Genomic DNA, 62,651 nt, shown 5'->3' on the forward strand with positions numbered 1-62,651 from the left:
GGAAATTATGGCTTGTTGTTTTATTATTTTTGTACTTCAATATTTGGGATGCACAGTATTCTGTTGCAATAGTCACTCTATACACTATACATGTCTTTGCTTTTGTGACTTCCAATGTTGATCTGTCATTGTAAATTTGCCATATTTCTCAATAAAAATATAAAATATATATATATATGTAAAAAAGTTCGTGCTTTTTAAATGTAGCCAAGACATTCTATAGCTGTGTTAGAACCCGAAGGGAACATATTAGTGTAAACTCCTACGTGGCTTCAGTGGTGACTGACTTTAAAAGAGAAAGATGTTGATGCGACGTTGTAAATAAATAAGTGTTCCACATATTAGTCCGTGTTGACGGCTGTTATTGACAAAAGTAAAGAGAACAGACTTTACTTGAAAATTAGTTGCACTTTTAAATTATTGATTGCATCCACATACTGTCTGTACATATGCTCCATGTTGTTGAGTTGTGCTATTTATTTTGACGTGTGCTGCTGACCTCTTGGCCAGGTCGCCCTTGTAAATGAGGTCTTGATCTCAATGGGACTCATCTTGTTAAATAAGGGTTAAAAAAAAGAATTAAAAAAATATATATAAGAGAGACCAACTTTAAAAACCCTCAATCATTTACATGATAGTATAACAATAACCACAGTAACGGCTCTAAAGTAATGTGGACATAAGACCACATTTATTAAAGTGTATTTTAGTTTCTGAAATGACCTTAGTTTCAATTATTCTTATTTCAGTCAACAAACATGGTAAAATAAAGAAAAGGGTCTCACCCAGTTTGGCCCTTTCCAGCTCAATTTTTTTTATGTTAAGAAGCAAATTACTGCCTTGTTAGAATATTGGAAACAGAGTTAATGGCTATCCAGTTTCTATAGTAACACTTGGAAAAAATGCACCATGGTTGGAAATGTTCCCTGGTATTTTACTCTGAAGTGTGTTTTCCTCTGATTCATTGCTGCCGTTAAAATAATTACGGGGGTATTTCTTGGGAAACAGTATCACAAAGAAAATACTCAGTTGTTTTGTTTTAGTTGAACTCACAACTGCAACATCTTAATCAGTGAGGCCAAAGTGCACATGCAGATAGCTGGTCAAATGTTACATACCAAGAAGCCTGGTCGCTTCTAAGTCTCAAGATTAAAGATCGGAGAAGTTGTGTGTGAGAGAGCTTTGTTTTAATTGACTAACACAAAAAGCACTCAGATTCTATTTCTTTGACTTCTTTAATTTAACATTGTTATTTATTCACAGCATGCTAGCTTACACAGCATTCTGTCCCACCCTGTGATAATTATCAAATAAAAATCATGACACAAACAAAAATCACGCACCACCTAAGACTTGTGATAAATACTATTTTCTTTTTTTACATACATATGTTCAGGAAGTCATTGAAAGAAATTTAACTTCCTAACAAATATGAAACAGTTGGAAGCCTAGGAACATTTTAGGAAAGAACTCCCATGAAGACCAGCATGAGGTACCTGGCTCGAGAGGAACTTGCTGGATCTAGGCAGTCTGCATCTCTTCCTCTTCCTCTGCAGACTGGTAGTGTCTGTACTCAGGCTTCAGCTCCCAGGTGCTTTTGTGAGCGCCCTTACTGTTGTAAGTCCCGATGTCTCTCATGATGTCTTTCAGGTAGGTCTGGAATAACAGGTCATATGTATGATACTCTGACTCTGATGCCTTGTTTCTAAATATAACGTGACTGCATTAAGACACTTGTTGGATTGTTCTCTCATGACTCTTTAATCATAGTGTGCGAGAAGAAACAATCAGGGTGTAGTTCCACATTCATTTATATGTACTTTTCCCTGAGGTTTGAATGAGAAGGTTGATCCCACTCTCAGATTTGCCAGTAAGATAAATTCTACAGCCAAAATAATAAAAGGCCATAACCATTCACCACCAAACACAGAACCGACTCCTTTACAGAGCCAGGGTACCCTTTATGTATTAAAAACAAACTTCTGACACTGAACAGGATCTGTGGAAGTCATTTTAAGTGTGAGACCTTTCTCTCCTACCTCCACTAGGTGTCTCTGTTGAGCTGGTAGAGTCCTGCGTGCCGAGCCTGATGAATAACTGATGTGCTACGAGACTTTTCATAATGAGCATTTCGGTTACTTTAGTTCAGTAAAATTGAGTGTTAGCCAAGTGCTTCAGGAGAGAGATGATGGTGTGGAGTGTATTGCGGCGTTTGACTCCTACTCAGCCGATGGTTATGCAATCAGATGCAATCAGAGGGAGAGGAGGACCTCAAGGTCTAATCAGCACCTACACAATGCTGTTCTCTGGGAGCTGGAACGGATCCACTGCACTGTATCGATTCAACCAGTGTGTGTGTGTATCTGAGTGTGTGTGCGTTTGTGTGTGCGTGTGCTCATGTGCATGTTGGCCCAAATTTCAGCCACAAATGATAGCATGAACAGGCATGAACGTCAATCCGTGGGCGATTTGTTCAAATTTAACAAAGGAAGGTGGATAGTGGGCAGGTGTATTGTTTTTTGGTCTTCCAGCTATATTGTGTGTGTTTTGTATGTGTGTGTGTGTGTGTGTGTGTGTGTGTGTGTGTGTGTGTATGTGTGTGTGTGTGTATGCTCACCACAGGTTGTTTGGTTATGTCCACCAAGTCCTTAATGTTGTAATATTGATGCTTCTCAAAGGCGGAGAAAAGCATGTCCAAGACAACCTGTCGCTCGGCTCGCACCATCTTCCCCTCAGACTTCTTTTTCTTTTCATGCTCCAGCTGAGAATTATACAGATTATTATGACTTTTAACATTAATGATGACCAAACTTGTTGAAGTGAGAATCCTAATATCACTTTTGGGTTTCACTGCAATGTTAAAGTTTTTAACATTTATCTGTACTTATTTAACATTATGTCAATAATGAACAAAATTATGTTTGAAAATGATAAAATATTTGAATTCTTTTTGAAGATGCTGTTTCATTAACAGTAAATAAGCATGTATTTTCTTCATGTACACTTGGTTGATACATTTTCTAAACTTCTAGTTACTTTAAGTCATAAGTTTGTAGATTCACAAAAGACACATGAAAACAGTCAAAACCCAAGCATGAGAGCTTGACATATTCCGCTCTTAACCCTCTTATGACCATAATTATATTCAGGCTGCCTGGATTTATTTTGATTTTATGGCTGTAGAATTGTCAAAAAATGTGCAATGAGTGAGTGCTTCTGCCCCTTTTCCAAGATAACTTCAACTTTCAGTATCTGGCAGTTATTCAACATTATTGTGTGTTTCTGACACTGTAATATTTAATAACGTTCGTACTGCAGAAATCCTAGGGGCTACCGTAATGGCAACTATATGGGCACAAAGGTCTTTCTGGTGTTTTTTGAATTTTCTAGATAACCTAAACGGTTCAGGAGTTACGGTTTTGAGAAGTATGCATGTCAAATCCTGGCTGCGGCGGCGACGGTTTGGGAACAAGAGGGTTAATCTCAATTTATAGGTAGATTTCCCAAAACACAAACAGGGCATCCCTGATGACATCACTACAATGTTGCAGCTTGTTTGTCAGACTTAAGAACAAAGTACACATAACTAGGATGCAACACACAACTTTTATCTTAAACATGTTTTGACATTTCTTTCTTAAACCACTCCAATTAATGTTTTGCCCATAAAAGGCTAAAAAGTAGACCACCACATGTTCAGAACACCTTTACATGTTTGACTGACTCACACTGAATACACAGAATCCACACACACACATGCACACACAGCCTTATTCTCACGTTGAAATCATGGTTGGCCACAGGCTTGAAGATGGTAGTGATAGCTCTCTCAAGCTGCTGTGACACTCGCTGAGGCTTGGTGGACTCTGTTATCTGCAACCTGAAACACACACACACGAATAAAAGTTTGTTTTAGGTTTTCTTTGATTTGAATGACCTCTGCTAAAACTGAGAGGTCTGGAAAGCCATTGTCTTCGCTCAGAGATTACACCAACCGAATAAAAAAAAAAATGCACCTGCTCTGACAATTTCTGCTGTCTTCTAATTGTTGGACATTTATGTGTCTGAGAGCTAGAGTGATACACCAATTTATCTCACACACATGCACATCTGCGCTGCCATGACCACATAATATCTTGCATATCTTTCTTTGGTGGAGGGACATTGTCAGCTAGGAGCAAACAAAACTGGAGTGAAAAATGAAGAATTACGAGTCAGAAAAAGTACAACCAGGCCCGTCAATGTTTGGTTGGTACTCTACAACACATCACAGTACCATTCTGTAATCTCTCCTGCATGAAAGGTAGGTCTTTATAATACACATCAGTTACCAAAGTTCTTTCCTATAATATGCTATATGTCCTGATTTCGATGGCTGAGAGCAATGGTCTTACACACCACAGCAAACTGTGTTGTTTGTTTGCCTTGGGTTATATTTTAGCAGTGCATCTGTCACAGTGATGCTGTTGCCATAGCAATGCCATCCTCTAACTAGCTAGAAAAACGGATTCCAATGAAAGGAGATGGAAGCCATTGAAAAAAGGCAGAGTAGACTCGAGTGGTTTGTGTTCACAAATTAACAGTGGCAGCATTTCCCCCTCTTAACAAACAGAGACCTCTCTGCTCCTGCTGGAATTACAGATTACGGTTATTGTGTCCAGAAAAACAAATTCAAGAGTAGCTATTCAAAACAAATGGAGCCCTGAGTATTCTATACGTTCATGCATCACATACTGTAGTCTATATTATTCTATTAATATAAAGAGTAATATATGTATAGTCAATGATGCAAATGCTCCAATTTACCGTTGAGATTGATATTGAAATAACACACACACTGCACACTGCACACTGTTGAGTTTTGTGAAGGAATTAAAATTTATACACCACAGACTTAATAGTCTTCAGACATGTTTCAGTTTTGTTTTGTTCCCCATCCCCATTAACAATGCTTGGCCTTTAAAACAGTCCTGATACGTCTGTGCTACGGACATGCCAGACTCCAGCTGCTACACCTACGACTATCTGCCTCACCACTATCATATCTCTCCTCATCTTCTCTATCCCTCTTTCCATCCCTACGTGGTCAAGGCAGATGTCTGTCTAACATGAGTCTGGTTCTGCTTAAGGCCTGTTAAAGGAAGAAGTGCTCTGCTCATGGTGGATTAAGATGAGATAAGACAGAGTTCTGTCTGTAAGAGGGGACTGGATCTTACCCCTGTCTTGATGTTGGGTCTTTGTTAATAATATAACAGAATATGGTCTAGACCTGCTCTGTTTGTAAAAGCATCTTGAGATAACGTTTGTTGTGACTTGGCACTATATGAATTAAGATTGAAAACCAAAGGGGACAAGGCCTTTTCAGTCAGGGCTCCTACATTCTGGAAAAAGCCTGCCAGATGAGATCAGACTTGCAGAGTCAGTCCCATGTTTTATGTCATTACTCAAGACACATTTTTACAGGAAAGCTTTTATTGTGTGATTTTATTGAATTTTAGCTCTGATTTTAAGGGTCTGTTTTATAAGTTTGTAGGGTTTTTAAGCTTTTATTTCATTGACTTTTTAATCACTTCATTTTGCTTTGCACTTCTTCTTGTTTTTATTGCCCACTGTAAAGCACTTTGTTACTTGTATTGAAAAGTGCTATATAAATAAAGTATTATTATTATTATTATTTACTGATTGATCGATACTGAAGGTGTGCCTCCTCCAATCATATTAGGATTCTTATTAACATGTTAGGGTATTTTTGTATTGTGTTTTCAGGGGGGGGGGGGGGGGGGGGGGTTTGTCCACCTGGGGCGCCATTGGCCAAGCGGTCTGAGCTGGTGCCCCATGTACAGGGGCGATATAGTCCCTGTCGCAGTGGTCGCAGGTACAACTCCCGGCCTCTACCATTTGTTGCAGGTCTTCCCCCTCTCTCTAGTCCCCACATTTCCTGTCTCTTACCAGCTTTCCTATACAGTAACATGCAGAAACCTCAACCAGAACCAGACTTATGTTAGACAGCCATCTGACTGGACTGTGTTGGGATTAGAAAGAGGGATAGAGGGAGATGAAGAGAAAGAGAGATGAAAGTGGCAAATATCCATTTCTCTAACCTCTAGATGCTGTTTACCACTCTGTCAGGTTTAAGTTTATGACATGTGATCCCTACAACACTCATCATTGCACCTTGTATATAAGTGTTGCATGGTCCTCTCTGGCTAAGAGAGTTGATTTGTTTGTGTATATCTATAAGGCCCTAACAGGGAAACTTCCAATGTACATTTCATCTCTCATAGCATCTCTCCTTATTTTGGAGTTTGAATTTAAGTATTATTATACCATCCATCTCCTTTATTTAAAAAAAAATGTATCCTTTTATTGGCTCAATCTGAGGAAACTTTTCAGTAAACCACAATGAAATGTAAACTCACTCATTTCATTTTGTAGTGATTCAGTCTCTTCAGACTGCCAGAGGAACAATTTAAAAGTTGACTCACTTCTTCAGCTTCATATAGTTGTCATTGACGACTGGTCTGCATTCAGCTCTGTGCACCACCATCCCCTCCAGACTGATTCCATCTACAACAAAGACAGTGACTCAGCCGCATAGACATGATTCATGATGCATGACCACACACACAGTTTGTTTGGGGAGGGGGGGGAGTTAATACAAGTCTTTTTTTTTGTTGTTGTTGAACATTTGCACATAAAAGCTCTTTTAAATAATACACACTTTTATAAGGGAACAAAAAAAATAACTCAGTGGCAACAGAGAAGACAAAACTGTAATGGACTAAGCATGATTTATGGCATTATGGCATTTTAACACCATATATTAGCTGTCTCTTTTTCTTTGAAATATCCAAGTCATAATCATTGTTCATCATCCAAACTGTCATGATTACATTTTTCACACCTCTGGAAACATTGCATTAAAAAACATGCATTGTTCATAGATACTGGCTTAATGAACTGACATACTGTATTCCAGAGAAGATTCTTTATAATGTGAGTAGAAGACCTTTAATGTTCAGGCTGATTTGGGGATCTGATTTGGATGCTCTACCTGGACTAAAATGCGAGGACTGATGCTGGATTATGCTTTTATTTATTTATTTATTTTTTAAATTCATGGACATGAACAGTATGTTATTTTGTATCATACTGTTTTGTCAATTATATTGTACTTTTTGACAACAAAACAAATGTGCATGAAATGTATGTAATGAGAACCAAACCCAGGGTTGGGGGGGAGGGGGGGTGTATATGTAGTTGTTTGTTTTCTAATTCTTCTATTGTTTTGTATTTTATCATTGTTATTGTTGTTTGTTATCTCTTTCATTTTCACTGTCAAGTTAAACTACACATTTTTTTTGCTCTTGTCCCCTTTATTTAATATTCTTATTATTGCTTTTATTTTTAGATTTTTGACTTATTTATTTTCAAACTGTGAATTTCAATTCCATAATAATTTATATTTCTTTTGTGTCTTTATTTCATTTATTTGACTAAAATGTAAAAAAAAAATAATAATAATTAGCACAAATGATTATCTTCTTATTATCTGACTTTAAGAAATATAAATATCATAATAAAATTAAAAAAAAAAAAAAAAACATGCATTATTCAAAGGAATGTAGCCCAGATTTTTGTGTATGTTTTTACGAAGTTGATGATCTCACAAAACTGATCCTCCAGACATCCTGAATCGTTCCTAGAATTATGCGTTGGTATCTTTGAATCCATATTGTTTCTACCATGCACCCACGAATGCGGCATTGAAAAAACACACACACAGAAGTTCAGAGAAGATAAAGTGCTGGAGAATCCAAGTTTGGTATTAGTGGTACTCGCGTTGAGCCAACGGTAGTCACGAGAAGCCATCGCTCACTCCAGTGAAAGCAGAGATTGGACAAAGTGCCAGAATGACAGCCCTCTTTGCAGCACTTCATGGCTGTTTACCAAACTGTCACTAAGTGTCACTTCACATGAAGTCACACTCACAACACTGGAGGCTCTCTGTACAAAGAGGAGGGGGGGGGTTATAAGACCAAGGTCAGCTGTGGATTTTTTTGCTTCATTGTGACCCTGCTCTCTCAGTTGTAGCATATAATGTGTCGATTCTATGGAGCCCCTCTGGTGACATTTTGGAAAAGTATAATAATTAGTATTAGTAATAAGGCTGCTGTGAAATATTCATTGTCAATCATCTCCATTCAGAGACTGTTCATTGTTGTGTTAGCTGCTTTCAAAATGTGTACACGTAGGTGTAAACTACTCCTATTTATGAGATATGCAGATGTAGAACACTAATATGTGATCATTGTATTCTGTTTACTGTTGAAGTCTGTAACTTGTTAATAACGCATTCTGCAGTGATACAACTCTAGCTTTTTGCCATCATGCTCATAAGCACAAGCACTCACACGAAACTAAAAGCCAGATTCAGCATGATCCACCAACACACCACCGGCACCATCGATCACACATGTATCATCATGAGAGTGATGGAGCGTGTTCATACGCACAGATGTGAAGGGAAAAGAAACAAATAACATTTGGACATCTGTCCTCATATAACTCGGGTTACCAGCGAAATGTGTGAATAACGATAATGACTGAATACCGATAATGACTGAATACCGATAATGACTGAATAACGATAATGACTAAATAACGATAATGACTGAATAACGATAATGACTGAATAACGATAATGTGTGAATACCGATAATGACTGAATAACGATAATGACTGAATACCGATAATGACTGAATAACGATAATGACTGAATAACGATAATGACTGAATACCGATAATGACTGAATAACGATAATGACTGAATAACGATAATGACTGAATAACGATAATGACTGAATACCGATAATGACTGAATAACGATAATGACTGAATAACGATAATGACTGAATAACGATAATGTGTGAATACCGATAATGACTGAATACCGATAATGACTGAATAACGATAATGACTGAATACCGATAATGACTGAATACCGATAATGACTGAATAACGATAATGACTGGCGTCTTGGTTAAAAAGGTGATGCTGTCTCTACAAACCGCTATAACATTTGTTGAGTGCACACAGATGTGCGCTAATCCGTCACCTGTATGAAATAAATGTGTCCTCTGTGATCTCTGAAAGATACATGTTGGCCATGAGATAATCGAGACAAGAGATCATACAGTTTGAACCTGCATTCATGGATGCAGCGACAAACTGTTAACAGCCGATGGTTTTTCAAAAGTAATTTTGAGCCCATGCAGTGATTTCCACAACAGAGTCATAGAGATAATTCAACTACATCTTTGACTACAACAGAACTGTGTTTATATGATTGCAAGGGGCGTTGGATGTCAGTCATAGTTGTGTGTAATGACAATTACACAATTACATTATTGCTTCTGCTGTGAAAATTCAGATTTTATGATTTGACATTGGGATGAACACAATTAATCGATTATCGATTGACTTACTCGAAACACACATTTTTGTTTTCAATTTTCCGTCACGTGGAACAAACATCCTGTGGTCTCATATTACACTCAGCTATTAGAGAGGTGTTTTAAGTTAAAGCATGTTTCGATGTGATTCAGCTTTTTAAGGTGTTGCGCACAGCGGAGACGCTCAGCTGGCGGCAGCGCGTCAGGTCTCCACGTGCGCTTTTTAAAGAGGATCAATACACAACTACTGCCAACAACGACACGGACACGAAGGTTGACAAATTTAAACAGGACATTCCCCTACCTTTGGATACAAAGCCAACAGACTAGTGGGAATTGGTAGTGTGCTATATTTGCAGAACTGCAACATCAGAGCCGTCTGAGCTTTTCTGCCACTGGACTGATTATGACCCGGTTGCCCTCCCGGCTGACACCTAACCGCGTACACATGTTTATTTTTCTCAATAAGAACGAGTAGACAGAAAACTGGACACTGTGAGTCTGAAGTACGTTTCTGTTAGTATTATGAACCTTCACATTATAAGACTATGTCCACGGAAAATATTTTTATGGGCCTGATCGTTGATAATCAGTGTTAAACATGCACATGTATTCAATACAGTCAGTTATATGCATTTTGTTGCTGTAGAAAATATAATTTAGGGGTAAAAAACTTATTTGGCCTTGTCTTTGACATAAGAATAATAATGGGTTTTTTTTATTGATTAATTGATTGTTAACATTTCCAAAAATCAATCACGGAAAATACATAAAATGTATATCCCTAGTTGACATGAATGTTAATGATTATTCAAACTTGGGCACTAAAGTCTTTACCCCTGACTCATATAATGGCTCTACTTTCTCGCTGTTAGTAATTTCATACAGGTGACTTGTGGATGAGAGCACATCTGTGCGCACTCAATGCATGTTGGAGCTGTTTATAAGAGACAGCATCACTCTTCCCTCTGCTGGATCACATAGCCGCACACTGTTGGTGTGTGTGTGTGTAATGGAACCATCTATATGTGCTTGATGGCACTTGGTAATGTCTGAGGATTATGATAAATTTAGCTTTTAGGTGTGGGAGTGGTTGTGTGTATGTGAGCATGTGCGAGACATTGGACATTGTCCCACTGCGAGATGTATTAACAAGTCACAGACTTCTATAATAAACTGACAAAAAACTAGCCAGTCACGTATTTGTGTTCTACATCTACATATCCCATAAATACAGTTAGCCTAGACTAGAGATGTCAATTTTAATTCATCTTCGTGATCGATCTTTGGAAATGTTAACAATCAATTAAAGATTTTCCACAACACAGCCGAAACAGAATGTTGTGATGACGCAAACAAATCCGCAGCCAGAACACTCTTGTCTGGATAAGGGCCAACATGTCTGCATCCGTTATTCCTTTAAATGCAGCACTAAAGCGTCTTCTAAGCAAAGAGGTTGAGACGGACCATGGAGTGAAAACAATAAGAAATACACTCTTAGAGTCTGTCAGCACACGTTTCACTGATTCGTATCCTCTGCACTTATCGCGACTTGTACTTGATCCGCATTACAAAGATCATTACTTGGATGTGGGACTAAAGCAGCACGCATGAGAAATGATCCAGGCCGTGATGGATGCGGAGAACCCGCTTGGAGACGGAGAAGTACACAGCGCAGGAGAAGGAGAAGAGAGCGCAGAAAAAAGGACTCATCTCTCTGAACCAGATGAGGGTCATGCACCCTCGTTGTCTGATATGTTCAATGAGAGCCTTGATTTTAGTGAGGTTAGTACACAGTCAGAGCCATAAATGCAATGGTAGGGGAGACCGGGAACAGTTGTAACGTTTTTGAAATTTCTGTCTATAACTTTGAGCTCTTTTAACCCAGTGTGTTCAAACTGCTATACAAACTAGCTTCAAGTGTCTGCTAATAAATGGCCAAGAAAATGCCTGTGCAACACAAACAGAAAATGCATGGCTTAATCTCAAATCCAAGGAGTGAAATGTTACAACTATTCCCGGTCTCCCTATTAATAATTGGCATAATAATTTATTTCGGTGTTTCGGTTTTTCGGCCTTGGTTTCCTCATTTTCGGTTTAGGCCAAGAATTTTCATTTCGGTGCATCAATAATCTAAACTGGCTAAAACTACCTCAAACAATCAATTAATATCAATTATGTCATTTTTGCTTTAGTGTTGCTTGTGCTTTCGATAACTCATGTACAATTAGCAGATATTACTTGTGTATTCAGATTTTATCCATCACTGTTAATCTATCAGCCATTGAAACATCTTCACAGCTCTGCCACTTCTGTTCCCAAAAATTTTTTTTTTTCATTTTTTTCAAATATTTCTTCCAACAGTTTTTTCATCAGCTGCTGTATCTAATTATTCTACTTTCCATCCCACAACCTTTTTTCAGAAACCATTTCAAGCCACTCCTGTTCCTCTTGAATCAGTAATAGGAGCAGCTTTCAACGTTTCTCTTCAAGTTTTTAAATCAACTGTGCAGAAAATGGAGGAGTCCAGCTGGTGAGCGTTGGTGTTATATTGGCAACAGCTTGGCCTATTGTGCATTGTTGTATGATTTGGCATCGGTTGTATCTGGACGCAAAGCTCCAAGAAGGAAGGCGAAGAAGGTGCTGCATTTACACACACCCTTCAGTTTACAAAAAGCATCAGAGAGAGATGATACACAGAGGAAAAAACAGAGGGAAGAAGTCTACAGGGAGCTTAAGAGGACAACAAAAAGTGGCAGGCACGGATGACCAGATTGACAGGCCTACATGACAAGCGGAGGAAGGAGACAGGCTGTCGAACTTATTTTCATATTTCCTCACAATTCCTATCGTCCAATGAGGGGCCTCGGGTGTGAAAATGAGTAAAATCACAGGGACACATGCCAGTTTCCCTCCCGCATTTTCACACTTCCCTCACTAACGTCTTTCCTTTTTGTCGTAGTCCTTCCCACTCAAACTGTGGGGGAGAAATGCAAAGAAGAGATCAGAGAAGAAGTCTCTATCTCTTTCAATCGTCATCGAGAGCGACGTCAGTTTCTGATGACGCCAGCACAGCGGGATCTCCTGTCAGTGGCCTTTTACCGCTCTGTGGGGTCTTTTGTTTCCTTGTTTCCACAGATAATGCTATTTACCGTCGAGATAACAACAAAGGTGGTTAGAGCTGCCTCACCGTCAGTTCTTGTTTGTTTGCCATGTCCCTCTAAACGAAAAAAAGGATGTAAAATCTATTATTTTCAGCAACACCTAATTATAGGCTATTTCTACCTGAAAGGGCACTTCAATGCTCAGACACCGGATGCCAACTCTGCTGTTACAAAGCTTCTTTCTATTCATGAACTATTTCATGATTCAAAACTATTTACTGATAAGTCATTGGAGCTGTGTTCGTACATCATTTAAAGGGCCACAAATGTTCCTGGCATGATGACGCACACAGTAGTTTGAAAAATGACACATAAGTATTAATGTGCAGGAAATAAAGAAACAAAGGGTATTGATTTTGTTCAATTGAGCAGCACACTCTTCACTCACAATGTTAACATTTCGGAAATGCCTCCTCAAATCAACATGTGGGAGTTTGTTGAATCTGTTTACAATCCTAAGTACGCAAACATTCAAATGATGCAACACTGAACAGCTGTCTGTGGAAAGGTTATGTTTTAGTGCTTCTTAGTGTATTTATGGTTGTTTGTTGATGCTGCGTGGCCTATTTTCAAATCGTGTGAGTTCAAGAGTGGTGGTATAAATAATGTGAATTCTTAGAGCACTGCCTGGTTCATGCTGAGATGTGTTTCAGTGGTTACTTTTTTTTCGGTTTTGTTTTTATACGGCATTGTGACATATCCTGAGTTGTCTGAAGACTGAAATTGCGAACATCTTTTAGCATTCTTTGGTGACATAAAGACAAAAATTCACCAAGTGTTTTTTTCATTATTCGATCAGATTAAATCAATCAAACTATTGGCCATTGTAGTTTTGCTAACATAATCAAAACAGAAGCTTATTGGTCATGGCTGTTTTTTCTTTTTTGTCATCTCCCTCTATCCCTCTTTCCAACCCTGACACAGTCAACGCAGATGGCTGTCTAACATGAGTCTGGTTCTGCTCAAGGTTTCTGCGTGTTAAAAGTTTTTCCTTGTCAAGGTAACTTGCTAAATGCTGCAATAGTGCTCTGCTCAAGGTGGATTTAATCAATCAATCTTTATTTGTATATCGCCAAATCACAACAAACATTATCTCAAGATGCTTTTACAAACAGAGCAGGTCTAGACCATACTCTGCAAATTATTCTCAAGATCAGGATAAGATCCAGGATAAGATCCAGTCCCCTTTTACAGACAGGACTCAGTCTGATCTCATCTTTATCCACCATGAGCATTGCACCTCGCTTTAGCAACTTATAGGCAGAAACCTCGAGCAGAACCAGACTCATGTTAGAAAGCCATCATGCCTCGACTGAGTTGGGGTTGGAAAAGGGATAGAGGAGATTAAGAGAGAGAGAGAGCGATGATAGTGATGAGACGAATAGCAGAAGTAGTAGTGGCTGTTGCCACTGGAGTCCAGCATGTCCGTAGCAGCTGGAGTCTGGGAACATGATGCAGATGGATTAAGATGAGCTAAATAAGAGTTACTTCTGGATCTTATCTTGTCTTGATGTTGGGTCTTTGTTAATATAACAGTACGGTCTAGACCTCCTAACACGAGCGGTGATTTGGCAATATATAAATCAAGATTGATTGATTGAATTGATTTTTCAGCTGCAAATTGATCTAACATGGTAAACCCCATTTACATAGAGCAGCATTGTTCATTAAGTTATGGCACAAGAAATAAAAAAAACAACAGTAACCATGTCATATGCAATAAAGGAAAATTCCCCTATTGCAACAGCCAATAATATCCAATAGGAATATAAGGAGTTTAATTCCAAAAAGAAACTTGATCCAAATTAGCTTTTAATGTGAAATAACAAGCAGGGTCAGCTCAAAGGTACTTTATTATACTCATCTGTAAGTACCTCTCTCCTTCTGCCCCAACAGAACTGGAGAATCTCCCTTTTCCCCTGAAGTTAGAAGTATGGCAGTTTTTCCTGGCACTGTTAACCTGCACTTAATAATACGCTTAAACTGTATTCATTAGAAGATTATACTCTATCTAAAGCTGTTTACATGACTAATGAAATGTATTTTTTCTTTCCTCTGCATACTGAGATGAACCCCAGTCTGGCAAAGTGTTGGCTAGTTGGTTTGTTTACAACACACAGGCAAGAGGTTGTTTTGTTGTAGCAAACTGTGAAAAATAAATAAAATGAACTGTACCTGAAAGAGAGAAGCATATCCCCTAATGTGTTAATCTGAAAATATAACATTCATCAGGTCTTAGAGTCAGATATTCAAACATGTGCGGTGTCTGCTTTATTGCTGCCTATGTCTGCGTCCTGCTTTCTGTTATCAACAGGCTTTATACCATGATTATTGATTCAATCTTTGTGAGTTTTCTTAAAACCCTTCAAATGAGCTGGTTTGATGTGGCAGATTCACAGTAGGGCTGAGAATTTCAAGCCTCAACATACAATTCGATGTTTACTGGCATCTATATGGTGATTATTCTTAATTGTTGAAGAATTAATGGTTATTTATTCGACGATGAACACCCGCAGACGCGGGCTGAAAAAACAATGTTCTTAATGTTAATGATGTGGATCTTTAATTCTGTTTGTGTTGGGTCCAGCGTTCTTACAGTAGTTTGAAATCAGAATTATAGACAACAGCACAGCAGCATTTACCAGTATCAGGGCGAGGAGCTGATGGTAGCAGGCACTTGAGGCGTCAGTGCACGACATTTATGTCAGTGTTAGGGATGCACAATATTATCGGCACATTATCAGTATCGGCTGATATTTGCTTTAAAATGAACTATCAAATATGAGCCAACACGCCGATATCAGCTGATATAATTAACTGATAAAATAATGGGCTGCTGCACACATGTTGGGCTCATGTTTTAAGTTAAGTTAAGTTTTCCCAGTGTGATCTGAAAACTTCTAGCCTTAAATTTAAAGAGAAAGTTACCATTTCCATTCTGTAAATCCCTATTGTCACATCTATCCAGTTATTTACTGTAGGTCCAGCCTGCATCACCCATCTTCAGGTGAGAGCCTTTTTACCTGCTGTCGGCAAAATAGCTATGAAGTATTTGTCGACACCTTGTACTTCAGGGGAGATATAATTTAAATACATGGTTTTAAAATCAAAAGGTATTCTTGCATTAATACTTACTGTTTTGGCAGCTTACATTTCTTAATGGTAAGAGAATAGAATTGTGACATGCTGTCAAACAGAATCTGAATTTAGAGCATCATTAAAACCGATACAAAGGAGCTGAAAAGACAGCAATGAAAGATTCAAATATACATAATATAGCTTTGACTTGAAAAGCATTACTCGGTCTGTCATCACGATCTATTCACTGTCGTCTTTGTTCCATTTTTCAGCAGGATAGAATGGCAACAGAGACACAACACACAATATCACCAGCATTATCTTCAAAAAAAAAAGACTGATGTATTCAGTGTTAATCAAGGCTGAACACATGCAGGTGCAACTGCCATGGTCACCATAGTAACCATTGCATGCCACCTGACACCACGTGTCATCCGACATTCCATCAAGAGTTTGTCGATCTTCAGGAAACAAATGCTTCGCAGTACATGTCACAGATCTCACTAATGTTCATCTTTGCCACAAATGGATGCAATTATGTGCAATTATTGGCTGGTAAGTGCCACAGCACTTGCCAGCAACACGTCTAAAACACGCCCACACACAAGAAACATGTGCACACATGCACAGACTACTGACTGTAGAACAGCAACATCTCTATTGTTGAGTAGTTGCAGTAAAACTGGGTATCTAATCCATAAAGAAATAAGGAGTGTTTCCTTTCTGTCACATAAGTTTTCCTTTTCCTCTCTTAGGATTCCAAAAAGACAAATACCTACATCCACAAATTCAGGAGGACACACAGACAGCAAATTTGATGGACAAGACCAGGATGGCATGTGTAGCTCAAGGCTTTCATGTGTGGGAGGAACACTTACGACAAATAGAAGACTCCTGAATGTTGGCTTCCCTTTAAGACTCTAAAGTGTTAGATCAATGTTTTGGTCCGCACCTTCTGCAGACATTCAGCATCCGAATTCTCCTACGCACCTATCATTCAGAACTACTCAATCTGAAAAATAAAACCTGAAGCATTATACACAGAAATCACAACTTTTTCAGCCTAGCTGCATGGAGGATTTCTGCCAGGCAGCTGCTCTTTGCTTTTATTTAAAAATATTGATGAAGTACCACAGATACAACGTGCCTCATGCAAAACACAATATGGGATTGTTTCTTTCCTAAGCAGCACATACAACCGATTTCAGTTTGTTTGTCAGATTCACTAGTTTTCACTGACTGTTTCAGGGGTACAAACAAAACTGTATGACTTGGTCCTACATGTCATACCATTGTAACATTGTAACATACCAGTCAAATGAAGTCTCTGCAGGGTGAGCACTTGTTTTACAACTTCAATTAAAAAAAAAAAAAAAAAAATTTAAAAAATGTTGATATACACAAAATGTGATAGTTTGCAAATCATCGAAGCCCTATACCTCATTGACAAGAGTCCAAAGATGACATATGAAATGTTAAAACTGAAATCTGTACATACTGATTTAGTAAAAAACATATGTTCATTTTAAATTTGATGCAAGCAACACATTCCCAAAAATTTGAGACGGGGCAGGTTTGCCATTGTTCTGCATCACGTCTTCTTTTAGCAACACTCAGATTTGGAAACCGAGGAGACCAGTTTGAATGTCCCGTTCTTGTCTGATATAGGATTTAAGCTTCTCTACAGTTCATGGTCTCCTTTGCCATGTTTTCTGTTTTATGACCTGCAAAATATGATAGGAGGCAAGTCCAGACTGCATACAGGCCAATTTTGAAGTTTGACAAACTTCTGTTTAACAGTAGTCCAAAGCTTGATCCGTAAGGCAACTGGACTGGTAGAAATTCTTGAAGACGTTTCACCTCTCCTCCGAAAGGCTTCTTCAGTTCTGACCAGACTGGGGAAGAGCTTGAAGATATAAGCCATTAACAGTCGTGGGTGTGTCCAAGAGTCCAAAAGGGTCCTATGTGGGGTCGTTAGTCTAGTTCCTGAAAGTCGTTAAGTACCTCCTGGCAATCGTTAGCCTAGTTACTGAAAGTCGTTAGGGTGATGGGTCAGCTGTGAGTCGTTAGAGTCACATCGTCTCTGGTGTGAGTATGGTCTTACTTGTTTTGACAGAGAATTCAAAACAGCATTGTATGTGGGAGAAGTCCAGTTGCCTTACGGATCAAGCTTTGGATTACCATGACCTGGATGGCTGAGAACCTTCACAGACTTTTAACAGGCAGAAACCTCGCACAGAACCAGACTCATGTTAGACAACCATCTGTCTCTACTGAGTTGGGGTTGGATTGAGGGATAGAGGATAAAAAGAGAGAGAGAGAGATTATTGTGATGAGATGGATAGTAGTAGTAGTAGTAGCTGTTGCCGCAAGAGTCCAGCACATGCGTAGCAGCTGGAGTGCTACAGTTGACTTAGTTCAGATAGTACTGAGTAATGATTCACATTAACAGCAAAACTAACAGCTCCTCAACAATTCATTGCAACCCATTTTGTGTTCTACGTTCAGCAACATTTTTAAATAAACATTACTTCTTAAATGTCACCACTACCTTACTTCTGTTTCCCCTTGGATGAAAATATGATCACAGATTAATTACTAATTAGTCTGTCCATAGAAAAATGATTTTATGTAATGTTAATAAAAAATTAGCATTCAAATTCATTTTCACTTCCAAGACAATGCTCCTGTTAAAAACAGATGTGAAACAGCTCATAAAGAAAGCAAAGGGACAAAAAACCCTCGAGCACAGGTTGACTTTGGCTCACTGACTGGGAATGCTGCAGATTTGGTCCAAAACAGAGCTGACCACATTTTATCCAGTAGATAGTGGGAGTTTGCCTTTTTAAGACAGTTAATCAGTGTTATAAAACATGCTAGAACTGCAACCAATGCCCACAATTAGAGACATTTCTGCAAATGAAGCAGTACATAGAACATCCTGTTGCCCCTGACTAATCTGTCAATCTTGTTTACTTCTAAAATAAACTCCTCATCTCTGAAAGATAATTATTATTTGTCTCAAAGTTCAAATCTGTGGTCAGACAAAAGAACAAAGATTCTCCATTGAGACTAAGGCAGCAAAACCCCCTATTATGGGGCCTCAATCAATAAAAACATCAAAACAAAGAAACCGTGTAGAGGAACTTAGCTTCATTTAAAGTATGTTAATTATTTTAAGTATCACATTCAGCGTATTCTTAAAGAGTAGAGAAGTGAAAATGGTTGAGGGAAGACAGTAGAGAAGAGAGAGACAGATGCAAGGGTGAAGAGGTAACTTGTCCACCCCCTCGCACTCATCTTCTCTGAGGCCTTTTCCACGAAGCTCTGACCTTCCTAATGTTTAACACAACAAACAGCTTGCCGCCCACTAGGTCTCCATCCACCATCACCGTCTCTGGATAAACTCTCCCTCCTCATCTGTGCTTCGCCATATATCAACCACAAACACACCGAGCCTCCTCATACTGGAGTTAGAGCAATGAATACACATGTCAGTCAAAGACCTCAACACAACATAGGTGCTACTCTTCAGTATTGTGAGGTGTTGCAGCTCAATAGTTCTTCTGAAGTTTATCAACCTTAGTGTGTACAGAACAGTAAAGTCATGGAATTTCTTAGAAACACAAGATCTGACAAGATGCAAAAACTACTACTGTTACTGTGCTTCAGGCTACACATGTGACCCAGGTTTTCTCTGAGATCAGTCTCCAATAAGCCTTTTTTTGGATGATTCATTGCTTTTGGAAAATAACACCATCTTGCCTATGATCTGGACTCAGATCTGATAAACACACGTTTACCCTTTTATTGTAACACCAATTGGGATTTTCTAGGTTTACAGCAGTTGAAGCTTCAAAGAGTCAAATTTGGCAGGATGTGGAAACAATGTGCACAAACATTTGCATGCCATCTTTTCGAACACAGACTAAAAAGAACCTCTTTATTAAAAACATACTCACATACACTTTATACTAGGTGTGAACAGGTGATGGAAATAATGAGGTAAAATGTGATTTCAGCAGATGCACACATTGTTCTTCAGATTGGCCCTCAGAGCCTCTTGGGGTATTGTGAGCATGCTCCCCAGGAAGAACAATTTGAGCATTCACAAACAAAAAGCATCCATATTGTGCATGACCACAGTAAAATGAAGCAGCTGAAGAATGTACTGATCTTACCTCCACTTTTGTGCTAGTATAGAAAAAGAAATGTGGTAAGGAGATAAGAGTTTTATCAAGCCATGTAGATCGTAAGAAGATTGGTTATGTAATAAATGCATCAACAACCAAAACCACAAATTAGGAGTGCCTTTATCTAGAAGTAGGAAGAGTGGGATTTAAGCTCATGAGCATGCATGTGGTTATTAATTGGAGGGAGGAGAGCCGGTATAAGGAGACAGAGGTTTATGGAGAGGAGACCGAAGCCGTGTCTCTCCTCTCTCATCATGGGCAACATGCGATCTCTGGATAATAAGATGGACGGGCTAACAGGACTAGCCAGGAATCAGACAGAGTTTCAGGAATGTAGCATGTTGTGCTTTACGGAGACATGGCAGCATCTGGATATTCCTGACCACAACGTCTCCATTGACGGCTTCCAGACTGTTTGGGCCGACCGGGATAGCACAGAGAGCGCTGTGGGCCTCCAACTATATATATTATCCGCACAGCGAGATCTCACATGTCATACTGGTAGCTGTTTACATCCCCCCTCTGCCAACCCGACTACGGCGTCCAACGTTCTCAAAGCTGCCATAGCCAGACTCCAGACAGACCACCAGAGTGTCCTCTTCCTGATCTACGGGGACTTCAACCATGTATTTATTTTCCACATAGCTTATTCTGTCTTCTGTACATACTTTTATTATCAGTATTTTCATTGTAATGGTATTTATATCTTATTAATTACTTCTTCTATTAATATTATTAGATATTCTTAATTATTGTGTATAGGAGAAACTTTAATGACTGAATTCCCCCTGGGATAAATAAAGTATTTCTAACTTAATTAAGTAAGGGACAGTGTATGGTTAGCAGGTAGTTATGAGGACCCTGTTGCGAAGCGCTTATTATCCGGCTACAAACTTAAGATAAAAAACATTAAGAGATACATTTGTTGATTTAGAATTATTGATGTATACAGTTTTTTAAAAATTGTCCCAGTGATTCCACTCGTTGCGAGGAATACTGGACAGGATCCAACACGAAAATGTAATTAGCTTGCCGATTTAGCATGCTAACCAAAACTAACCTTTTAGCCACTTTATTTTGATGCTAACGGAAGGTAACGATTTTACTTCCCCTTATTGTCTGTGGTGTCAACAAGCAAAAGCAAAATGTGCCAGGCTCTTTGTGATTTGACATGACGTGTAATCAGTTTGCCTCAGGCTTTGCTCATTTTAGTGAAAGTTAACAATGGTTGTCAAGGGGTTTTGACCAATTAGAATCAAGCATCTTACAAAACCAGAAGATCAGTAAGGAAGCCGGGTAATAACTGGTCATGAAGATGTGCTTGGTTAAGATGGCTGAATGGATGGATGGATGGATGGAAGGGATGGTGGGTGGGTGTGTGGGTGGATGGATGGATTGATGGAAGGGATGGTGGTTGGATAGATGGATGGAAGGATGAATGATAGTGGGCACACAAAGTTTTAGTCTGAAATCTTCACAACATTGTATGTTGTTGTCTATCCCCTAAATGCCAGCATTAGTTTGTCCTGTTATGTCAGTCTCTCCAGAAATGTAACTCCCAGCAACCAATATTCATGCTTAGGACTGCCTTAATTTTAAAAGTACAAATGCAACAGCATAGGTAAAATGAAACAGCTCTTAAATCCTTCTGTCCCACACTCACAAACAGTTGGTACAGAGTTTTGTTCGTGGGGGGGGGGCACTGATTGGATACCTAAATATAATTTTCCATTACAGCTCATCTCTACCAAGCCTAGAGGCTGCCTCATTAAGGAAATTTAATGATTCCATTCATTAACTTTGAAGTGCTTTGATGTCTGCATTCAGCCCACTCGTTTAGATATAACCACTGTTCGTACGCAACAAATAGGCTTCAAATTGCTGCAAACACAGAGAACAGAACACATCACAGAACAAAAGATCATTATTCCAATGTAGAAAGTATTTTGTTGTTTGCTACATAAAAGGTGACAGGAACAAAAAAAAGGTTTTTCTAAAAGCTGCTGAGGACATTTCTGCTCCTCCATGACAAAACGGCACATTTGCCGATTCTGTCTTGTTCATGCATGAACAAAAGACTTTTATGATCCAAACATTTCATCCTTTTGTCCTTTGACTGTCAAACTTGTCAATCACTATGAAAGTTTTCCGTGGAAAATGTTTAAAACGAAGCCTCTTTAACTGCTCCTTGATTTGCAGATGCAATGGTGACAGTTTTTAAAATCAACTTAATTTAAATTATCAACTTGTTTTTTTTTGGTCTGGTTTGCTTTTGTAGGTCGCATAGAGGCTTGGGTATTAACTTCTGCCTGTTTTGTGCATAGACTGTATAAAATGTGGAAGCAGTATCCGTGACGTCACCCATCTCTTTCTGAAGAGTTGTTTTGAGGCCAATCGGCGGCTGCAGCCATAGTGACGTAAAGAGGCGGAGTTTGAGCCTCCTAGCCAACAGCTACAGTGTCGCAGTCAGCTGTGCCTCTCATTGGAAGACTTGTAATCTCAATATCTTCGAAATTGCCGTGTTAGAAAATAATTCACCCCCCTCACAGTGTGAGCCGATCGAGAAATTAGCTATACAGACTACACTCGTCTTTTATACCAGGCTGTAAACATGTTTATTTCTGCTGTAAACATCGGCTTTTTCACATTCATGTGTACGTGACTTCCGGTAGCCAGCCTCAAGCGGATTCTTGATGAACTGCAGCTTTTAGCATTTCCGCATTGGACTCATATTTTTAGACCGGAGGTTGCCGCTTGGTTTTGTAACAAATTAAAAACTCCTCTCAGGAGCTTTAATAATCATGTCAAGAGTAATACAGTATTTGTGAATTATTGTCCAATGTTTTTTTAATGAAGAGGATGACATTAAATATAACATGGACATATATGTGTTGGAAATATGTAAGGCACGAATCAATGTAAACTACAAATGTATTTCAGTTAGGGAGTCCAACTATAGAAAAGCCTAAGTAACAAGTTAAAACTGTAAGTTATTTTCTTATTTTTACTACTGATCATGTTCTGGGTTATATTAAGACAGGTAGAAATAAGCTTGGGCTTTAGCCAACTCATTTTTGGTCATTGATTGTGTGAATTCCATGGTGTGAAATGGACCTCAGTAAACATGTAAAATTGTGTTATTTTGTATTTTGTAAATCTAGTATTCACACAAACTGTAGACTTTTGTTACTCTGTATAAATAATAAATAATATATATCATCATCAAAATCAAATATATTTTTAAAAGTCTGACTTGAAGTGATATCACTGATGATCATACAAATAGTTATCATTTGTTTTATAAGTAATAGTGTGTCACCTGAACACAGCAGCTGCTGCTATTTTTGAAAACATAGACCACAAATACAAATGTGGTTTGAAATGTATTGAGTCATCCTTGACACCTGTGTTGATGTGAGTGACTAAATGTACTCCTCTAAACAATGTCCAGTGAGGACGAATAAAAATGTAAGCTTACAATTCACATTGTTTTCAATGTTCTTGTTAATCATCTATTTTTTTTTAATCAACATTTTACATAAGTATCAGAATTTAATATTTTTAGAGCCCTTTTTTTCTTGAAAGGCATGATTTGACATTAAACTCAGATTATTTATAAGGTAATGTTATTAAAAAATGCTGAGATCCAAACAGGTTGATTTTCTGTATTAACTTGAGCTTGAATCAGACTTTACGCAGTAGATAGACCTCCATAATGAGTAAAGCAAGAGACTGACAGCTCTGATCTCACACAAGACCCTATTTTAAGTGGTTGCCATGCCAGCTTCACAGCAGTCAATGACTCCATGTTACACCACAAGCTCTTAGAACAGCTCGATGAATAATTCACCACCTTTAAGAGACAGGGAGACACCGTGCAATCAGCTATTTTGGAAATTTCATTCAAAAGTCAGTTTGATAAAGAGACGCAGCAGATGTGACAAACAGATTCTCACCGACTTTGAAGATAACCATCTTCCTCGATGAGCCAGTTTTAATGAACAGGAGGCAGAAAGCAGGTCAAACCTCCCACAATCCTCTCTGCTGCATCTTGGCCTCGTTTGCAATTCCAATTGAGTGTTGTTGATGATGATACCACTAATCAGTTATGATTACAAAATCGCCGTGGAGACAGAGAGAGCTGTCACTCCTGGATCTTCTCCCAGATAAACACACACAGCCAGAAAAAGAGAGGCAGCATTTCGGTATCCCACATCATTTATTCCTGCATTCACTTCGTCTGAACTGAGTGTTTTACCCAAAATAAATCTTCTGTCGTTTTTAATACAGAGCCCCTCTATTTACAGCTCAAGGGAGAAGGAGGAGGCACTTGTTGCTAACCTGTTGCACAAAACGGAAACAAATCTAGAAAAAACAGATCTAGCAGTTTCTTACAGAATTAAAATAAATCATAGACGCTGTCAAAAACATTTCTTTTGACTTTAAAGTGCTTACCTACTCATGGGATCCCCGAGTTAATGAAGTCTGTTGTGATCCTGGCTGAATGTGGCATACCTGTGCAATATTTCATTGCTCATGTAGACAAATGATAAACTGATAAAGCAATTGAGATAAAAAAAATATATATCATACTGTTGTGTTTACTGCTGTTGTTCTGTTGTGAAACTTAACAAAACAAACATGTTATCTATTTTAAATTCTTGTTCGATCTCACACACCTCATTCAACTTTTAAAAGGTGTTGTTCCTCAGTAGGAAATATTTGTTCCCAGACATGAAATACATTTCATGCAGCACTTAAAAGAGGGCCCAAACCATCCAAGGTTGTCTGATAGCTGTGCAATCTCAACTGGACAGAGTCGGCTTCATCAACACATCTGTTAGGCTCTTTTGTTGAGTCACTCTCACACCAAAGAAAGTCAGTTTTACCTGAACAGATTATTTTATTTTCTGCCTCTCCTGATGCTTAACAAATCTGGTACATTTATAAAACCTCCTTTTACTCTGGGTACTTATCTACAACCTTTCTATGTATTATACAGGGCCGTGCAAAAATATCAGTTCCCCTGATAGATCAAATAGATCAAAAGCATACTTTTCTTTCCCTTAAATTTGCGGTGTCTCAATGGCCTGTGTGCCTGTAGATGTTGCTGTTCACACATGCAGGCTGGCTTTTTGAGCCTAAAGCTGCTGTGAACAATAGAGAGAGCAGCAGTGGTTCAGTGACATAAAAGAGAAGCTGAGGGATCGAGCACAGCTAATGAAAAAGCGCAGACAGGAACAAATAGGACTTCACTTTCAAATGATTGCACTGCTGTTGTTGGGCTCTAAACTAATAAACACATCCACAGCTCTTCACAAATGTTGCTGCTCTTCATGTTGCTTGCTGTGTGTCTCTGCCCTGCTTTCTGTCACACCTGCAGCTCTCACACACAGAAATGACAAAGGCAAGCTGTTCAAATTTTAGTGTCTGGAAATATAGACAGTTTTAAGTCCACTTGGGATGTCATTAAGATGAAGATGCAAAGGTAACATTTGTGTGCCTGTTGTGGACTGAAAAGGAGCACAGCACGGACAGTGATGTAACCTAATAACTATGCTTTCTTTTGGTCTGAATAGTCAGAACTACAGACTGAGGCCAGGGTCTATGCCAGCCGTTGCAATTAGCAGCCTGCGGGGCACACGCAGCTTGAAAGCAACTGCCAAGTGATTGTGACTTGGGTCCGTCAAGAAAAACATCTTATACTAACACTGACAAGTTCTTACAAAAATTCCAACATTATTAAATACATTGATGAACCTAGCAACTAACCCATAATGCATTGTGTTGTTGAGGAGGCGCGTTTGAAAAGTTAACATTAGCAGTTCTGTACAGGTGAAAATAGCATGTCTTTATCTACTGTTCATATGCACCTTAACATGTGCTTGTATTTATCTGTCAAAATGTGTTGAAGTTATGTGTTTGAAATGTAAAATTTAAAGCAGCGTAGGTTTAGTATAAGTACTGCTCTTTCAAGATGTTAATAAACATTCAGTGTGTTTGTTATCTTATCTATTTGTTTTTCTTTTAAATGGTTAACTTTGCTCACTGTCTGTTAAAAATCATGTCCTTAGTCTGAAAATCCATCCCGACCAAACATTTAATTGAATAGCCCTGGTCTATGCAGATACAGACACCTCCTCATACTTCTTCTGGATTATGACTGATAACTGAGAAGGATGATTAAAAAAAATCTGGGTGCCCAGGTATCTGTAAATCTGTGGCCTGTTATACAAACTATAAGTCCACACTGAACCATATGTTCAAACTAGTTCATTTTTGACTTTGAGTTTTTCATTGTTTGGTTTCACCATGTGGTAATAAGGTCAATCTTAACTAGTAAAGCATGAAGTCCCAAACAACCTAAATATTGTCGCAATAATCATGTTTTCGCACCACTTGGACTGAAAAGCTGTTTTCTTAATAAGCAGTTTTATTTTAAGTGCTGACTCATGCCTGATTGCCTCTAAACAAGCAACAGCTGAAAATAACTGTGATTAACTCCCTTCAACTGACTAACAGCAACATAAAGGTAGACGTGGGGCGGCTGTTGCTTAGAGGTAGAATTGTTCGACAGGCTTGGGGAAATGAACAAAACATCCGGCTGTGGCTGTGACAAGAATTCTTTCCAATGGCAGCAGCCATCCCGATTTCCCAAGGACCAACTCAAATCACCACCCCTGGGTTCTGGGGAGTCATGATGTTAAAAACCAATCAAGATCACTGTTACGCCTTTCCTTGATCATGGCAAATGAACTACTTTTCTGTGGGAGGCAGAGGAATAGCTAAACATCTGACTCACATAGAAGGAAACAGCAGGAAAAATAAGAGGTTGTTGCTAACGGTTCAGATGCAGCATGATTACTGGTAGAACTGAGTAACTTGAAAAAAAAAAAGGAATACACCTTTCTAAACAAAAAAAAAGGTGAACCTAGCATTCTGCATTTTTTACTTCACGTTTTTAATCATGGGATATTTTAACATTTGCAGTTGTAATCAAGCGGCAACCTCCGGTCTCAAACTATGAAGCCCATGCGGTAGTGTTATAAACTGCAATTCATCGAGAATCCGCTTGAGTCTGGCTGCTGAAACACCGGAAACCATATAGACACCAATTCAAAAAAGATGATCTTTGCAGCATTAATAAGCATGTTTACAGTCTGGTTCAAAAAGGGGGACCGGAGAGTGTGCTCCAATTACAGGGGTATCACACTTCTCAGCCTCCCAGGAAAAGTGTACTCTAGGTTGCTGGAAAGGAGGCTCCGACCGGAGGTCGAACCTCGGATACAGGAGGAACAATGTGGTTTTGGTCCTGGCCACTGGACAGTGGACCAGCTCTTTACCCTTGAAAGGCTCCTGGTGGGGGCATGGGAGTTTGCCCATCCAGTCTACATGTGTTTTGTGGACTTGGAGAAGGCCTATGATCATGTACCACGGGGGCTCTTGTGGGGGGTACTGCGGGAGTATGGGGTTCGGGGGCCGCTACTGCGAGCTATCCGGTCCCTGTACAACCAAAGTGAGAGTTGTGTCCGCATACTTGGCACAAAGTCGAACGCATTCTCGGTGCGTGTTGGACTCCGCCAGGGTTGCCCCTTGTCACCGATCCTGTTTGTAATCTTTATGGACAGGATCTCAAAGCGCAGCCGGGGGGAGGAGGGTCTCCAGTTCGGGGAGCTTGGATTCTCATCTCTGCTTTTTGCAGACGATGTGGTTCTGTTGGCTTCCTCGAGCGGGGACCTCCAGCGGGCATTGGGGCGGTTTGCAGCTGAGTGCGAAGCGGCCGGGATGAGAGTTAGCACCGCCAAGTCTGAGGCCATGGTTCTCTGCCGGAAAACGGTGGATTGCTCTCTCTCGGTGGGGAGTGAGACTTTGCTCCAAGTGGGGGAGTTTAAGTATCTCGGGGTCTTGTTCGCGAGTGGGGGTAAAATGGAGCGTGAGATCCACAGGCGGATTGGTGCAGCGTCAGCAGTGATGCAGACGTTGTATCGGACCATTGTGGTGAAGAGGGAGCTGAGCCGGAAGGTAAAGCTTTTGATTTACCAGTCGGTCTATGTTCCAACCCTCACCTATGGTCATGAGCTGTGGGTCATGACCGAAAGGATAAGATCGCGGATACAAGCGGCTGAAATAAGTTTTCTGCGAAGGGTGTCTGTGCTCGGCCTTAGAGATAGGGTCAGGAGCTCGGACATCCGGAGGGAGCTCGGAGTAGAGCCGCTGCTCCTCCGCGTCGAAAGGAGTCAGCTGAGGTGGTTCGGGCATCTGATAAGGATGCCTCCCGGACGCTTCCCTTTAGAGGTGTTCCGGTCACATCCAACTGTGAGAAGGACCCAGGGTAAACCCAGAACGCGGTGGAGGGATTATATCTCCCGCCTGGTCTGGGAACGCCTCGGGATTCCCCAGGAGGAGCTGGACAGTGTTGCCGGGGAGAGGGATGTCTGGGTCAATTTGCTTGGACTGCCGCCCCGCGACCCGACCCCGGATAAGCGGAAGAAAATGGATGGATGGATGGATGGATGGAAAAAACGGCTTGGCTCTACATAGATCATTTCTCTATCGGCACACACTGTACAGGGGGTGAATTTTTTTCTCCCGCATTTCCAATATGGCTGCCGCCGACTGGCTTCAGAACAGCGCTCAGGAACAGATGGGTGACGTCATGGAAACTACGTCCATATTATATACAGTCTATGGTTGTAACTAGCAGGGACTTGGCTATTTGAAATACACAACGGCTGTATGAAACATTAGCACCAAATTACGAGTCTAGCGCAGATCCCCTAAGGGAGGGTATTAGACCAATTCAATTCAAAACATGTCCCCCATTACCAGACCACAATTTACTGTAATTGTTCCATTTCCTCTACAGAATCCCAAAGCCAGTACTCATAATAAACACACAAGCAATCGCTACACAAGCAGCATTCATTAGAACAGAGGACTGCTTGTTACCTTGCGAGAGCGAAAAGCAGGATATTTAGTGTTTTCTCATTTACATTTGTAAGACCAACTGCTGTATTCTCCCTGTCATAAACAGAGGCGAGATAGATAGGGTATTACAGAAAACCCCTTTATTAAGCTGGACTCCTCTTTAAACAGTCAGTTAAAATGTACTGCTGTGTGATAAACAGATGGATTTGGCTGCAAAAGGAGTTTCATATTCAGACTCACATAAGCTGAGACAGTTTTACACTTCAACAATTATAAAGCGACCCCCCCCCCCCCCCCCCCCTCCTTCCATCTGGTTATGTATGTGTGTGTGTGCATTTATTGCTGGGCTCCAATCTGCATCTTTTTATCATGGATAATTAGGGATAGAAAAAGAAAGAGCCCCGTTATTCTAGATTCTTCAGTTGTTTATTCACATATTCCCCTCTCTCCCTGCATGTGACGCTGTCTGCCCAGTGCCCACCCACTCCTATAAAAAGGAGAGGGAGAGAGATAGTAAGTGAGACATAGGGAGAGAGAAGGAGAATTAGAGCAAGAGGGAGGGAGGAGAGACAGAAGAGCAGCACAGAAAGCCAGTCTGTTTTCAGCTCCCAGTTCACTGTAGCTGCTCTGCCAGACAGCATTCAGCCTTACACCATCACACTCTCCAACACGTTCGCTCTCAGTGTACGACAGCTGACAACACCTTTTCATTTTTTAAAGCAGCACCACAGACTCACAAAACCAGATCCAGAGAAGAAGACAAAGGCAGACTCAAGCTTGACTGCAAACCACACCAGCTCAGAAGAGGCTGGGTCGAGGCTGGAGAGGGTGACTGGAGCATGGAATGGAACCTCAGAAGGATGGAAAGTGAACTGAGACATATCAACCCTGACCTGCTGCAGCCCAGCAAGAGCTTTAAGAAACCCTCCTCGGGAACCATCACCCTAAATGTTGGGGGGTTCCTGTACACAGCCCATCGGACCACCCTTGCCAAACACCAAGGTTCCTTTTTGGAAGAGCTGGCGAATGGTAAGAAGCCTGTCCAGCACACTGATTCCATGGGCAACCCATTCATTGATAGAGATGGTCCAGTTTTTCGACATGTGCTCAACTACCTACGAACAGGGGAGCTCCAGCTGCCTGACGACTTCCGGGAGGCAGGGCTCTTGCGACGAGAAGCTGATTTCTACCACCTGAGTGAACTGGTGGAAGCTGTGGTTGAGTGGGAGAGTCAGAGGGCGGCCCAACGAGAAGCTGCTTTTTTAGAGGTGACAGATAGCCATGAGAGGTCACAGGGTCTAAAGGTGTATTGCAGTGATGCAGCCTTCCTCGACAAGATCAAAGGGCGGCTCGTGCAAATCTCCAAAAGCCGTTTGGATGGCTTCCCGGAAGAATTTGTGGTGTCATCCAACGTGATTCAGTTCCGACACTTCATCAAGTCGGAGCCAGGCTCGCGCCTCGTCCTGAAAGAGGACAGCACATTCTTGTGCACACTTGACTGTCTTAAACTAGAGACAGTGATGCTAGCACTTAGATCGGGCTTCAAGCTGGTCACCAGCCTTGACAGCAGCAAAGGGTCTGTGGTGGCAGCTGAGGCCCTGCACTTTGTTAAGTAGGATGGAACAAAACGGAGGGTATTAGAAGAAGGAAAGAAAACATGTAGTTCTTGATTCCATATCCAACCACGCAAACGTGAGGTATTGACTAGAAGATGTGCTGGGTGTAATGTGTCATTGGGTGAAAGAAGAAAAGATGTGGGCTGGACTGTCTCAGAGCACAGTATTTATATCTTTGCTGCAAACTGTTGGCTTCAACACTGAGGTAATCTTTAGCAATTTGCAGAATCAGCAGAATGGCATTTTGGTATCAACCTCTGCATTGCTTTGTAGTAGACTATCTTTAAAATTCAGAATTACCCAGGTCAAATAAGTATTATTATATATTTATTGCATCTGATCAGGAATCTCACAAACAACCACCTTATAGTATTGAAGCCAAGCCAACAGTGAATCCTGAGATTGTGAACATCGAACACTTCATCAGTGGGGTAGTATTTGCACAAGAACTGCTTTTGCTTCTTTGTCAATGGCTGAAAAAAGCCTGCAAAACCAGCTGTGGTGTGCACTATTGTGCCATTCAGCTTTTACTACAGCCTGTGCCTGTGTGTGTGTGTGTATGTGTGTTTGTGTGTGTGTGTGTGTGTGTGTGTGTGTGTGTGTGTGTGTGTGTGTGTGTGTGTGTGTGTGTGTGTGTGTGTGTGTGATTGTGTGTGTGTGTGATTGTGATTGTGATTGTGTGTGTGGGTGTGTATATGTGTGTGCGTGTGTGGGCTGTTTTAAGTTGATTTAATTGCTTGTGTCTAGTTTATAAGGCTCTCTTGAGCCTTAATGGAAAACTACAACTCACTATCATTGTTATGAATGGACTGACAAAATGACAGATTGAAGCAACAAACCTGTATCTCTGTTTGGGTCATCAAGTTCAATTTAAGTGCGAAGCATTGTGATTATTGTAAGGGCTTTGAATCTAGCATGATGCATGTGCACTGAGAACTGTGTGTTTGTTAGTGCTGTGAGCCTCTGTGGTGTCAGTGCCACAACCATGCTGATTACTTTATATGTAAATATTTTACAAATAAAAGTGACACTGAAAGTACTGGTGATGTTTGGTGTGTAAATGTAGTCTGTGTATGGTTCATGTTTAAGTCATTGCTTGTAAAAGCTAGCCAGGGGAATACTATTTGAGTCATTTAGCAAAATCAACTTTATAATTTAACTCCGACCCCTATAAACATTCAAACCTGTACACTGTGTAACTGTCGACCTCTGAACTTGGTTGGAGAAGTATTAGTGCTGAAATTCCATAATTTTCTGGTGAACAAATGGTGAACTGGCTCTCACTTTGAACTGATCAAAATGCAATATTTTCCTAGCATAAAATCCCCTCTTTTTTATCCTCCTACTCACCTGAAGAACTTCTTTTATCTTTCAATTCTAATAATGATTCAAAAGCATCTACGCCCTGCAGTGTTAAACAAAGAAAACCAAAAGAATTGTAAACCTCTCTTTCAATTTTTATTATTTCACTTTCAAAATCCACCTTTTGAAACAGTTGTATCCAGATTCACAGCAGATGGCTGTACACCAGTTCAGTTCTGTTCAAGGTTTCTGCCTGTTGAAAAAGTTACTGCTCACCACTGATCTTGCTTATGGGTGTACTAAGTTGGGTCTTTTAAAACTGGCAAACATAAAGCACAGTCGAGTCCTGCTCTACATGTGATGTGTCATGAGACAACATTTTTCTTGTGATTTGGTGCTATAAAAATAAAAAAAATGGATGTACTGATGATTATTATTAACACAATTTTGCTTCTCTTCTGTTGAGTCATTATTATGACTACACAAAAATGAATAATAGTTTATTGAAACTTGAATTATTTAAGTGAATTGAATTTTTTAAACTGTAAACAGCATATTGATTACTTTATAACTGTGCCTGGTGGCTTTACAAAACAGATGTCTAAACATTTTAAAGGGGATAGAAATTCAAAAAATGTACATATTTACTATTAAATATTACAGCTGATAGACACACTTTCTCTGTGTGCTTGTTTTAAGAGAAACAAAGAAATAGCTTTAAATGAAAAATAACAATTTACAGTAGCTGTTAGATAGACCACAGTGTTGCCTGTTGTGCTCTATTTTGAGTTGACATTAAAAGGACATGATCAGGTAATGAGATACGTTCTAATAATTTCAGTTTTGCCAATTCAAAACATCAGCACGAGTGAATTTTAACTTCTAACAGACCAGGGTTAGATGAAAAGGAAATGAGAGATGGAGTAAAACTTTGTGCCTGAGAGAAAATTGTCTTCTAAATATTAGAAAGCAGGTTTCATCTCACAGGATGTCAGACGGTTTCTTAACATAAAAAAAAAAAAAGAGTAAAATTAGCTTACAACTTATTTTAAATGAGAACTTATCCTTTGAGACTCTTCAGACTTTGAACTGTTCTATTGTATGCTGGTATGTTATTTACATGTAAATGCTGTGACAAAGTTTTTAAACTTTTTTTTAAAGCTTAGTTTAAGTTCAATGTTTATACCGTGGGATACGGTTAGTGTCTTCGCCCTGAAATTCTTCTGTCTGGCTCATATTTGTATTAAAGTCCTATAATTTTCTGGAAATGAGTGACACAGTAATTTGAGCTGGCTCACTGCAGCAGCAGTGTGCAGTCACTCCACCTGCAGAAGCCTTTGGGGAGTCCCTGCAACTCCTCCCAGATCCAGTAAGGATATTTGGTATGTACGAAACTGGGACAGTCTATGTGATAAATCCTGCCCTTTCCCTTGAGTGGGAGCTCTTTTTATCTCACTGCATTCCAATGTGATGTGTGTCATCATCGTGGTTAATAGCAAAATACTATTAATGAGTGGTAAAATATTTATTATTCAAACTTCAGTTACATTGTACTCAGAAATAAAACTGAGGAAGTCATGTTCTTCAAAAATATTAGTTGACTCACTGGAACTAAATAATTTCGTCACCATTTCTGTCCTCATAATAAGTCTCCTTCTTTTGTGGGGATTCAATAATGCCCCAGCTTATAACAACTTGAGTGAATCAGCTCAGATACAAAGAAATGTGTGGGTTTAAATATTTTTCTATGTAAAATGTTTTAAAGGTAAGTTACTGAACTTGCTTTTTAACCGTCAAAAGAAATATCAGGCTAAATATCCAAGAAATGTCTTTGGCCAGGCGATTAAAGCATGTGCCCCATGTAGTGAGAATTGTGTTAAGTATTAAAGAAAGAGACAAATAACTGATGGAACTTCAGATCTAAAGTACAATTGTTTCAGTCAGTCATTTCAAGATTAAAGTAACATTAAAAAAAGAAAACACTTCTTTGTTCATGTTAATTATTGTTAACAATATAAGGTCACAGGAAATATTTAATCTTGTGCAATCTCCCTCTCCGTTTCTATCTCTGTAACCCTGTTACTGCTCAGATGGTGTCTGTGTCAAGCACCTGGTTTTTCCCCAAACCAACTCCCCAAACCTGTATAAACCCTGAATGCATTCCCACCCCATGAATAAATACAAACATAAAATGGAGTCATGATTAAGGTAAATAATGTTTATGATCAAAAAACATCAGGTTTGGAGATATAATAAGAGTAAAATAATGCAGGCACCAAAAAACAGAAGGGTGCCAAAAACATGGGACAGCACAAATTGGTTATTTTAGTACTCTTCCAAAGTTTTGACAATAGAAACGCAAATAATTACATACCGTATGGAACTGAACCCAACAGCTTGGTGGAAATGCAGCTTTGGAAACATAGTACAGAAACTCTGACGGATGGGACAGAAACATTATTTGATTAAGGGGACTTGATTGACCCCATTGTTGGTAAGATCACACAATCTTTCAAAGGCTGTGATTGGTTGAGGCCAAAATATATATATATATAAAAAAAGCTCACCCAGAAGGACAGTGAAATCAAACACTATTTGATGCGATGAATATATGTTAAAACTATTGTCAGTATAAATGGCAACAAAAAGTTTGAAAACACGTGCCCAATTGCGCAGTAGGCCTTACATATGCATACAGTGGTTCTCCCACAAACATTTAACCTGTGTGGGCTGCCTATACCAATCCGCCTCAGTATCTTTGCTGATGATTTATGCATTTATCATTTTTAACTTGTGTGCAATCGCCATCAATGATCGTTAAACTAATTTGCAATCTGCACTCACTCTACACCCCTCTGTCCATGATCATAGAGGAAAAAAAGAGACTTCCACTCTCATTCAATGCAATAATTGCAGTTCAACAGCTTATGTCAAATATAAACCTTTTCACACCATAGTCGTAATTGTTTTTTGCACCTATTTGTTTGCTAAATTATTCTATTATTCCAGTTTGGATGTACTCTCTAAGTTTTGCTGCATCATTAATAGCCTCAAAAAACAAAGCTTAGAATGGAATTGAGAGCAAAATGTTAAATTTTCAAGTTGCCAAATATATTAACATTGTGATCACTTTTATGTCCAGCTATATTGCATTGTTGTTCTGGCTGGGAGATGTAGGCAAATATATAATGAGTGGAACAACAAACATTATCATTGCATAATCTCATCTGAAGGGTTTAAGTAACTCACTGTTTGGAGAACATTTCCCCTTTTTAATTTTTTTAAAATTTTCTCCTCTCCTTTGGAAACTGCCCAAACACATTTTCATCTTAGGAGCTCTCTTAAAGACGTTACATGCTTTGTGCATAACTTATATTTTTCCAGGATCTAGTCTTAATCTTAAGGAGAACCCTAAAAAGTCATCAATGAAGTTTTTTTCACTGAGAGCAACTTGTTATGGAGGTGAGTTTCAACAAACTAGAACATTGTGAAAAAAGTTCAATATTTTCCATCAGTTATATCATAAAGGGAAAATTTGATTTATTGTAGACTCATGGAATGTAAAAGCTTGAATAGTATATATACGTTCATCCTGAAAGTAAATGAAGCTAGGTGTATTAAGAGAATAGTTAACACCAAGACAACACATTCTTAGGCTAACAACCAGAGAGGCCCGACCAAAAAAATTACCGCCTTACATTTGCAAAGAAATATGCAACTGCATTTGTTATGTCTTTTGGGGGTTACTTGTGGTCAGGCACAGTGCTAGAAAACACTGATATGAGGGTATGCAGCTGGGGGGGAATCACACTTACTGGCCTGGTGTTTGCTGATGGTCCACTAACACTTATTTTGGGACTGACATACTTTCTTGCTTTCCGTGTAATCTAACAGGTGATATTATTAGCAGAAAAGGTTTGTGGTGTTATCTGTGTAGCTGGCACATCCTCAGAACAGTTTGCAGTGGGCAATGCTCTGTTTTTTGTCGGACTGTAAATAGACAAAACACCTCAACTACTGAAGTTGAATGGTCTTTCTTGTCTACAATGTTTTCACCCTTTTCTTCAGTGCCGCTGTTGCTGATTTTGGCTGTTTTTCCATTCAGCTCCAAATGTGTGTAAGCCTGCCAACCTCTTACTCTGGGACATGATTGGCTTTTTGTAGCCATCCTCTTCTTCTCTTTAATGTTGGATGGCAACTAGCGTTTAAGGTTCAATAAGCCCCCCTCTCTTTCCAGTGTTTTGGTGGTGTAATTACAAGCTTGAATATTTTGAACTTTTATAGAACATTTCATTTCTATCAAGAAATATTGTACTAGGATTAGGGGTGGAAATAGAAAACCTGATTCGACTTAGAACCGGTTCCAATTGATCAGTTCCATCAGAATTGTACACCTCAAGTGTTATCGATTCTTCTTAACGATTCATTTCACAGCACAACGTCACTTCACATCATGGTACGTTGCATTACGTCACACACTTTGCGACGCAGAACTCCTTCAACCACAAAATTTAAAGTATTTTCCTCCAGGCTCCAGGGGCCACGTCCAGACTCATACGGCAAAAAATGAGGCACCGAGAGCGGGTAAAATACCTCCGCAATGACCCCTTGGAGGAAACGCGTTTTTCCTCTCTAAATTTAAAGTCTTTTCATCCAGGCTCGAGGGACAAAGTCCGGACTCACGCGGCAGAGAATGAGGTCAACCTGTTGTTCAGTATGTTCAAGTTGAATATGTTCATGTTCAGTCTTGTGCAGACATAATTTTGGAAAAAATAAAATGGTTCCTTTTGGTGAGGAAGACTGTGTAGAACTACTTTCTTCCCCTCAAAAAAAATACTCAGGAAACGTTAGGAGAATTGATAAGGAATTGGATTGATAAGCAGAATCGACAATTGCATTGACATTAATAAAATCTTATCAATTCCCACCCCTAATTAGGATAATTACAGCTTACGTTTTATGGTCCAGCCAGATCACAGTCCTCCTCTTTCAAGAGCTGGACTTCATCAACAGGTGAGAAACAGTTCATTCAACTGATCAAAATGGAATTTAACTTCAACTTTAACTTTACCCTACCCTGAATATCTCATAGTCACAAAGTAAAGCATCTGTCAGCCACCTTTAAATCAACCCCCTCTCACACTGAAACTCTAATTGTGGTCCCCTTCCACAGTGACTGGAATAATGTACTCCAGCAGGAATAGTCATCATGCCACTGGTATAAGAGCCACTACATTTTGTCATGACTCATTCACATATATCAACCTCTAAAACCAGGCAGGCATCATCCTCAGGCTCACAAACACACACAACAAACATGCAATGTACCCTGCAAATAGATGGGTGAGAAATTAGACACACAAAGGAAACCTTTGCAGTTCACATTGCACTGGTATTTCAATAACAACATCAAACCTGAGGCCTTTTTTAATTGCAGATCAGCCGCATGCATTTTTTATGACTGTGACTGCTTTGCTGATTAGTTGCAGGGTCAAAGTGATCCATGCCTCATCAAAAGGCAGCTTTGGATAATGAGGGACCCAAAAAGTGCAGGTGGATAAAAAGGAAAGTCGTTTTCATATTACAACCATCAACTGCTCATGTCAGTCTTTTCCCCTGTTGCCAGGCAAATGAAACTGGAACATCATATGCTCACAAGCTGTTTTCGGTCTCCTCTCTTTAACACATACAGACACAGAGTCATGCAGCACTGCTCAGCTACTAAATGACTAACATACCTGAGATTTTTATTAGCTGTGGGATCAGCGGTAATGGAAGTGTACGGGAAGGAGAAGAGAAAGGGAAGGGCTGATGCAGCGGAGGAGGAGGAACGAAGGTCAGACCCTTTTCACTCCCTTTCACTCCCTCCCAGCTCAGACAAAAGAGGCAGAGACAACAACTGTTCAGTCACGAAAACCATGAGGAGCAGATAAAGAGAGGCAGTGAGTGCTTAGAAATTTTTCGAATAAATAAATTAGACAAGATTCTTTGGACTGAAGCTCTCAATAGTTGGTGCTTTTAACCTGGACTATTCATCCTTGTAGAAATCCTTGTATCAAAAATGTTATGTTTCCCTTCCCCGTTTCCCTCAGGGTATAAAAGCTTCTGAAACAGTGTTGACACTTACTAAAAACATTTTTAAAACATTTTTAAAACGCTAAATAAAATGGGTTTATTCTATCTTTTTCTTGTGTTCTGAATAAGCCATATGCCAATAAAATAAGGTAGATCAATATTTTCTTGAGAAATAAACCCCAGATTTTGATGAGCAACCCACTATTTATTTTTCTTCATTTATTTATCTGCATACATTCTCTTCTATTGGTGGAAATGTCCCTCAAAATGTATGTTTTAAATGTCTTAACATCATAAAAAAAAATGCAATTTTTTAAAAATCATATATGACAATATTAATGCAGGATACCCTCACCATTGAGAAGATGTAACTGTGTAACATGTTGCATTTACGCTTGAACAATAACTCAATCAACCCCAATCAGAACAGTTGCTGAAAATTTCAACCAGATTCAACAACAGAAGGAGAGAGGACAAGTGAGTGGGCAGATAGAAAACGAGAAAGACAATAGGTTGATCTCCTGCAGAGCAGGAACAGAGATGGAAGAAGATGGAGGAGGACGTCAGAACCATCCTGCCTTTCACCTGCCTACTGTATGTGTGAGACTGGTGATCTGGCTGCAGTAAACAGGTGCTCACACGTGACGGAGTGTGTGTCCAAGTAAGGCTGTTAAGGATGATTTGTATTCATCCCACAGTTTCTGTGTAGTACAGTGGAAGGACTTCAAGCTGTTGGTGAATTTTACTGCTACAAAATATGAAATGCTTAACTCAAGACGTATCAAATGATCTGATGAGAGTACAGAAGCAGTACAGAAATCTGGACATTAATTACTGTAGTGCTCAGACCCTTGTCTTGTACAATGAGTCTGTGGATTGTTGTTTAATATGTGTCTCCAACAAATCACATTTTTATTATCGATGTTTTTATTTCAATCTGAAAAGTAGCAAATTTGTTTAAAGCTAGCGTTGGTAGTCACTGAAAACTAGCTTGAATTTGAATGTAGCATTTCCTCAGGACTCCATCCAGTGGCAGGTCCCTATTGTTTTCACACCACAAACAAAGACCAGATTCTACTCAAAAGTGGACCCAACCTTGGTGTGCCAATGTCCTAGCGGTCTAGGTGCGCCCCATGTACAGAGGCTATAGTCCTCATCACAGAGGTCACTGGTTAAACTCCCGGCCAGGACCATTTGCTGCAGGTCCTCCCCCACTCTCTGCTCCCCACATGTCCTGTCTCTCTTCAGCTGTTCTATCAATACAGTGTATACATATATAAATAATACATTGTTATTATTATTATAATAAAGGTGAAAAATGTCCAAAATAATATATACACACATATATATATAAAAAAGAAAAGTGCACCCGACTTCCTCCTTTATGAGGGCCCAATCAAAGTAACTGGATTATGACACAAATGAAGGAAAACCTGAAGCAATAAAGTATTTTCAAACACATGTAGGAGTGCTAGTTACTTTCTTTGTCTCTGGGCAAACAATGAAGCTACAACAAGCTGAGCCTGCCTTCGAAGCTGCTGCACACAGAAGTCTGCTGTGTGCACAATACTTAACTGGCCACAGGGTTCAAACTCTCGGCAAAGAGGTGTCAGATGGAGTGGGAGGTCAATATACTGTATATAAAGCAAATGCTTACCCCAGAGCGCCGGAATAGATTGATTGTGCAACACAAGTGCTGAGCAGTGAGTGGATGAATAGGTATTGTGGCCCTTTTGTCATGTTCTATAAGGCAAGGTCGAGTAAGTTCAAGTATTTAATACAATATTTTCCCACTTAGGACAAATTGAGATTTTAAAGCTGCATTTTTTTCCTCTCAAACCACCATTTTCATCCATCAGTCAAACCTGAGTCATCACTTACTGGCAGCGGCTGCTAGTCTCACACCTCAGCTCTGCACAGAGTCCATCATGCAGTATGAAGCATGCATGTCACAGCCGTCCACTCTTTCCTTCCGGACCTCACTACTCTCTCTAACCAGGACAGACTTTTTCTTCAGAATGCAAAGAGCTGAAGTAACTCTCTACAGAAAGCCAGACTGATGGTGGGTGAGGATTGAGCAGCTTTTTTTTTTTTTTCAAAGGCCGAGAGAGGCAAGTTTTGTAACTGTTGAGTAAAATCCTCCCCCACAACACAAAATAATGTCTTGCTCAGACATCTCACACATAAGTCATACAAACATATGGATTGTGTGACCTGTGTGTGGAGGAGCAGCCATCAAATCACAACCCTGACGGACAACACTGCCTGCCTATTGTTACATTTTTAATAAAGAGCCAATATTGAGCTGGCTCTGGACTAACAATAATGTGAGACTTTTATTCATGTGTCAGTGAGCACTCTCCCTGCAAAGAGAAAAGTCGACAGTAGTTTGCCCACTGGTGCAGGTCAGATAAGCTCCTGGATGTTGAGAACAGGAATAAGCTGTTGGGTTATATTTTGAAATACAGCAGTAATATGAATAAATTAAAATACAGAACAATACTATCTCTGATGTACTGATGAAACATGAGTAATAGCACTTATAACAGGTCAAGATATTTAAAAGAAGTTTATCATCAAAGCATTCGCCCTCAGTCTTTGAACAAGGCAGGATTTACTTCAAGTAACTATGCAATGACTAAAGTCTAAAGATGGATCTGCAGTTAAGAGGCATGGCATTACCATTAACTTAATGGGCTCTGTAGACATAGAGGTAAGGGCCATGGCAGAGACAAACACCTCTGCATTTTTCAGCTTCAACGTTACAGAAAATATTAATTAGAGATGTTCTATACTTCAGATTTTTTTTTCTACAATGTGTTGAACCTTTTCAGTCTTTCAACCTGACAAAGACTCACACTGTTTCTGCACTGGCAACAGATCATCACGTTTTAGCCCTCTTTCATTATTCTGACTGTCACGTGTCTCTTGTGTGGGTACACAGCAGGGGGTTGGGCAATCTTTCCTTTAAACGAGCAAAACAGATGATGTTTCTTTGGCCCCCTCCATTTTTCTTTTTTTTTAACCTTGGGCATTAACAAAAAAAAAAGTGCATTTCAGAGAAGAATAGCATTTGTTGAGTTACAGAGATTCAGCCCCCTGCTACACTGTGACTACAAGGAATAACAAATGAGAGATTTGCATTATAGAGGAACCTGTAGTGTGCAAACAGCAAATCTTAATCTACATGTTTGGACTTCTGCGATCAGTGAAAATAGGACTTTCTATAATGCTTTACGAGATGGGCTTATGTTCTGGGAAAATATCCTCCATCTGCCTATTTTAAATAGACAGACATTTTCTCTGAGCACTAGAATACACTGCAACCATATTTCCTCTGACTCAGAAATCAAACTGACAGACCACGGAAGAAGCCTTCAGAGGAGAGGTGAAATGTCTTCAAGAATTTCTATCGAGTCCAGTTGCCTTTACAGATCAAACTTTGAGAGACAGGTAACATTGTTTATGCATAACTGTACTTCTTGTCCACGACCTGTGAAGTGAAGTGACGGCCAGGTTGCTATCAAAAAGGATAATTCAATCTCAGTATGGTTTCTATCTGGTTGTATATAAAATACTATAAGTTCACAGTTATGAACTGATTAATGAGAAGTGGAAATAATCATTATTTCATCACAAGCATTTCACTGAAGAAGGAACTGTTAAGAGATTAATGTCACATTTTTCAAGGTGTGTGTAAACCATAGACTGTATGATAAATGGACGTAGTATCCGTGAGTCACACATCTGTGTCTGAATCCTATCGTTGTTGCATGTCATATTGGAAATGGTGAACTCAACCTAACTTATGTATAGCCAGTGTGAGGTAAAGAGGCGGCCTTTGAGCCTCCTCGCTAACAGCTAGTGTCCCCACCTGTCATTCAAGTCCACTTTGCCTCTAATTATGCATAATGTGTAGTCTTAATACCTTCTAAACTGCTGAGTCATGAAAAATTCACCCTCCATACAGTGTGTGTAGATAGAGAAATTAGCTATTCAGACTAAAATTTAAAACAAATTGTACCAGGTGGCTTCAGTTTTGACATTTCCACATTGGCTTAATTTCTCACAGACGGAGGTTGCCGTTTGGTGTAAACCAGACTTGTATATACAAACAGCACTACAGTGTTTCATTAGAGTAAGTACATAATTAAAGTAATGATGTTTTTTTTGTAAGGGCGCCGGTTTAGCTAAGCGATTAAATAGCCTGCCTCATGTACTGGAAATGGATTGATTGATTCTGACCTTTGGCCCTTTGCTTCATGACATCCTCCACTTTCTCTCTCGCTTATTAAAAGAGAGAGTGGAGAATGGAATGAAGCATAAAAGCCCAAAACTAATATTCAAAAAAATGATGCTAAATGTGTACTCTTATATACACCATGGGAGTGTTGATGTGACTTCTTTTAAATTAGGTAATTTAGCAGGGTAGCATATTTGACACTTAACATTATCTTAAACATTTCCCTCCTTGAAATTATTTCTCAAACATTAGTGGATTAAGATGAGATAAGATCGAGTCCTGTAAGTAAGACAGGACTGGATTGTAGCCCGTCTTGATGTTGGGTCTTTGTTCATAATATAACCAAGTATGGTCTAGACAAAGCGGCAACCTCCGGTCTAAAAATATGAGTCCAATGCGGAAGTGCTAAAAACTGCAGTTCATCGAGGATCCGCTTGAGGCTGGCTCCGGAAGTACCAGAAACCACATACACACCAATTCAAAAAAGCAGATCTTTACAGCAGATATAAACATATTTACAGGAGTGTAGTCTGGATAGCTCATTTCTCGATCGGCCCACACTGTACAGGCTTGAATTTTTTTCTCATGCAGCAATTTCGAAGATATTGAGATTATGAGTCTTCCAATGAGAGGCACAGCTGACTTGATTGACAGGCAGGAACACTGTAGCTGTTGGCTAGGAGGCTCACACTCTGCCTCTTTACATCACAATCGCTCGACAGCAGCAATATGACTCCCGCCGACAATTGGCCTCAAAACAGCACTTCAGAAACAGATGGGTGACGTCACGGACACTTTGTCCATATTTTATACAGTCTATAGTGTAGACCTGCTATGTTTGCAAAAACGTCTTAAGATAACGTTTGTTGTGATTTGGCGCTTTACAAACAAAGATTGATTGATGTATTGAATGAAACAGCCAAGTTTAAGGCATAGCTGGTTCATTATACTACATTTATGTCACTACAGATGTTTATGATAGATGGGGATGAAAATCTGTTCCTGTTTCAGCTGAACTCATTAGTATGACAAAGGCTATAGATCTTGAAAGATATTCCTTCTTTTACATTTAATTTGTGTTCGACTTTGCAGACAATGATCTGTAGGATGGATAACAGAGCCGTTAAAATGAGTGTTTTGATTAGAAACAATGTATTCTTACATTCTAAATGTGTTGCTGCAAGTGTGAATGTGTCAAACAGTGAGATGATGTGTGGAGGGTTTTTTTTTTTGAAAGAGCAAGAAGCTTAAGTGGATTTCCTTGGATTAAAAAAACAATTTGAAAACAAGGCACTGTGGCTGGAAATTAATGCAAAACAATACTTAGATACTCACACTTCAACCAAGGTACTTTCCATAATTTTCTGGTGGTGCCTTGAGAGAGCAGAGAACAGTGCAACAGGAGAGGGCTGACAGCTTCAACCAGCTCTGACAGTGAGTATGCCCAAGAGGCTTGAGCTTTCCAAAAGAGGGAACTTCTAAGCAGGCAGGGAAGCAAAAACTTCAACTCTCCTATCAAAACACCAACCCTGCACATAGCATCAGCCATGGTAACAGCCCAGCAATACAGCTAGTGCTGCATTTAGAGGAGCTGAAGAAAGCTGGAGCTGAATGACAATCATTTACAAAGTAGCCAGTTGAGTCCTTGTGAATGAAGTCGGATATATTCCTGAAAGTTTCATCTGACTACAAAGTCATGCATAGCAAGAGGTGTACAGACAAAACAAATCCCTCTTTAAACCCTTAGTGATTCATGAGCCACACTTTTGGAATGAACATACAAAGCTCAGACAGCCGCACTCCTTCAATACAACACCTACAACAGTCTGCCCAGGATCCAACAGTCTGCAAAGTTCCAATGTTTTTTGCATGATGCAACCTCACCAAAGGTATTTTAAATAATAAAAGTGCAGAACAACAGCAGTATATCCCTTTCAAACAAACCAGGCAAACACTAAAATGATTACAGACCTCTGAATCAAAGCCCCAGTCTCTTATTTTGACCAATGCATAGGCCATTTTAATGACAGTTAATGCATGAGGGAGGAAATTACACAAACTCGATCAGGACTTTGCTTCCAGTAAAGATGGAGACGCACAGTAGGTAGAACAGTTGGTGGCACTGAATCTGCAGTCGGGTGCAATTAAACCATTTCCAACTTTCTTCTTAATTAGTCTCTAATTTTCCATATATGTGAGGTTATTTTTGTGGGTTTTCAACAGGGAGCAGAGCTTTATTGAAAAAAGGTGAACATTTTTGAGCCGATCAAAGTCTGCCAACATTTTTTAAATCAATTGATCAAAAGCCGATGTCACTTAAGGGTTGTTTACTTCTGATGCCTATGCTGACAGTTAAACTGGATCAAATTGGATCACAGTCCTGATGAAGAAGATTAAGGCGGGTACACACTCCAGGATAATCGGGCTGATTTTGTCCCGATCTCCCCCTTACGATCAAAGCCAGCAAAGGCCCGATTGTCTGATGTTTGCAAATGACAAGAGTGATTTTATCTGGTCTGAGCCGCTCGAAAGCGTCCGAAGGAGAGATTGTAAATAATGAACATGTTTAAAATTTGCGACTAGAAATGCTGTAGTGTGTGGGATGCTCAGAGAAGAGCCAAGCACGTACAGTGTGTAATGTCACGTGTACCGGAGCAAAAGCCGATCAAGACGCAAGTTTTTGGAAAGTAAGAGGCCGAAAACAATCATCATTGCTTCTTCTTGTTCGTTCGCCATGTTTGTTTACACCAAAGTCACGTTTTACTACACGAGATTTGGAATATTGAGCGTGAAGAACCTGATACTCTGCTGAAGAATCGGTTAGTGTGTGGTGTGCTCCGTAGTGCAAATCACACACACTATAAGATCAGAAGAGAGAGATCTTGTGCGAACTGTCTTTTGTTATCATCAAGTGTGAGGTCTCTAAATGTGTGAAGGTTTGAAGAATCCTGTAATGTGTGCCAGCCTTAACTGTACTTTGGGGTTTTACATGTAAAGGCGGTATCGAGAATAAACACATAAGAATCAATTCTTGAATGTTGCCTTTTAAGACATGACTAATAGTCTCTATAAAGCACTCCCAATACTAGGAGAGTGAGTACCAGAATGTTCACTAATGTTCACTAATTGCTACAAAGTGTTACAAAGAGCATGACGAGCATAGAGCTGATAATATTCAGGTGTTAATATTCAGCAGTGAAGAAAAAGAAAGATGGCCTAAACCAACGCCAAGCTCTCTTTGACACAAAGAAGATAAGCTCTAACTTTTTTCTTATCAAGGACATATCCATTGAGGAAGCAGAAACACAAATCTCTACATCCACAGTTTGCTTCATGAAGCAGAATGATCTGCAGCAGGAAATAAATGTGTTCAAACAAAACACCAAAACAGTACATATATATATATATATATATATATACACATATAAAATGATTTCAAGGACTCAAGGTCCCGGTATTTTGAAAAAGCTTCACATATGAAGCTGAAGGAAAGCCATACTGTAACACAACAGTACATTACATCTGGCTTTCTGTTCGCCCCTGCTCGCTTCTGTGGCAACTAAGCCTGTTGCTTAGCAACCTCTTAATCAATACCTGGTCCTTGCTGGAACAAAGCAGAACAACGAGGGGGGAAATAATGGAGGAACATTTAGCTAGCAGCCTTACTGTACAAAAGCCATGTCAGATACTTTTCATGTACGTACCACTCAGTGACGGTCACCATTAGCAACCTCTTGCTATTGTTGGCTCATTGAACACTAAAAGAGCTGGAAGAAGAATATAGAATACTGAATGTGAAATGCTTGGAAAATGAGGATTTCATACTGCTTCGCTGCATGTTTGTTGAGAAAAGAAAACAAAGAAGGCTGAGCTTAGTTTGATGGCGTTCAGGAGAAAGAAATGCTTGTACTTTGTTTGGTCTAACTTGACTTTAATTAAATGTAAACTAATCACGGAAATTTGTGCATGTCACTTTAATGTCACTTAAAGCTGGGGTTGGTAGTCAGATTTAGAAACACTTTTTTGTTATACTGGTTAAAATGATCTTTATGTTCTGTTGGTAATCAATACATAATGTGTTCTTAAAAAAAGAGTGAAAAAAGGCGCTATCTACAGCTGGAGTACACCTGGGAAAACACCAACCAATTCCTGCCATCAGGAGCCAAATTATGAAACCAATCAAACCCCGTCCTGCTGTTCTGCCCGCCTCCTATGCGTACATTTCATGTTTGTTTGTGCATTCCCATTTCTAATCACTGTACGTTGTCTGTAAACTTTAAGGGACAACCATATAGATTTTTTGTATGATTGTTTTGTTGAGTTTATTTGATTAGGTCAATGCACATTGATCAACATTTCAGTATACGTCAATGTTAAACTGCCAAAATTAGCATAATAGCTCAATTGGTTCAGTTCATCTTTTTGCAGCATAGACTGTAAAAAAAATTGACGCACATGTTGATTTAGACGCTGTCTTAACTTAATGTTTCAATGTGCCAGTGATTATCGAATAGTATTTTGGCTTGAAATGCCCATCCCTACCCCATATTTGAAAACTCTTCAGAAAGAGCTAAAAAAAAAAAAAATGCATCAATAAAATGTTGGCTCTTCAATATGTATTTGATATCTATAATTGGTTGCAAATGTAATCTTTTTCATCAAGTGTTAAAAGTGTCAATGAGAGTCATATAGGCTTCATACAGTGATTACATAACAATAGTAATATTACAAAAAAAAGTTAAACCTAATTCAATTTAATTTAAATTTAGTCTTTAAAAAAGATGTCTCACAATCGAAACCAAGCCTTTTGCTAACCTGCTTTGTCAAAAGTGTCAGCTACAAGATTGATTTGAGTGTGAGTGCAAGTGCTAAACATACTACTCTGTATATGCGTGCAGGTACAGTGACGATAAAGGTTTCTATGTGTTTAGTAGAACAAGACTTTGGGAAAGTGAGTGGGAGAACAATGTCATACAATACACCTTCCTGTGGGCGAGTGGGGGTGGAGCTGAGCATTGGTCAGGTAAATAGAGACTACACACCACCACATCTCCAAAGACATCCTTCTTTATGTTTCTAGTGCACTTTCACCGTCAAGCAAGCCATCTGAAGCACTGACACCTTCAATACAAAGAGGCTCTTATCGCTCCTGAGCGTCATGTTTTCTGTCTTCTCTTACCTGGAGATCATATAATCCTCTCTGAAACTTTATAATTTAATTTGGCTTGTTATATATTTCTTTTTCAGTATATCATCTGAGCTACAGATTTCGGTGCACAGAATTTCAAAGTGCAGCTATTTTTGATAGTGATAACGGACCGAGAGCAATGAAAAGAAAGAGAAACAGAAAAATCCATTACCATATGTAGGAGGTATTAATGCACATGGAAGTGTGGGTGAATCTGAAGTGCACAAGGGCGATGATAGAATAAGCCCTGTGGCTGTAGGATGTAACCGGGTGAAGAAAGAGCAATATTGGATTTTTCATTACGTTTGTTGGCCCGGTTTGGCCGACACTGACAGAGATGTAGCTACTGGCTGTCAGTATATTATGTACAGCCAGCTAATATAATGCTTTCAAATAAAATAGTCTTGTAAAAAATCATTTCCTTGTGAAAGCCAATTGTTCCATTTTTGTTTAGACTATTTTTAGGGAGACTCAAGTCCATGGTCATTTGTGAGGACGCAGGTTGTGGTACAGATTAAATCAGAACAAAACATAAAAACACAATTCATGTGGTCTGTAGCTGCTGTGCCTTGATTTTTTTTCAGTGTTTGGAGGACGTTATGACAAAACCTCAAGTTAACATTACCCAAAGTAAACAATGAGGAGAAAGGGAGGAAGAATCCCTGTGGTGGAGGGGTTCCCATATAATCAGAAAACACGCTGGCGGCTCTCATACTTGGAAAACATGTCCTTCCGGACCAAAGGATAACGCAGTCCAATCAGGGACGAGGCATGTCCCCCGAGGGAACCTACTTCTTCCGGTTTGTTTAATGCCGTTGTGATTTCTGAATTGCCATAATGTTTTCTGAATTGCCGTTGTGTTTTGCACTTTAGGGCCACTATACAGTAGCTTACTCTCCATTGAAAAAAGACAAATGAGCATCATCTAACACCCAGGGAAAGACACAAGGGTCACATTGTGTGCCATGGGTGATTGATCGTAGGTGCGAAATGTAACATGGAGAGGACAGGAAGGGGTATTGGTAGCTAGCAATATTAAGTTCCAGTGAGCTGAACAAGTCCCACTATGCCAAGGGGTTACACTTAGAAGTAGCAGTACTATGCACTGGAATGTGCTGTCCCACTTGAAGCACTGCATCTCATACAAACCCACTTTGAAAAACATTCTCACAAGAATCATAAAGGACACAGAGGTCAGGAGTTGTGACCAAGTTGTAGCGCTAACCTTAAGGTGTGTTGCAGAATAGAGACAGTTAGGAGAAGGTACACCTCAGCCTCATTGGCTTCCTATGCTTAATGAAGATCTGCTGACATAATTGGTTCCTCCCGATTTTGTTTAATATTAAAATGGTAGATAGTATAAGAACTGCATTTATATAGTGCTTTTCTAGCTTTTCTGACCACTCAAAGCACTGTTACACTATACTACACACACTGATGGCAGAAGCTGCTAAAGTAAGGGACCATCACTATTAGCTAACCTCGTTCTTGCACCCTCACACAACGCTGACCATGTGGGGGGTCAAGGTGTCGAGGTAAGAGCCAAACACACCAACTGCTCCATTGTTGGTTGCAAAAACCAGCACAAATGTCTTTATTCTGCCCCAGCACCAGAGCAGCAGTTGCTTTTTCAATCTAACAACGTACCAGCTATAGTTGGTGCTAATTTGTTTGTTTGAGCCAACTGCTTGAACGTCTAGGACCAACCTCGTAAAGTGACACACAAGAGGCAAGAAAGTGGAATAACACTCAAATTTGAACATACAGCGCACAGACAAACTGATGTAAACAAGGCTCCAATACTTCGCATGAACAAGCATGCTGTTGGTAGATTGTCATGCTTTACACCTCAGAGCAAACTATGTTATTAGAAAAATACGAGGTTAAATACATAATACATACTAACTGGCTGATTAGAAAAAATGTAAAGTGCATTTTCTCCCTTTTTTGCTGAGAAATAAGAACAAAACCATCAATGAACAAAAATTGTGCATATGCAAAATTATGTATTCATACTGTTCTTCTGTTAAGCGTACAAACTCCTCTCCTGTGTACAGTAAGAGTAATAGCATACACTGTATACTCTATTTCAGTTCGAAACCTAAGACCCCCATCAAATATGTGTTTCGGATGAAATCCAGCACAAAAGCAAAAAGAGATGAAAACTGTAACAGCTGAAAAGGTGACTGACCTGTGTCGCTCTGGCTAAAGGCAGCCATGGTCTGTCCGCCCACGGAATGCATAGTGAATGGATGATCTCTCGGGACCTTCAACGATGTATTCTTCTCCCCCACATCGCCCAGGGCAGTCAGATCCTCATTAAGGCTGAAACGTACCTGAGAAAAAGAACATCTGAGTCAGGCCCTGCTGATTAATTGTACCGACAAACAGCTCCTTCTCTTATCAGGTAAGGTTATATGTGAAACCAAAAGACATTATTGATACGTGAAAGCAGGCTGGGTCAATGCAGTGGGAAATAATGACTGGATAACTGAAAAAGGTTAACACAGGTAAATGAAAATAAGGCATAAACAGTGAGCTTATATGCTGCCATGAACAAACAAAGTATGCCGTATGAGTGGGCAAAAGACAAAAGTTCTGAAGGTTTGTTGTACATTGTAGTTTAATATGAAGCTGTCTCACCTCTGTTTTGCCGTGCTTTCTGTCAAGTGGAAGAGGTGAAAGAGAAAACGTTGCAATTATTATAATTTACGCTGGTTTATTCCAGGGCCCATATGCACGTCCAGCCATTACACAAATGGGACCATTAGTCTTAATGTACTGTTATGGAACGGCCCGTTTAAAACAACAATAAACATGCCGAGCAATACCGGTGTGACTGAGTGCTGTTATCAGCAAGCCAATCGTCAAAGATAACAAACAAGGATAAAGGGAAAGTTTGGCTTAAGGTCTTGAACCGGTTAAATGCTTGTGGTGTTCCTGAGCGCCAGGTAGAAGACCTAAAAAATTAATTACACAACATGAAAGCGGCTTTGCGCAAAAAGCACCGCCACCAACGTGGTACAGGTGGAGGACCACCTGTACCCCCATTAAGGATGAGGACTTGTTTTTTGTTTTGTGTTTTCTTTATTTTATTTTATTTTTGGCAACAGAACAAAAACAAACAATAAACAAAAATACTAGGACTTGTTAATGGAGTTTTTTTCATCGCTAATGGCTGGACGTTAGTGCCGGGCGATACCACACTTTTATTATTTGATACGATGCTGATTACGTTTTTGGCATTTATTCAATACCCGATAAAGATACACTGTCAGTGATTTTTTTGGGTGATTTTTTAAAATAAAATGCAACCCTTGAAAGACAATTCCCATGACAAATGCTGTTAAAGCTCCTGTGAGGAACTTTCTGTTTGTGTTGACTCTGGCGCCCCCCTGTGGACTAAGTGATCCTGCTTATTTCGTCCTGTTCATGTGTAAATTATATTATCTCCTCCTGCTTTCAACTAACAGTCAACTATTTCACTCATTAAGAAAATTTACTACAGAAAAAGGGTTTTTCTTGACGTGCTGACAATCACCTCATCTGACACCTACCCTCTCACAGTAATTTCAAGCTTTAAAATAACAAAACAGAAATGATCAATACCTTTTCAAACAATCTTGTTTGCTTTTCTAAGTCATAAAGGGGCATCACTGTTCATTTCAGTCCATTTCATGACCACTCAAAAACTCCTCACAGGAGCTTTAATTTAAAAACTTTAATATGCAAATACTTTGCTGTCCTTTTTTAAACAATGAAATAAATTTAGAAAAACACAAATAATAAATAGTCAACGTCTATTTAAATTCTCTGATTGGAAAGCTTAAAACAGCCTCTTCACCATGACTACTGTTAAAATGACACTTGATGTCTCTGAATTTGTCGGTACAAAACTTTGGAGTAAGTTACCCTAAAAGAATCAGAAGTGACGCATAAGCTTCTATTTCGCATGTATTAATTAGTATCGATATTTTATTAGAGTAATCAATACTCAAATGAGTAGCGTGTAAATATCGATATATCGATACAACAGAATCGATACGCCCACCACTACTGGACGTGCATACGGCCCAGGACAAGAATTCAGCACATTAACATAAAATAAACAAACATAAACACTAACATTTAACTACATACTTTCCGATGGTTATCTTTCCAACTTCTCCCTTTTCTGTGGCTTTCTCCCACTGTTGAGATAAGTATTTAGGAACCTGTTGAGAGAAAAAGCAATAGGTAACTTGCATTTTAAGGATATATTTTTAGACATTATTTAAAAACCGATACCTTTGTCAACTAAACATGTCCCTCAGTTGGAACTTTGACAGCGAATTGTGACGCAGTTCATTTGAACACAGACGAATCTCGGTGAGTTAACGTTAGCTAAACTCATTTCAACTCTCAACGCTTGCTAAGATAGTGTTAGCTTACTTATATTAAATACATTATGTTGATAGTAATTTGTTTTAACTTAAATAAGTATTAATTGTTGACATTAAAACATATATTTCGTATATTATAACTAAAAACAGAAGGGAGGACTAATTGCAAACACCTGTGACGAAAGACGTTAGGTGTTCAGCAGACGGTAGCAAAAAACAGCGGAACACCAGAAATCTTTTCATCGACCTATGTTTCATCGAATCGATATTTTTATTGATGAACAAACCTTAACAAGCCACACGCCGTTACTTTGTTTCACTCCAGTTAGATTAACTTCCGTTTTGTCTGACATATTTGATTTAATGTTGACCAACAGGCAGCTAAACCAGGGTCAAGAAGTTGGTGAGTTACCGTGAAAGCACAATCTGAACGTAAATTGACTTTCTGAAGAGAACCTACTTCCGGTAGCATCCTCTAAAGTAAAACGACAAAAAAAATAATTGCATTAATTTTATTTAGTAATTTTTATACAATAGCGTGATACATTTTTAGCAACTCTCCTATTTTATTTTTGAATACCATATTTATAATTTTACTGAAACAGGAATGCTCCAAAGACAAAAAGGGTGTATGACAAGTCAAGACAAATGTCCCAGGTGTGTGTTGTTTTTTTAGCTGCAGGCTACTAATTAAAATTACATGACACCTCATTAGTAGAGCAAACACATTAACACAAACTGATTGCTAAAGTAGATCACGACAACATCTAGACCCTAATGTCCAGACCATCTAAATTAACACCCACATCTCAAGTTTATTCAGACTAAAACATAACTCAGTCTGATTATTCGGCTGATCATGTCCACTTTAAAAGAAGAATAGCATATGAGATGCCCAGATTGTTGGTAGTTTTTAAGATAGGCAGTAGCTCACATGTTCTTTTCTTAGTAGCATTTAAATCAGAAAACTACCAGCCTGAAGGGGAAAACTTAATGGTGTATCAACCTGTGAGGGCTGGCAAATAATAACCTTTTTATAATCCCTGTGCATCCACTTTGAAAATTTCTAGCATGTATTTGTATTTGTATTGAAACATCAAATACAATATCTAAATTACTGGTACAAACATAAAGGGGCTTTGAAGCCGCCGTTACTATCAAAGCAGTAATAAATACCTTTAAAAATAAATGTCTGAGACGGTGAGGCTATTCATCCAGCAAACACTCACAGAAGACCTTTGTTAAAACCAGGCAATAATAAACGGAGTGCTTGCACACTTGTCAAAATGATAAACTGCACAATGGATTTGGATTGAGGCAACAAACCAACAAGTCAATTAGATTTAATCAATTATGATTTTAAAAACCATTGTATTAAAAGTTACGGGCAAATGTTGAGAAACTTTTGCGAAATCAACATATGTAGATGTAAGGAATTGTTTCTTTATGTAATCTTATCCGACACTGGTAACATTATTATTTGGGTCATAAAAAATCCTATTCTTACGATGAGTCAAAAACCCAGATGGTCCTGCAAAAGCACCTGTCACTGCACTAAAATATAGAAGATGATCTCTTGTTAAAAAGAGTTGCAGAGTATATCTGGGATCCTTAGATTCACAGCTTTTTATTTATCTATTTCTAACATGTTTTTCATGTTTATACTTAAATTAAAAAGTGTTGTTTGTTTTCCTCCGGAGCCTCCCTTCATCTTACCATCAGTATAATTAAATCACTTAGACTTCCCCTCACTACAGGACAATAATTGATTAAATCATTGAGCTGTACTGGTAAAGTCCTTACAGTTGTAAATTGCATTTGAATTCTGTGATAATTCAGATAAGACTAATAAGAATGGCCTCAAACAACTTCACAAATTGAATAACCTGATACTAAAATTGTACATTTAAATATAACCCCCTATATAATCAGAACATAAGAAGAAAATGACCAAATGAGTATGACTGATTGTTAAAATATAGAAGAAAGCTACTACAGATTGCACTTGTTTCCTGATAGTCCCGCTCAATCATTGTGTCAGAATGATGTGTAACAGAGACGGCTTCATGCTTCTTCTTCTTCTTCTTCTTCTTCTTCTTCTTCTTCTTCTTCTTCTTCTTCTTCTTTGTTGCATTTTTCTTGATTCAAACTTTGACATAAAAACAAAGATTTTCAAATAATGTTCAAGGCCTTTTATGGCTCAAAAGCACAGCTGTTATTTGTTGTGCACATTGAATATAGAGAACAATCTGCTATTCATCCAGCAAACACTGAAAGAAGATCTTTGTTGTTGTTTTCAATCAAACCTTTTAAACACATAATGAGAAATTGATTTTTGGAGAACAAATGATGCTTTGATTTGATTTGTTTTTTCTCATTAAATATATTTTTTTCCAGTTTTCAGAACAACTGTAGCTTCTGCTTAGTTGTTTGCCCCAGTCTCTGGTGTACCTGTAGATTTATCTTCCAGAGATCACCTCTGGAGAGACTTACCAACATTATCTCTTTCCTGTAGCCAATGTGATATAAAGAATGATGAAGGAAAGAAAAGATGAAAGAAACTACTTAAAAAAAAAAATAAGGATATTACTTTAGCAGTGGAGAGTATCTCACTAAATACATCACATCTTCCATTACCACACATCTGATTTGTATGTATCGCCACCTTGTGGACAACTACTATAACAGAACACAGTAGGACTGCATGAATGAAGTAATGAATAAATGAAATAGCATTATGAAATATAACATTCACTTTATAACCTCTATAATTATATTCTAAATACATTTTGTTTCCTAGATTAAGTAAAAACTTATGTAAATTAAACATAGGACTGCTGCATTTCAGTCTGCCTTTGGGCACCATGCCATCCTCAGTGACATGGCTGTTTGAAGGAGATTGTTTGAATGAGATTAATTCAAATCTTGCTCTTTAAAATCAGCTTTGCAGAGATTTCACCATTTTCATTATTTTCCTTTAACATTTAAATGTGTTGTGATAAACACATACATAGTTGTTGCACAGAAGGACAATGTTTAACTTGTTAACTGGCATATTTTATATCTCACTCAGACCAACCAGATTATCATTTTATCATTATGATCTCCTAGTATAGCTATATTAAAAGACACACCATATAATACAATGGTCTTTGGTTTCGTTCAAATGTAAGGGTAAATGTCAATTTTTACTCGAAAATGAAATGTACTTTGCTAGACAGATCCATGTCCTCAAGAAGAATAACACTGCGTATATACTACCAGTCAAAACACCTTCTCATTGTATTTATTTTAATTATTTGAAACACTGTAGATTAATACCAAAGACATCAAAACTATGAAAGAACACATGGAATTATTGAATTAACAAAAAGTGTTAAACAAACCAGAATATGTTTTATATTTTAGATTCTGTAAAGTAGCCCCCTTTTTCCTTCATGACAGCTTTGCACACTCTTGGTATTCTCTCAGTCTGCTTCATGAAGTGGTCTCCTGGAATGGTTTCTAATTAACATGAGCCTTGTCAAGAGTTCATTTGTAGAATGACTTGCCTTCTTAATGTGTTTGAGACCATCAGTTGTGTTGTTCAGAGGTAGGGTTAGTACACAATGGATAGCCCTATTTGACTGTTGTAATCCATATTATGGCAAAACCATATTATTTCATAGTTTTGATGTCTTCAGTATTGAAGTACAATGTTTAAAATAATTAAAATAAATAAAAACCATTGAATGAGAAGCTGGGTCCAAACTTTTGACTGGTAGTGTACATCTTGATGGCCTTGCCGCAGACACCCCTTTGGTTTACTCCACAACCAGAAAAGCAATAAAGAGGAAAATGAGCCTCAAGGCTAAGAGTTGTTAGTGGTCCACATTATTCTAACCTTACTTTTTTACCATTAAAGTCTTGGTAGAGTAGTTTTACAGACTTTAGATTTTCAAAACAGCCTTCAAGTAGAATCAGTGTCCAGCTTATGTAGTGTTCATTCATATGAAGCCTCCACTTGAGCAGAGCTAAGTTATGGTAAACAAGTTATCTGAAAGCAAACACATACAGAAACCCCTGTGTAAAAAGGCTGCCCTTGTGCTTTCCTTGGAGGATGTAATAACTGTGATGCATATTTTAACAACAAGCTGCTGGAGTTATGGTAGTTGGCACTGATCAGTGTAACTTCCTGTCCCCTGTTGGTCTGTCAGCAGTGTGACCCTGAGCAAATCAGCCATATCTGTGCAACACAATGATCTCACATAAAGTAACTTCAGATCTTCCTGTCTCAGCTGACCAACCATCAGCACATTCACATAAAGCTCAGCACACAGCTCTCTTCTACACCATGACACAAAGTCCAAAGTGTCCCAGCCCCCAGCCAAAGTTTATCAGCTTCATTGGAATGTGTTGAAATGTGTTGTGTGTGTTTTAGTGTGTATTTGAGACAATGAAGCCTTACTTCTTCTATTGCCCAAGTCCAAAACTGTGTGACATTCACTCCTTTCTGGTTGAAAGATTCAGAAACCTCCTTTCATCAGGGATAAAATGAACTTGGCACCAGTGCTCTGAGGGTTTTGGCTTTCCCCTCAAGGTCATCTTTGCTTTGAGGCAGGCAGTTTTTGCCCACAGTCTGGGTAGGTTTCACGAGCTACACTATCAGGAGAGAAAGCAGCTATAGAACTAAATGCTAACAAATAGAGGGACCCTGAATCAGTCTAGTAACACACCAACAGATGCTAAAAAACATTATGTCATTACTATCATATTATTTTGATAAAATTGCAGATATCTCTTGTATTTGTTTACTTATTTTTTAGATAAAAATAAAAACATAAACATGCCATGTAAGCCTATGCTTGGATACTTTAAAACAGATTTCTTAAAAGCACTTTTATTTGATCATCTTTGCCAGTCATTTTCAGTTTCACATTAACACTCTATTGTTGTTTCTAAATTAGTCTTTTCCAAACCTTACTGTTTGCTGGGCAACTGACACTTAGGTGACAGTCTGGATTAATGGATTCATAGAGGTGCTAAAAACATTTTCTGGGGACACACTGTAGGTCAAGCATTACAAAGTCTGAGCATAAAACTCAGTGGGGTGATGTCTGGTGTCTGGAGCCATGCAGAGAATTCAAAAAAAGTGTCAGTGTCCTTCTGAAAAATCCTAATTACTGCCTCATCAACAACACTGCCTACGTGTGTCTGCTACTGTGCATGGTGGCTAATTGTAACTTGTAATCATGTGCCTGTCTACGTACTTGTTGAGTTGTAACCACATGATGTACTTTTCTAGAGAAGCTACATGGGTGTTTTGAAGAATTTTGCAGCATATTGTACATGTCTCTTTTCTAAAAAAAAACAACCTATTTATCAATAGGGGTTTGTAAATGAAATGCTTTCCTTGAAAATTAAATGAGTACGCTCATTAAACAGTTGTTCAACAACAATTGGCTCCCTTAGATGTACAGGCTGTGCAGATTTTGTGAGGAGGAAGGGGATTTGACAGATTATATGTGCACATTCATTTTAATCTACATAATGAAGACAGATGCTACTGTCGGGATACGGGTTAAACAATGTATGTATTACATTTAGAGTTGTCTCACTGTTGATGAAATTGCATTCTCCAGGTGTTTAGTAAGCTCTGAGGGGTAATGTCTCTTCAGTCTTTCAGTGTTTAAAAAGTACACAAAAGGACCTGAAGGGGGTGCTATAAAAAAGGTCTTTACTTAGGGTGTTGGTTGGCCTAGTGGTTAAGGAGCACGCCTCATGCACAGAGTCTATGGTCCTTGTCTCAGCAGTCGCTGGATGACTCCCTGCCATGGTCCTTACTGCATGTCTTCCTCCACTCTCCACTCCCCACATTTCCTGTCTCTCTTCAGCTGTCCCATGATGCATTTTACATGCACTTGAATATATATTTGAATATGTGAAAAAACATGTCACACACAAGTTGGGTACAACAACTAAGAAAATGTTCCAAGCTAGGGTTAGATGCTATCAATGTTTCTGCTGTTTTACTATACCTGCCATCAAATGCTAAAAGAAGGCAGTCCACTAGCTAATATGTGTACTGCTGGATAATTTTGAATCATGTTAGTGTACAAAATCAACTGGGTATGCTACAAGACCTGAGCTGTCCTTTATAAAGACATATACAATAAAAAATGACACACCAAAACATGCATAACCCCTTACCTTAGGACAAAACATAATTTCTTGACATTTCAAAAGGAGTTTGTGCCTTCTTAGATTCTGTCCTTAATTATTTATGGTTTGTCTCCAACAGCAGCTCTCAAGTTTCCCTTTCACTAACCAGTCAGGCATGCAGATCAAGTTACAGATTTGATTAATTCATTGTGCTGACTGCGTGTTTGCTCGTATGTGCAATTATGAACAAATACAAAACATTTTTTATAACTGCAATGCTTTTAAAATCAAGGCTAATATCCAACTTCATCTTAGAGATAATCTATGTTAAGTTTTCGTCAAATGTATACTAAAGCATTCATATGTAATGGTCCTATCTCAGTATAAAAGTACATATGAAGTACACATTGTGCTATCTTATTTCACATTGTGAACATGCTTATAGAGTAGTAGTTTAATCCTAAAGAGTCTGGTTTAGGGTTTAATTTTTACTGATGAGACAGTCAGAGATCAGACAGTGGTGCAACGTTTGAAACAACAATAGAGTCCTCGTTCAGTGTGACACTGCTGGTTGACAAAGAAGAAAATGTCCTCAGGCTCTGCCCCTATGCCGCTGGAGGACAAAAACAAACACTCAAAGGTTATGTGTAGGACCATACATTTTTGAGTGTTTGATTTCCACGTAACATTTGTTTAATTTATAATATCACAAAACCATGTGACTTTAATGTTTAAAGAACTGAAATGTCTTGATTATTGCTAATTTTTAGTGGCATGGCACTATTTCATTACAAAAAGAGCAGCAATCTGCTCTTAAAAACTTTGTGACTAGTTATTGGAAGGTCAAAAGCTATTTCATAATAAGCACATTTTAAGCCGGCTGTTCACATTATCTAAGTATGAATCTGCGAGACTGCACAAATGAATAGTAGGTTCATTATGCATCGTACTCTTGCCTACAATAATGCTGTAATTCCTATTTATTTCATCTGTCTATAGTTGTGAAGAACAGCAGACTCAGGTTGGTGTTGGACTACAGTGTTGTGGGATAAAAACTCATGAATGGATGTGGTAAGCCTGAGTATTTAGACAGTACACCCTGTGATTTTCTGCTGGGAACACTGTCCAATAAAAATAAAGCCAGCATGTATTCGGCTTCTACACAGAGCAGGCGGGCTCAGTGGACACAAGCCCCAGACAGAGACACAGACACCCTGCCCCGCTTCACTGGGCAGAACTCTGTACACTCCATGGCAAAACCCTGTGTTGTTTCAAGAATTTTAGTTTGGTTTTATGACTGTCATCGCCTCGCTGCTCTGATGAATCTATCTTTTAAAGCCTGAACTTGACAATAATTTGATCAGTAAAGTGATCATTATTTGCTGTTGCCTTAACAGGGCCACCTTGCTAGATTGAGGGAGTTTATGCCTAAATATTCATACATACTGTGCTGTACAAATGTACATGAAGATTAAGAGATAAAGTAGAAACACTGCAAAGCATTAATGCCTCTTTACAAATTAAGTTTTTTTTGATAGTTTCTCACCTATGCATATGAAACCACAAAGAACCACATGCTTTCAACAGACAAAATAACTTTTACAACTGTATGTAGTCTGTAGTTTCATTTATAAGGCATCATATTTTCTTAACTCTGTCCTGTCAGTGTACGATTTGTAAAGTAAGTGCTAAACAATCAGTTACTCTGTTTACATGCAACTACAAGTAGCACTATATAAAACGGTCCATTTACCATTCATTTAGTTAGCACAGTTTTATTTTATACTTCATGAGCCTTTGGGTTGAAGAAAAAGACTGACTCTTGCAACCACAATCAGCACTGACTGAGAGTATGGTTTGTTTCTGCTTCAATCAAAAGAGTTTTTAGTGTGGGAGCAATTTGTTGTTTAGGGTTTGGACTCGTGGACGAGTGGCATCAGGAGTTGAACAGTATATGTTCAATGACCACCACACAGCATGAAATGCAAAAACCATCATGCACTACGCAGTTGTTCATGAATTGAATTACAAACTACATTTGCAGGGCACAATGGAGAAGTTTTAATCTTACTCTTTATTGACTTTGATTTATTTTCTCGCACTGTATGGATTATTACTTTCTCTCAAAACAGAAAAGAGTGTTTACTAATTGAAAGCAGAGTCCAGGGTATAAATTGTTCATTGGGCGAGCAGCACAATAGTGCAGTGTTTTTTTTTGTTTTGGAGTGCCAGTGTGATTTAAAGCTGCTGACAGCACCAGACGCTTACACTGCACTAGGCTCCTGCTGTCTCTCGTCCTCTATCATTTGTATCGATGGATATAGCCTGTCTGCTTGCCTGACGTTCAATCATTACTTCTCTGCTCTCCCTCCTTGCTCTTCTGCCCCCTCCACAAACCACAGCTCTATCTTTTCCCTCTATTTGAAAACTCAAATCCTCTTCTTTATTTCTAACTTGCCCCTCCCTGCTCCACTTTTAATAATGCTTTTAACAGTCATTCCTAAAAAATGTGATTACTTCAAACGAGCACACTCCTTTTTATATTTACACTAACAAAAGCAAGACATCTGCATATTCAGTTATTCAAAAGCTTCTGCATATGGTTTCACTTGTTTTTTGCAAAAATATGTTTCAAGAAAATACAGAAATATAGAGATCTTCAGTTACCCTTCAAAGTATAAGAGGGTCTACATATTTGATCAAATTAAGTCTTATCAATTATTAAATGTAATCAAGTCAAGCTAGGTGAGTTTATTTAAATAAAGCGCCAAATCACAACAAAAGCTTATTCATCCCATTTTGCAAGTAAAAGCATTCTAGATCATACTCTTCATAAGTGTAATGATGTTTACTATGATGCATGAACTTTGTAATTGTAAATGTGGATGACAGCTTTGAATAGATAGAGAGACAACTTAGAAAAGCAAAAGGATAAGAGGAAGATTAGGGTAAATATTAGAGAGAAAATATTAAATGAAAAGTTTCCAACTTAAAACAATATAAAAAGAAAAGACCAGAAGATGTAGATGATTGACCAGTTTTAAACCAGGGTTCAATGACACTGAGTATACATACATTTGTACAAAACAATTTCTCTCAGCCTCCCACCCTCTCACATACATCGAGAGAGAGAGAGAGAAAGAGAGAGAGAGAGAGAGAGAGAGAGAGAGAGAGAGAGAGAGAGAGAGAGACAGAGAGTGAGGGAGGCCCAAAACAGTACCTGTGTGTAGAATAATCCTTCAGTGTAGTTAGCACCTGTGTCTACAGAGAGATCTAGCAGTTTTCTGTCGTCTTTTGTTTCAGGAACATTGTTGTGATGTTGATGTGTTCAGAGGTTGAGATTTAATGGATTGCTTACTTTAAACCTGTTTTGTTTTTCACATTTTTACGAGGGTAAAATTATATTTCTTGATATTTCTGGGTATACAGCTTTTTTCAGACCCTCTACATGTTATATAAACAACAAAACCCATCCATCCATCTATTTACTTCCACTTATCCAGGGTCTGGTCGCGGAGGCAACAGCCCAAGCAGATCGAACCAGACATGCTTCTCCCCAGCAACACTTTCCAGCTCCTCCTGGGGAGTCCTGGGGAGTCCTGAGGCGATCCCAGACCAGGTAGGATATATAATCCCTCCACGAGTTCTTGGTCTACCCTGGGGCCTTCTCCTGGTTGTTTAGAAAAAAAGATATGTGTACACATGATCAATGGTTGCATTAATAAAGTATAACATTGCTGACTTAAACTCCTGTGAGGAACTTTGTTTGGGTCTGTTTTGATGCCCCCTGTGGATAAAGTGCTACCCCTTCTCTCTTTGCTGATTTGATCCTTTATCTGTGTTGAGTAGTAGGTGTAAACATATCAATCTCTGTGAATATTTGCTGTGGAAAATGCTGTCAATCATTTGGTCCGACACCTAATCCCTCGTAGCATATACAGGCCTCAGAAATTACAATACAGAAATGATCAATGCTAATGCTCCTGTTAGGACCTCTTAAATTAAGTCTTGTGCAAATTGGCCTCTTTCAAATACGTATACCATTATTTCCATCCATCCATCCATCCATCCATCCAACCATTTGCTGTAAGTCTACCTTTACATTTTGCAACTTTTACAGATATTCAGTCAATCATTACAGCTTTATTTAAATAGTTCTAAATCACAGAAGAAGGAACATCATGACACTTTATGAACAGAGTGGGTCTAGACAGTACTCTTTGCAATATTTTTCACAGTGACTTATCAATAATCCTGCAATCAGCTAATATGTAGCAGCAATGGCAATGGAAAATCCTTGCTGCTGCTGAGGAAGTTGGACACAAAGAGAAACAGATAGAGATGGAGAGGCAAAAAGACAGAGAGTAATTGCCTATTATGGAAATGTCATTAAGAATGTCCTCTATTACCAACAACTGCAACTACGTGAAAGTCATAACAATATTTGTAAACTCTATCTATCTATCTATCTATCTATCTATCTATCTATCTATCTATCTATCTATCTATCTATCTATCTATCTATCTATCAGATAAGATAATTCTTTATTTGTTCCACAACGGGGAAATTTAAGTGTTACAGCAGCAAAGTGGACAGTGCAAAACAATATAAAGTAAACAAGAGCCTATATAGTAATTATTAAAAAGTTAGTGGCAATTCAAATTAAAGAAGTCAAAATAAGCATATTTTACAACGTATATACACAACTAAATAAGTAAATTTACAAATATTTACAAAACCAGTGATGTGGTGAAAAATGTGCACAGGCTTGTAGCATAGGTATAAAAACAATGTACAGAACAGTACTGAGAAGAAGAGTAGAAAAAAACGTATTGCACAAGTAGGAAGAGAGGGATGATTAACTATTGCACGTTAATAAATAGAC

At 38.8% G+C, this 62,651-nt stretch overlaps 2 protein-coding genes across 2 annotated transcripts; one reads left to right on the forward strand and one right to left on the reverse strand.

Moving 5' to 3' along the window:
* Positions 1–1,216: 1,216 nt before the first annotated feature.
* Positions 1,217–52,076, reverse strand: LOC117820613 (general transcription factor IIF subunit 2-like). Its single transcript, XM_034694441.1, has 8 exons — positions 51,912–52,076; positions 51,383–51,456; positions 49,886–49,904; positions 49,434–49,578; positions 6,486–6,567; positions 3,781–3,880; positions 2,618–2,761; positions 1,217–1,656 (listed from the first exon to the last, which is right to left on the reverse strand). The coding sequence occupies exons 1-8, from the start codon at positions 51,975–51,977 to the stop codon at positions 1,522–1,524; spliced, it is 765 nt and encodes a 254-aa protein (XP_034550332.1). The 5' UTR covers positions 51,978–52,076; the 3' UTR covers positions 1,217–1,521.
* Positions 29,376–31,473, forward strand: kctd4 (potassium channel tetramerization domain containing 4). Its single transcript, XM_034694440.1, has one exon. The coding sequence runs from the start codon at positions 29,658–29,660 to the stop codon at positions 30,432–30,434; it is 777 nt and encodes a 258-aa protein (XP_034550331.1). The 5' UTR covers positions 29,376–29,657; the 3' UTR covers positions 30,435–31,473.
* Positions 52,077–62,651: the final 10,575 nt, after the last annotated feature.

This window comes from Notolabrus celidotus, chromosome 10 (genome assembly GCF_009762535.1).
Source record: "Notolabrus celidotus isolate fNotCel1 chromosome 10, fNotCel1.pri, whole genome shotgun sequence".
NCBI lineage: Eukaryota > Metazoa > Chordata > Actinopteri > Labriformes > Labridae > Notolabrus > Notolabrus celidotus.

Bases quoted from the DNA above. Each gene is read 5' to 3' on its own strand.
- kctd4 (XM_034694440.1), top strand. From the start codon at position 29,658: ATGGAATGGAACCTCAGAAGGATGGAAAGTGAACTGAGACATATCAAC.
- LOC117820613 (XM_034694441.1), bottom strand. From the start codon at position 51,977: ATGTCAGACAAAACGGAAGTTAATCTAACTGGAGTGAAACAAAGTAAC. The intron at 3,881-6,485 runs GTGAGTCAACTT...TGTGTGTTTCAG, and splicing joins AACTATATGAAGCTGAAGAA to GTTGCAGATAACAGAGTCCA. The intron at 1,657-2,617 runs GTGAGCATACAC...CTGTTATTCCAG, and splicing joins ACATAACCAAACAACCTGTG to ACCTACCTGAAAGACATCAT.